Source organism: Pan paniscus, chromosome 6, assembly GCF_029289425.2.
Source record: "Pan paniscus chromosome 6, NHGRI_mPanPan1-v2.0_pri, whole genome shotgun sequence".
In the NCBI taxonomy this organism is placed as follows: domain Eukaryota; kingdom Metazoa; phylum Chordata; class Mammalia; order Primates; family Hominidae; genus Pan; species Pan paniscus.
Genome location: NC_073255.2, coordinates 171,192,212 through 171,264,300, shown reverse-complemented (window position 1 = coordinate 171,264,300; position 72,089 = coordinate 171,192,212). Strand labels below are relative to the sequence as shown.

Below are 72,089 nucleotides of genomic sequence, written 5' to 3'. Positions count from 1 at the left end.
AAGATGTTTCTGGGGCTGATCTGCAAAACTTCCCCTGAGCCTCTTGCTGGTTTTCCTGGAAGGGTTGGAGTTTCTAGTAGCAAGACACCTACTCTTTTTCCAAAGGGTTGGGGGTTCTTAACCCAGCTCTGAGGAGGAGACTGGTGGCTGCCCTCTGAGGTCGATGGGAGGATTAGGGTTGGGGTTTCTGGCTGCCGTGAGTGGTGGTCATGATGGTGTGACCTGGACCGTCTTTCTATCCTCAGGGCCAAGCCCGAGGACCCTTCTCTCCTGGAGGATCCCAGGATCAAGGCGATCGCAGCCAAGCACAATAAAACTACAGCCCAGGTACAGCCACTTCAGGTGTTCCTGACCGTCTACAACTGCCTGCATTCCTGATAGTCCTGTTAGCCAAGAGGAGGAAGTGACTGAGCCTGTTACACCCTCACAGGAAGTATGGTTAGGAGTCCTCAAGTACAGAGTGGAAAGGGCACAGATCGGGGTTTTAGAAGACTCTGGCATGGGCTCTGCCCCCACTACTGCAAGGGTGACTGCCACGAGGGCCAGCGCTTGTTCATTGATATGGAAGCTCATCTGTACAAATGTAAGAGCTCTTAGCCGTGCAGGGAATGTTCTTTCTCCTGAGTGGTAGTGTGCATTTCTAGCCAGTGGAGGGCCTCATGTGGTCTCATGATATGCCTGAGACACTGAAGCATGTGGCACAGTGGCTAGCGCAGGACTCGAGTCAGATCTGGACCTGAATGCCTCGCCTACCTGTTGCTAGCTGTGACCTGACATCTTGGAGCCCCTCTCTGATCACCTGTGGAGTTCTAGCACGTCCTTCTGCAGGTTGTGTGTGTGAGAGACTGAGATGATGGGTGCGAGTGCCTGGCATGTATACACGCTCACTGTCTCCCTGGGCTCACAGGTCCTGATCCGGTTCCCCATGCAGAGGAACTTGGTGGTGATCCCCAAGTCTGTGACACCAGAACGCATTGCTGAGAACTTTAAGGTAAGATCTTGGCTGGTCAGGCCTGGCCCTCCTCCATGGAGTGGGGGATGGGGGAGGCCTCTCATCCTGTCTCTGGAGTGTCATCTGTGGGATCCCCACCATCCTCTCTTCTGAGGCCAGGGAGCTGTGGCGAGCAAGCCATAGATTGAGACAGACACCTCACCAGTGGAGCCGTGTGCAGGGGCAGGCCTTGGGCCTCCAGGGCCCCGTGCTGTGCACGCACACACCTACACCTTTGCTCAGGCCCTTCAACCACACCGAGAGGTTACCCGGGGAGAATCTCGCTCTTGAGCTTCACTGCCTGGACCTGCCCTGCACTGGAGCTCTGTCAGCTACCAGCTGCATAACCTTGGGCAAGTCACTTAACTGCTCGATGCCTCAGCTTCCCTATCTATAAAATAATATCCATTTTGAGGGTTGTTACGAAGATTAAGTGATACATCAAAGCACTTCACATGGTGCTTAATACCTTAGCAAGTGATCGAGAAATGTTGCTGTGCTGATAAGTCCAGGGACTGCAAAGGACCCTCTGGGCCATTTAGTCCACTCACCAGCTCTGCAAGGAGTTCGTGTGATGATGGGCAGAGCCTAGACGTGTGTCAGGACTCTGGCGAAGCGCTCCGTGTGGCAGCTGGAGCAGCTCAGGCTACTTGGCGCCACCTCCCTCCCTGCCTGCCCTTGCAGCATTGGTGGCGGGGGTGTGGGGGAGGGGGGCACGCCCAAAGGAGAGCAGCTCAGGGGAGTCCTGATGGCCCAAGAGCCTCTGTTCTCACTGAGCAAAGTGGCTCTGCCAGGGATGCTCTATCTTTATCCAAGATCTGTGCGGAGCGCAGTACAGCCATGGGCCTGGGGCTGTTGGGCAGGCCCCAGCTCAGGTGAGCAGCTGATTTTGCCCAATTCCACTGCCCAAAGACTGTGGCCATAGTGCCTGCCACCTGTCACATATGAGACAGGGATGAGAGTGATCCCTGAAGAGGGAAGTGGAGCTCATTGTTTAGGAGAGAAGACGTTTTTCTTCTTACGTGCAGGTAGATGTTCTAAGTACACAAGATAAAATGGCAAAACAGTGGCCACTGAAGGAAAGGCATATCCCACCAGAGATGCATCGTTTGTTTCGTATTTCATTTTTTAAGGAATTAGGAAAGGAAAAATAAATGACTAATCTCAAAATGCTAACCTAATTATTTTGTTTTTGCATCTTACTCTATAGCTTTTGCACATTTTTCTGTGATCATCTGAAGCTAAGAGCCCTTTGGCTCTGGGAGTGTGGGTCTGCCTCTTGTGGGTCTCACCCAGTGGTGCCTGCCTGCCTCCCTCCCTGCCTCCATGCCAGCTGAGTTCTGTACCGTCTGCTGCCTTCATGCAGGTGGTTCTCTTCTCCCAGTATACCTTTCTTGCCCTCTCTGTCAAAACCTTATACTTCTTAGGCCATGTCAGATACCATCTCCTCTTCGGCTGTGGATGTTCAGTTTCCCAGCTGGAATCCATTTGGAATACCTCTGCCCTTCCTGTGCTCTGTTGAGTGTCTTATACAGTGTGTGATTAGTTATTTGTATTACAGTTGTAGAAATACCTCTGCCCTTTGTTTGCTTCATAAAATAGAGGCAAAGACACATCTTACCCATAATTATATTCCTCACTGCAACTTATCACAATAGAAGTGCTCAGTCGTGTTTTTTAAAATGAAATAAAATGTATCATTTCCCTGGGAGGTTCTGGAAAGGAAGGACTGTTTCCATCGTTCCATATATTATCTAGCCCAACATGCACGTTTCCTGAATACTAATATATCAGCTTTTCCTAAGTTCAGTTTATCTTATCGCTCCTCTCTGCTCAAAGCCATGGAAGACATCTGGGTCCTGCACAGTATTTTGTCTTTTATTTTTATTTGCAGAGCTTACTGGATTTTTTTGTTTGTTTTTTAGGTCTTTGACTTTGAACTGAGCAGCCAGGATATGACCACCTTACTCAGCTACAACAGGAACTGGAGGGTCTGTGCCTTGTTGAGGTGAGTGAGCCCCAGTGTGAGGAGCAGTTCCCAGGAGATATTCAGATGCTGCACAGCAAGAGAGTGATCCCTGCAGGCCTCAGCGCCAATGTGCTGTCGTCACAGCTGTTCTTGCTTTGCACATTACCTTGCTTTCTCAGCCAGGTGACCTGCATCAGCTGAACTGCATGGAGCCAAGATGCCAAGAGATCCGCTCTTGATATCTTCTTCCAGCCCTGGGGCATTGTTGGCCTGGCCTGAAGTAACTACATATTTTGGCTTTCCATTTAATTTTTAAATCCTAGTGGTTCATCTGAAACTAGGTGATCCCAGGTGACCCTGGATCAAACTCTGGAAGAATTTGCCTGTGACTTTTTGTCTTAATGACCCTAATGAAAGGGGTTTGGTCGGGAGCCCCTGGGGCTGAGGTTTGAGACAGTCCCGGCTCTGACCTGGTAAGCCACATGGCTCTGAAACAGGCCCTCCCTCTGAGCAGCAGGCACCTCAGTTCCTCCAGCCACACATCCTCTGGTTCTGTTTCCTCTGCATGGTAGTTTGGAAGGAGCTGCCTAGGAAGGTTTTCTGTGGGGTTTTCTCTTTTCCTACCATTACAATAACTAGGTGACGCATATAACTCACTTTCTGCTTTCAAGAAGGAACTTCTCATTTTGCAGTGGAGACTGAGACCCTGTTTCTCTCTCACTGCCCTTATTCTTGTCTGAGCTCTGTGTTTCCACACTCTCTCCTTTAGTACTTCCTCTTCTAAGCAAAATGTGAACATTCCCTAAGATGGGGTGGGCTACCAGCTTTCCCTTTCCAGCGTCTGTCCCATCTCCCTCCCCGGAGTTTGCACTGCTCGTGGCTTCAGCCACCGCCCCAGGCAGATGTTTGCCCAGTCTGCGTCCTGGACAATAACTCTGGCCCTGCTTCAGGCATATGCGTGCCTGGCAAGCCTGCTGCGGCCACACTGTGGCCTCACACTCAAAATAGGCCGCAAACAGAGCATGTCACAGGCAGCCCCAGGCCAGTGCCCTTTCAGACATCTCTGTTAATGCTACTTAGCCCTAGACATTAAAATCATTTTTGGATCTAGTGGACAAGGAGGAGAGGAGTGAATCAGTCACCAAGCTACATTCGTTCTCCTTTCCGAATCTCTCCCATTCATCCGTCTTCCTTTTCCCCTCCCACTTGAGACAGAGTGGATTGAAGCTTTCAGGGCTGAGGAACCACAGTGGTTTTCTCATTGCTCCCTTTACAGTTAGACTCCTCTGCCCTCCAGTATTGTGCTAGAAACTTCTGTTCAATTATCCTGTTGCGTGGCGGTGAGTGGGAGGAAGAGGCTAGCCCTGACATGCTCAGGTCTCCTAGGGAGTTTTCGCTAACTACACACACACCACCCCTCTGGCAGATAATGCTTTACTGAGCCTGACCTGCTGATGTCAGTGTCACTCTCTGTGGGTATACAAAAAAGGCAGACCATGGAGAACTTTTGAATAAGAGTTACAGACTATAAGCACCCAGCTCAGATTACATAACTCTGGCCTTGCGTGAGCTGCCCAGCTATCTGTCCAGTGTTCCTGTCTTTATGTTCCTAGCACAGCCATTGGCCCTACTAGATAGACAGTGAGTGAGCCTTGACAAACACTTCTGCACCTGTGCTCCCTGCCCTGTGCCCCCTGCCCTGTGCTCCCTGCCCTGTTTCCAATATAAAATTGCCGACCGTTGATTGGGCTCACTTCAGCCCCCACTGATACAAGGAGGCTCCCTCTGTCCTCAGAGCACTTGCCGTTGCTTCTCTTATCCTTTGAGATTCAGTCACATACAGACTTTTAACATCCCTTTTTTTTTTTTAAATAGGCTCTTACTGTGTCACCCAGGCTGGAATGTAATGGCATGATCACAGCTCACTGCAGCCTTGACCTCCTGGGCTCAAACGATCCTCCCACCTCAGCCTCCCAAGTAGCTGGGGCCATAGGCATGTACCACCATGCCTGGTTAATTTAAAAAATTTTTTTATTAAGATGGAAATCTTGCTGTGTTGCCCAGGCTAGTCACAAACCCCTAGCCTCAAGTGATCCTCTTGCTTCAGCCTGGGATTACAGGCGTGAGCCACTGTGTCTGGCCTGCCTTCTCATATTATTACACAAGATATTTAAGACCACAAAATACTGTCTGGTCGTGCCAGCTAGACTGAGTTACTGGAAGGCAGAAATCATGTTGCCGTCCTGCACGGCCCAGGCACAGTGCTGGGCACATGGGGAGGGTGGTGTCCCTCACACATGTGCTGCTTGATGACAGTAGTGGTAGAGGGGTCTGGAGGGTGAGTTGCTTCCCCCAGCTGCAGAACCATCATCTGCACACTCAGAACTAGCTTGTTGCCTCTGAGGTTCTATTTTATTTCTTCAGTGAGACACATCATTTTTCTGTTGGGAGTTGGGTATAGTCAAAATCACCTCTTCAAAAAGCAACTGTTTTCTCCTTTCTCCTGACAGCTGTACCTCCCACAAGGATTACCCCTTCCATGAAGAGTTTTGAAGCTGTGGTTGTCTGCTCGTCCCCAAGTGACCTATACCTGTGTTTTCTGCCTCATTTTTTTCCTTGCAAATGTAGTATGGCCTGTGTCACTCAGCGGGACAGCAACCTGTAGAGTGGCCAGCGAGGGCGTGTCTAGCTTGATGTTGGATCTCAAGAGCCCTGTCAGTAGAGTAGAAGTCTCTTCCAGTTTGCTTTGCCCTTCTTTCTACCCTGCTGGGGAAAGTACAACCTGAATACCCTTTTCTGACCAAAGAGAAGCAAAATCTACCAGGTCAAAATAATGCCACTAACAGTTGAGTTTTGACTGCTTGGAACTGTAATCCTTTCAGCAAGACTTCTCTTTGCCTCAAATAAAAAGTGCTTTTGTGAGCTTGGTTTTGTGAGCTTTGGTTTTTTAAAACAATAGCAACCTTCTATCTCACTTCAACCATCACTCTCCAGATACCCGTAAGGCAGGCCAGTCAGTGATGCAAAAGGAGTGAGGACTTGACTTTTCTACAAGTCCTCAACTGCAAGTTGGGGGCCCCTCACCCCAGTACTTTACCCATTTAGCTTTAGGGTTGTGGGTCTCATCCTGGCTGCACACCAGGTCACCTTTGGGGGCTTGAAGGCTGGTGATGTCTGGACCTCGCCCTGGAGGCTGATCTGATTGGGCTGTGATCAGGACAGCAGGAGTGTACAGGCTCTCCAGGTGATTCCAGGGTGCAGCCAAGGCTGAGCCGCAGCTTTAGGGTAAACCCATGTTCGATTCCACAGATTCCTTGGTTGCTCCTTCTACGTATGAAGGCCAAGGTCGGTGTTTACTAAGCAGCACAACCTGAGAGAAGTTGCTTTTCTGAAACCTGTTGTCTAGACAAGAGGAAAGAAAAGCATAAATAAATGGCTTCCAATTGGATAAAGATGAAATAGGGCTGCAAAATAAAGGTTTTGAGGCGGAATGCTGTTGCTTCTTTTTGTTACCGTTTCTTTATCCAGAGTTAAGTTAACAAAGGCCAAGAAAGGAATGGAACAGACAAGTGCCGACTTGAAAGTTCATCAAGTTAGGTTGTTTTGTGGCTGCCCTTGTTTATTGGATAATTAGGACCCCCATGATCAAGTCACATTAACTGCTTTGCAGGTGATCTGTGTTTAAGATGCACCTCTAAAGGTATAGTTAATTGGGCAGTGGTGGTTCCTGGCCCTCACCCAGGGCTGACGGGGCACACCTAGCCCCTCTGCTGCTGGGGTTGAGCCCGGTGGAGAACCCAGAGCCCCACTGCACAGGCTGCCCTTACTACCTGGCAGCCTCGGGCCTGGGTCCCTCGTGGCATCTGCTGATCACAGTGGTCCAGTTTCCCCTGCCGGAGTAGGCAGGTCACACCTGTTAAACTGCAGACCTTATGTTGCCCTCTGATGATTAAGAGTAGATTTTAGTTTTGTTACAAAAGTTACGTCAAATCATCTGACCTGATCCCCACTCTGTTTCTCCAGTTGGCTTCAACACTCTTTGGAAAAACTTTAAGGTAGTCACTGGTAAGAGTTTTTAAATCGGTTACCTGCCTTTTAGATCTCCGCTTAGGATAGACCATTGTAGCATGACAATTTGAGACTCAGCCCAGGAGCATAAACAAGATAAAAGGCAAGCTGTGCAACCTCCCCTCCCTACTTTCCAGCAGAACCCTCAGATTTTTTCTAAGGAATGCCCTTTAGGAACCTTGCCGGCAATGGAAGAGGAGGAAGAGAATTAAGGCATGCCACGAATGACAGGGAGAACAGCTGGTTCTGCATTTTGAAGCTCCAATCGTATTTTCAGCAGTCAGCGGCTTGGGCTCAGGTAAGGCCCGTTGCTTGTATGCTGAAAAGTGTGGCTTAGGGAGCAGAAGCTGAGGCTGTGGAGCTCAGTGGAACCAGCTTCATTCCACTAACAGTTCATCCAAGGAGTGGATGGATGAGAGAAGGTCCGTGGATCAAGACAGGTGCTGCTTCATTCACCAATGGAGAGCTCCATTCTTCCTTCCCTTTGTGGAATCAAAACCGCTACACCTTCCTGGGCAGACTCCAGCCCAGCCTCAGGACTCTGGTGGACTCATCACGATGAATGAAGTCACCCTTCAGAGGGCAAAGTCAGTGGCAGTTATAGAACAATGGTGCTGGCCCCATCTCGGGACATTTGCCCCTGTGAAGTTGGGGGCACAACATACATTCATGAAACAGTGGGGTTTTACCAAAATAATGTTCCAGCCAAGGAGCAGAATTGTTAAGATATTGAGACCAATGGAAATACAGAACAAAATATTAAATCACACGGGCAAGTAAGATCTGCATTGGAAAATCTCTGAACAATGCCTCCGGAGACTTGATTTCAAACAGCATCATTTTTCAGGATCTGATTTCAAAGAACAAGGTTTCTCAACACTATGTCCTTCATGTTGATAAAATTGCACAAACTGCTGTAGTGCAATGTCCTTGCTGCTCTCTGTCACGGCTTATCACAGGGCTTATTGGCAGGACCCTGGGAGGGTGCCCAGCCGGGATAAGCACAGTCAGTATTGGATTCAACCCAGGAAGATTTCCCTGGAGGGGCGTTCTGGGAATTCATGGCTCTCTAGGATCCAGCCCCCTAGGTTATACCAAGTCTTTCTGTCCCTCGAAGGCAGTGGAAGCAGCTGATGGCTCCTCAGGTCCTCTTACAGCCCCAAATCCCAGTGTACCCTGAGGTGCCAGCTTCTATTTTCCACACCCTTCTATCCAGTTTCTAGAACTCCACCTGGGCACAGAGTAAACTCTCAGTAATGTCAGTTGCATGAATGAGTGAGTGAGTGAACGAAGAGTTTTTCTTATAATGCCTATTAGAACCCCCAAGTTTTGAAATCAGTGTATATTAAACCCAAATGCCAGCTGTTCAGTTCTGATCCTGGCCCATAATTCACTGAATGGTGGCCAGGAGTTCTAGGACTATAGACTCTTAATTGCAGTTCTAATTCATTTAATCTATCAGCCTTAATTTCCTCAACCTACAAAATGCCTGCCTCATTGTGGTGATGAAGACTGCATGAGATAAAAACCCCCTGTCCCAAGGCCTTGCACACAGTACTCAAAACATGCTAGCCGTTATTGTTGATATTGTTAATATCATTATAATCAAATGTTGACAACAGAAGCAAACCTATCCAGCCCCTCAAGGCTGGCAGGTGATGCCCCAGGGGGCAGAGCTATGCCCTGAAAGGGGCTTTTTCTCTGCAGGAACATCACTCCATTCTCACACAAAGGAAGGGATTCTCTGACACACTTATCAGTGAGCAGCACAGTTTCTGTTTCCTACCCCTAGGATTGTATTTCATGGCAAGAAGAAAATACTGCCCATGGGCTTATAAGAGTTATCTGTTTCATACTGATAGGTGGAATCAGAATGCGAGAGACAGAAAAGACTATAGGGGTCATCTAATCCATTGTTTTTCTAAGCCAGAGTTTTCAAATTTATTTTTGGCAGCAGACTCCATTCTTCAAAAGAAAATCTACATGGGTCCTCAGTATGTAACACAGATACAGGCAGAGCTGCTGTGGTTTCCGTGGGGGAGGAATCTGGGAGCCAAGCCAGCAGCACCCCTTCCCACATTCCCCTCCACCCATGAGGATGCTGGAACAGTTTCAAAGTCTTGGAATCTAACGCTTTGCTTTTTGTTTGTTTTTAATACCTACAAGGATTTATTTCACACAGTTGCTGGTGTTCAGCAATTTTGGAGAAGCTTAGCTGGGTGGTTCAATATGAAGGCTTGACTGGGGCTGGAGGCTCTGATTCCAAGATGGCTCACTCAACCACTGGCAAGTCGGTACTGGGTATTGGCAGGCACGCTCATCTCCTTCTTATGTGTACCTTTTCCTAGAGCTGCCAGAGTGTTCATGACATAGTGACTGACTCTCCAAATGAGTGATTGAAGAGAGCACAAAGTGGAAGCCACAATGTCTTTCATTATCTAACCTCAGAGGTCACACAGCATCATCTCCACAATAGCCTATTGGTAACAATGGTCAGCCCTAGCCACTGGGGACACCTCGGAGGGTGACTACCAAAATTTGCAACCTGAAAACTACACATTGTTTAGAAGGCATTCCAGAAGTAACTGTAAACATGAAAATGGTACTTCAAAAGAATATATGTTCAGATTAACAACAACAAAAACTCTCAGGATCAGAAAGATGAAGTGACCAACCAAAGCTCGCACTGCAATTTAGTGGCCGAAAGGGGCCTAGAATCTTGGTCTGTGGAAACTAATCTGTGGCATTGCATCATATTATTACAATGATGTTCCATTACAATAAAAATTATAGTAGCATACACATGTATAAAGCTTTATTGCCAGGCCAGGCATGGTGGCTCACGCCTGTAATCCCAACACTTCGGGAGGCCAAGGCAGGTGGATCACCTGAGGTCAGGAGTTCAAGACCAGCCTGGCCAACATGGTGAAACCCCTTCTCTACCAAAAATAAAAAAATTAGCTGGGTGTGGTGGTGCGCACCTGTAGTCCCAGCTATTCAGGAGGCTGAGGCAGGAGAACCACTTGAACCCGGGAGGCGGAGGTTGCAGTGAGCTGAGATCACGCCACTGTACTCCAATCATAGTGACAGAGTGAGATGCCATCTCAAAAAAAAAACAACAACACTTTATTGCCAAGTAATCAAGGTTAACATCAACAGTGATAGGTTATGTTGATAGTATATAGTCGTGATATGATGTTATGAGAATGACACTTGACCTCTATGATCTTCCTTCCAAAAACCAAAACCCTAGTCCAATCATGAGAGAAACACCAAATTGCAGTTGAGGGATATTCTACAGTATTTCTCAAAACCATCAAGGTAATCAAAAACAAGGAAAGTTTCAGAAACGGTCACATCCAAGAATAGTGGAAGCAGGGTGCCTCAATGTAATGGGGATGGGATCTTGGGATGGAAAAAGGACATTGGGTAAAAACTCTGGCAGTCTGCATAAAGCAAGGACTTGAATTAATAACATCAGTATTGGTTCATTATACTAAATGTACCATAGCAATATAAGATGTTAATTATTGGAAAGTAGATGTGGGATATATGGGCAATCTCTCTTCACAATTTTTCTGTAAATCTAAAACTATTCTAAAATAAAATGCCTTAAAAGAAAACTTTATAAGAGTGGTCTTTCTAAACAATAGCCAATATGTCTACCTAGATTACTTACCTGCTTTTAAAAATGCCTGCACCTTTTTTTAGATGAAGCAGATAAAATTATTAGCAAGGGTACCGATTTAAATGGCAGAATTACTAATTTTTTCCTTGGAGAACACATGTTTCTAAGCACATGTGTAACATTTATGTTAATCAGTGATATGCTAGGCCAAAGTGCTGGCCTCAACAAATTTCAATGAACTCATATATAGATATTATTCCTCTGGCCACAATTACATAAAATTATTTTAAAAAATAACAAAAAGTAATGAAACTGCCCTCCACATGAATTTGGAAATTTTGAAATAGATTTACAATCAATTCAAAGGTTAAAGAAGAAAAAATAACAGCAAACACTATATATGGCATTTATTAATTACCTACGGCAATTTAATAAGTATTAATTACCTATTAAAGACCCAAACACAGTTTTAAGAGTTTTACATATTTTTCCAACCTCACAACTCTATGAGGTTGATTCTATTGCTATCCCATTTGCAGATGAAGAAACTGGGACCCACAGAGGATAAAGAACCTTCCCAAGATCATGTAACTAGAAAATGGTGGAGCTGGGATTTCCACTTGGGCAGTCTGGCTCTGGAGTTCATCCACCAGTTCTGCTGGGCTGCCTCCTACTGTAGAAAACACATGTGGAATCATAACAACTTTTGGGATGCAGCCAAAGCAGTACTCAGAGGGCAACTTACAGTGTTATGTCCATTAAAGAAGTTGAAAAACTAGTTAAAATTTTTCCTCAAAGAAAATACCAGACCAAGACGGTTTTATAGAAGTGTTGTATGTCACATTCTAGGTACAGACAATACCAATCCTATTCAAGTTCTCCCAGAAAACAGGAAAAGAGGGAATACTTTCAAACTCATTTTAGGCAGCCAACACAACTCTGACACTAAAATTAGATGAGGACAGTTCAAGAAAACTACAGACCCATCTCATCAAAGAATACAGTTGCAAAAGTCCTAAACAAAATAAAGTTAGCCACATCCAATGATGCATAAAAGAGGGATTCGTGTGATTTTATCACAGGAATGCAATGTTGATTTAACATTAGAAAATTATGAATGTAATCCATCACATGAATGAATTAGAGGTATATGTATGTATTCAAGTAGAACAACAGTTGGTAAAATTCAAAATGGTGTTATGATAAAATCTCTTGGCAAAGTAGGAATAGGAAAGAACGTCTTTACCTGGTAGAAGGCATCTGCACGAGTGGATCACAGTGTGTTCTTACAGTGTACAGGCTACAGCTCTATGCTTCTACATAAATGAATCTCAAAAGTACTAAGGAGAATACTAAGGCAGAAGAAAAAGCTAGTCACAGAAAAAAGGCATATAGTAAGAATCCATTTATATGAAATTTACAAGCAGGTAAAACTAAACAACATTTTTTTAAGGATACAATCACAGGTCATACAACTACTAAGAAGATAAAGAGAAGGATTTATTCCAAATTCATGGGTGGGAGTTGGAGTGAATCTTGATATTGAAGAGGGATATACAAGGAGTCCTAAAGTACTTTTATTTCTTAACCTGGGTTATGAGAACATGTATGTTTATTTTAATTCTTTAAATGATACACAGAGATGTTGTACACTCTTCTGCATATATGATTTATTTCTACTTTTTTTTAAAATTAAGACAAGGTCTCACTGTCACCCAGGTTGGAGTACAGTGGCATGATCTCAGCTCACTGCAACCTCCGCCTCTGGGAGCTCAAGCGATCCTCCCATCTCAGCCTCCCAAGTAGCTGGCACTATAGGCACGTGCCACCATGCCCAGCTAATTTTTTAATTTTTCGTAGCGATAGGGTCTCCCCATGTTCCCCAGGCTGGTCTCAAACTCCTGAGCTCAAGCGATCTGCCTGCCTTGGCCTCCCAAAGTGCTGGAATTACAGGCGTGAGCCACCACACCTGGCCTACACGTGATCTATTTCATAGTAAAAAATAAATGTTTGCTGAATAAACTATCTCATCTGATCCTTACAACAGTCCTGTGAGACTCGTGTGTCATGACTCTTCGTTTATAGATGATAAACTAAATCAAGAAAACTCATTTGGTATGCCAAATGTCTCACAGCTAGTCAACGGTTTCACCTCCAAACTCTGTGACCTTTCTACCGAATCACATTGAAGCTATTTTTTATGACTACCTCTGCTGCTATCTTAACTCTAGATACAGAAAAATTTGATTGCCCAACTGCCTGTCATTGAGCAAAAGAAGTGAAGTCCTTTCAACAGAGTTATCTTTTCATCTTGTCTCCAATTCTTGGCTTCGAGTGATAAACGGTGTTTGCCAGAGTTGCAAGCCAGGAATAATTTCAGTGGTATTAGAGAGTCACAGATAAAACAACAGGTTTTGGATGAGAATTATGAGTATCCCAAACTGTTAGAGAGCTGGGACCCAGGGAAAAGGAGAGCCAGCCTTAGGGCCCACGGCAAAAGTCAGGTAAGTTTTGGTGGAAATACAGCACAGAGTCAAAGGAGACCAGAGAATGGGGTACTGACCACAGGGCACAGTACAGCATGGAGAAAGGACAGGAACAGGCAGTGAGAGGAAAGCAGCGGGAGGCCATTAATACACTCCCACTACACAGATCCACTCAGGCCTGCAGCAGATGCTTCCGGGCCTAAACCTGGGCATTGAGAATTGCGTGGCCTTCTCTCCCAGTTACCGCAAATCAGCAGGTTGTGACTTTGCCAGGGCTCTCAGAGGCCATATCGTCCCGGCCTTCGTTGTACAGGAGGGATCAGGTGATTTTGTCAAGATCAGCCAGGACTAGAACTCTGCAGATCTTTATCCAATATTCTTTTTCTGTAGGTCACCTACCTCTTAGTCTGAACACATGATTTTGAAAACCCCAGGCCATCCACTCGTGGCCTAATCTGGACTAGAGACCAAATTGGTTTGTTATCCAGTGGGAGGCTGTATGGTTCAAACCGTGTTTCTGAAAAGGCCTAGATTTCCTCCCTGGGCTGAGGAGGCAAGGAAGGGGTGGTGTAGGTGTCCTCTCTCCCTCTCCTCACTGCCTCGACCAGAGCAAATTCCTTTTTATCTTCTTTGTTGAAATTGTATGTACGATTTCATTTGTGAAAAGGGTTCTGATTCTTTAAAAAACTTTAAGAAAACTTAAAATCCATTCCATGGAAAACCAAGTTGGATCTCTTGAACTCTCTCTGTCCATTTCCCAGATTTTAGTACCATTCAATAAGTATTCTTGGAGTCCTAGTTAAATGCCTAGCGTTGTGGCACATGCTAAGGGACATATAAAAAGAGATTATTTGGCTGGGCGCGGTGGCTCATGCCTGTAATCTCAGCATTTTGGGAGGACAAGGAGGGCAGATCACCTGAGGTCAGGAGTTTGAAACCAGCCTGGCCAACATGGTGAAGCCTCGTCTCTATTAAAAACAGAAAATTAGCCAGGAGTGGTGGTGGGCACCTGTAATCCCAGCCACTCGGGAGGCTGAGGCAGGAGAATTGCTTGAACTCGGAAGGCGGAGGTTGCCGTGAGCCAAGATTGCACCATTGCACTCCAGCCTGGGAGACAAGACTTTGTCTCAAAAATAAATAAATAAATGAAGTTGTTCTATTCCCCAAGGTGCAGATTTGCAAATTAGTCATGGGGTAGCTTCTTGGAAAAGGGTAGCATTTTCCCTTAGAAACAGCTTTATTTATGATGCTTCATGTACGATGTTCCTACCATCCTATTTAATTGCATCTTATTTCTTGGATGTCCCTGCAGAAGGGTTGCAAAAGGATAGTACGATAAGATCTTGGTCCTTACAACTTGTTAATTTTCTGCCACGAAAGTAGAGGAGATTTCTTTCTATGTGTGTATGGGTAGCTCTAGGTGAAAAACTTTGCATAATTTTCTGTACAGGGAGAAATACGGCAATAATTTCTTCTTCTTCCTCTTTTTTTTTTTTTTTTTTTTTTTTTGAGACAGGGTCTTGCTCTGTCACCCAGACTTGAGTGCAGTGATGCAATCATGGCTCACTGCAGCCTCAACTTCCCCAGCTCAAGCAATCCTCCCAGTAAGCTTCCCAAGTAGCTGGGACTACAGGTGTGCACAACCATACCTGGATTTTTTTTTTTTTTTAATGTAGAGTCTCACTATGCGGCCTGGGCTGCGCAATAATTTCTTCATGGTGGGGTGAGGGAGGACAGAACAGGCCATTCTAGGTTGGATGTTTCTAAGTTGGGCACAGCATGTGTAAAGCCTGTTGGTTCCTGGGACTGTGTGGAGGGCAGATGATATTCCTACCAAAAAGAAAGCAGGTGAAAAGTTAGATAACATGAAGAGTTGTAGGAAGTACGTAGTTCCAACTACTGTGTGGTAGAATTCTTCCCTGACCCCAGCACCTGCCCTCTCGATGTATGTGATTCAAATGCTGCTTGGCTAGAATGGGATATACACCAGCTGGTCTCTGCCGGGCCCCTGGCCTGCCTGCCTCACCAGAACATCCCTGACAGTGCCTAGGCAGTCTGGGTGCGCTTGATCCTACAGCAAGGACCGGTCGGCTTCCGAGCACCATGGCCAAGCAAAGGGGGCGAAGGAAGCCTCGGTCATCGAGTTCAGCCTGTGTGAGCAAAAGGAAGTCCCCATCCACACTCGCCACTCCCCGTCCTTAGCCTCCTGAGCTTATAGTGTGGTGTATGCTTCCCCCTTCTGGCCACAAATGGTCAACAATGATTTTTGGTAATCCCTGGTGGGAGGCCCTGCTTACTGCTGGGAAGTGGACCTTCCTAGTAACAGCGACGACAATGATACTGTTGCCAGAGCTATTGATGGAAGTGGTACAATACAATAGGTGCAGTAAAAAGCCCTTTACATACACTGTCTCATTTAATCCTCAAAGCCAGGGGTCCCCAACTCCCGGGGCCACAGACCGGTACCAGTCCATGGCCTGTTAGGAACGGGGCCGCACAGCAGGAGGCGTGCGATGGGCGAGCGAGCAGAGCTTCATCTGTTTTTACAGCCACTCCCCTCTCGCATTACCGCCTGAGCTCCGCTTCCTGTCGGGTCAGCAGCGGCATTAGCGTCTCATAGGAGCATGAACCCTACTGTGAACTGCGCATGCGAGGGATCTAGGCTGCGCGCTCCTTATGAGAATCTAACGCCTGATGACCTATCACTGTCTCCCATCACTCCCAGATGGGACCGTCTAGTTGCAGGAAAACAAGCTCAGGGCTCCCACTGATTCTACGTTATGGTGAGTTGTATAATGATCTCATTATGTATTAAAATGTAATAATAATATCCCGAAACCACCTCCCCACCCCCAGGTCTGTGGAAAAATTGTTTTCCACAAAACCAGTTCCCGGTGCCAAAAAGGTTGGGGACTGCTGCTCAAAGCAATTTTGTAAGGGATGTATTATTATCCCCACTAAACAGAAGACAAACTAAGACACAGCAGTTAAATGACTTGTGCAAAATACGTGCTGATAAACGCAGCAGGGCGGGGGTTCACGCCTAGGTGTGTCAGGCTTCAAAGTCCGCGCTCTGGGCCACTGTGAACATTCCCGTTTCTGACGGGCTGTATTCTGGGTGGGGTATCCTCTGTCAACAGAGACATCTGTCAGACCATTCCTGCCCTTTTACTTCCATCAGTCCACATTCTGGCATCTTCCGTGTCATTTTTCCTCTTCACTTCTTGTGCTCCTCGGCAGATCTATGACCATCCCAGCCTCTTTCTTTTCTTCCTGATCTTTGGGCAATTTGCCTCCCTCCTGCTTGCTTCAAACATTCACTCTTGTGCAGCAGTTCTTTTCTTATTTATTTATTTTTTGAGATAGAGTCTCACTTTGTCGCCCAGCCTGGAGTGCAGTGGCGCTATATCGGCTCACTGCCACCTCCGCTTCCCAGGTTCAAGCGATTCTCTTGCCTCAGCCTTCTGAGTAGCTGGGATTATAGGCACCTGCCACCACACCCGGCTAATTTTTGTATTTTTAGTAGAGATGGGGTTTCGCCATGTTGGCCAGGCTGGTCTTGAACTCCTGACCTCAAGCCATCTGCCCGCCTTGGCCTCCCAAAGTGCTGGGATTACAGGTGTGAGCCACCGTGCATGGCCCATGCAGCAGTTCTTAAACTGGCACCCACAACAGGTCTGGATTGAATCCGAGAGGTCTGTGAACATGGACATGGAAAATATTACATTCTATTGTGAATATAGAGAACAGAAGTGGGGCCTGTAACTTTGTCACAAATAGAAAGTCACAGCTCTTGCTATATCCCATTACTGTTACTAGGAATATCTCACGATGTCATCTATGTGCATCACTACTTTGAAATTACCAGAGTTATTAAACCTGTCACTAGACCTGTTATTTAGTCATTAATAAAAAGCCTATATATTATCATATTACAAATTTGGTTTTTAAAAATATTGTGATAGCAGTCTTTCAAAACTAAAGAATTCCTTGGTAATCTTGTGCGTTTAATTTTATGTACTTAAAAACATTTTTCTTAGAAGGGCTCCAAAAGCTTCCGCAGCTTGCCAAGGGGATCCTGGCATGAAAAATGATTAAAAGAAAACACACTATCCTTGATTTTATGCCAGCTTTGCACCTCCTGACCCAGCCCATATAATGTAACAGTGACCCCCTGTAAGAGGGTTGCACTTCTCCAAATAGGAGGACCACAGGATTTCTCTTCCAAACAGGGACATTTGAGTATAGATATAGTGATACTAGCATAACAAGAGTAAACTGGAACATATGGCCACCCCACTCAAATATCAGGTGTTCTGGAAACTGAAGAATTAGATAAGAAAATGCCAATGTAATTTACAAGAATCAACATAGAAACACCCTATCTGTAAATACGCTACTGATAAAACTAGATTATCTCCTAAAATCCAACCAGAAAAAAATAACTAATATGAAATATATCAGCTTCAAATGAAATAATTATAGCATATAATAAAATAACGAATACTAGTGTATCACTTGCTATGGACAGACATTGTCTTACAACAGCCCTCTGAGGTTGGTTCTATTATTGTCCTCACTTTAAAAATGAGGAAAACGTGCCCCGATCACACAGCTAGAAAGAGGCTGAGCTGGTAGCAAATCCAAGCACACTGGCTGCTAACTGTGTGCTCTGACCCACTGTCTCTCGTGTGTCTTTGTTAGGAATTTTCATGATCTGAATGGAATCCAGGAAAATCACAGCTGAAATACAAAACATCAGCCCTTATCTCCAGCACTGTACATGGCAGAAACTGCTTTTATTCTAGACGTCTAGATCCAGTTATTTGAAATAAATTCTCCAGAATGGGGGGAGAAATCTGGAAAGTTTCCATAGAACAGTCGAAATATCCCTTTATAACTCTTGAGTTGTAAGTGATGCTATCTCCAGATATTAGCCTTTTTCTTTTAGCTGCAACCCCTAGCTCCCACGTCAGAGGCAGCATGGGCCAGTGATTAAGAATCGGGTTTGCAGTTCCAATTCCAGGCACCTATTTAAGCTGGATGACCTTGACTAAGTCACATAGCTTTTTGCACTGCAGTTTTCACATCTGTAAAATGGAAATAATGGTAATGGAATGCAAAATGCAAAATGGAAATAACGGTGGTGAGGAGTAAATGAGCTGGGCAAATACACAATAATCAGGAACAATTATTACTATCCTTTTACTCATCTCTATTCTGACAGTTTTGTCTCCAAACTCATCTCTCTTGTCTTATTCTGAGTTCTTCCATGCGTTCTGGCATTTTCAACTTGACTTCTTCTTCAATATTTTTCATCATTTGGTAGCTATCTTTGGGTAATAATTATAACATTTGCTTATACAGCATTTGCCCCAGAACTCGTTTTGCTGAGGCAGCATAAACTGATAACTGGAAGTGAGAATGGGGACATGTGATCTCGTGATTATCACACATTCTCAATTTACCCACTCCATAATAGCATTTGCACCAGAGCTCTTCATTTGCATTTTGCTGAGCCAACGTGAATTTTTAGAAGTTCCGAGTGTCCAGAGAATGCTTCAGTTAGAATTGAGTTGACAAAAAATAGGATAGATCATTTATCACCTCTGTAGAAACAAGATGAATTTCTGTTTACAACTGAAATAAGAAATTACAAAAGATTGTTGGGCCTGACCACATGAAAAATTAAAATAGTGCAAAAGAAAAATAATTCAATACAAAAAGGGAAGCTACAGGCTGGGAGATGTTTACATCGATATAAAAAGTGGTTAATAAATAAGCTTTAAAAGACACATCTTTTAAGAACATCTTTGTTGCATCTCCGCTAAGAAGGAGGGTATCACAACCCAATACAAACTTACATTGAAATAAAAGTTTCATACAAAAAAACTTACTATACTCTGTCGTTGGGAATGTAAATTAGTACAACCCCTATGGAAAACAGTACAGAGATTTCGCAACTAAAAATAGAGTAACATTCAATCTAGCAATCCCACGACTGGGTATAAGGAAAAGAAATCATTATATCAAAAAGATACCTACACCATATGTTTGTTGCAGCACTATTCACAATAGCAACGATATGAAATCAACCTAAGTGCCTATCGATGGATGATTGGATAAAGAAAATGTGGCACGTATAGACAAGGGAATACTATTTAGACATAAAAAAAGAATGAAATAATGTCTTTGCAGTAACATAGATGGAACTAGAGGTCATTATCTTAAGTAAAATAACTCAGAAACAGTCAAATACCACATGCCCTCACTTACAAGTGCAAGCTAAGTAATGTGTACACATGGACACAGAATGGAGTGAGAGACATTGGAAACTGGGAAGGATGGCAGGGTGGGAGGATGGGAGGGGGTAAGGGATGATAAGTTACTTAATGGGTACAATATACACTACTCAGGTGATAGCTACATGAAAAGCCTAGACTTCACCACTATACCATATATCCATTTTAAAAAGATGAACTTTTACCCCTGAAATACATACAAATATTTTTTAAAAACACAAAAAATCTTACTATATGCAGAATGCTCTGATATTTCCATTTTATTCTACTCTGTTTTTTTCTTTAATACCAGTCATAAGCCACAATATATTTTATAGTCCACTAATGAAATTATGACATACTTTAAATAAACAGTGATGTCAAGAGCTCTTATAAATACATTATTGGATAAAGAATATATATAGATGCTTCAGATAGGAGTAAAAACAATTTCTGAAATATGAAAAAATCTCTACTTCAGTACTCACTCAAGATACACAAATGAATAACAATGATAAAAATACAATTTCCATTGACTAAACTAGCAAAAAATTAAAAGTGATGGTGATATCTGATGCTGATGCAAAGACAGTAAAGGGTTTTCTTTACTACAGTTTTTTACTTATGCCCTCTTTAATTCAAAACACATTTGAGGTGGTTTTATGTACCAACATAGCCAAACAACTAATGGCAGAATCAATGCAATTTTGTTTGAGAAGTAATTTGGTGGTACGTCTGGGAAGCCACAAAAATGTTCATACCCAAAAGTAATTCTACTTCTGGGAATTTGTCCCACTGAAGCAATTCAAAGAAAGAGAAAAATCTCTATGCATAACTTTTTATATCATTACTTAAATAGTGAAAAACGAGAAACAGTCTAAATAGCCAAGAATAGCACAATATTTAAATAAGCTATACTACATCAACTCAAAATATTTTGTAGCCAATAAAATAATTATGATGACTATAAAGCAACATGAGAAAATCCTCATGCTAACAAATGCAAAAGTTATAAAACAAAACTCTCCATGTATTTCAGTGACTATAGCTGCATAAAGATTACCCAAAAACTTAGTGGGATGAAACAACCATTTTTTACAGATCAGAAATTCAGACGGCTTACAGCAGTATGGCTTATCTGGGCCCACAATGTCAGGCGCTGGATTCACATGAGGGTCATTCAACATCAGTTGATGTTGGTCATCTGATGAGGCCTTAGCTGGCTCTGTTGGCCAGGACACCTCTGTTTGGCTTGGGCTTCCTCAGAACATGGTGGCTGGGTTCCAAGGACAAAAGACCCCAGTGAGAAAGCCAGGTAGAAGTCAGTTAATCATATATGACCTAGTCTTAGAAATTTTGCAGTGTCATTTCCATTTCCATTCATTGAGTCACAAAATCTTGTCAGTTTCAAAGGGAAAGAAAAGAGATGCCACCTTATGATGGGAGAGCAACAAGTTTCTGGAAAAGCATACAGGACTGGAAATACTGCTATGGCCAGTTTTAGAAAACATAATCTGCCACAATTTTTGATTGGGTTACAACCACATAAAAATAATGAAAGTATTAGGATTAGAACTGGGAAGAAACATGGAAAAATAAATGATTGATTTTAAAAAATTTTCTGTTATTTTGATTATGTTCTTTGGCCAATAAGTACATAATTATTAATACAATTATATTGACAAAAAATTAAGCTGACAGTACTTCAGAAATTATCCCTGGGGGTAACCCCAGCTTTTTGCTTTTACTCCTTTATTTATAGAATCCTGCTGTTCTCACTGTTTTGTTTTTTTTTTGGGGGGGGGTGTTTTTGTTTTTGTTTTTGTTTTTGTTTTAGACAGGATCTCATTCCATCACTCAGGCTGGAGTGCAGTCGTGTGATCTTGGGTCACTTCGGTCTCAACCTCCCAGGCTCAAGCAGTGATCCTCCCACCTCACCCTCCCAAGTGGCTGGGACTACAGGTGTGTGCCACCACACCTGGCTATTTTTGCTTATTTTTTGTAGAGACGGGGTCTCACTATGTTGCCCAAGCTGGTCTCGAACTCCTGGGCTCAAGCAATCCTCCCGCTTCGACATCCCAAAGTGTTGGGATTACAGGCATGAGCCATCACACTTGGCCTGTTCTCACCCTTAATTCACTGCATCAGCAACATCCCTCCCATTATCGTGAGATGGGCCTGCAGCCAAGGCCCCAGCGCACTGTGGGCACAAGCCTCATCCATATACACCGCCCTCCCCAGGCCTTCATAGCACAGCCTCCCCTCCACAGGGGCAGCCTCATTTGCAGACAACCTCATCTTTCAGTTACTGAAGAATAAAGGGGAAAGGGCACATCTCTGGTCTCACCTATTAATAAACCCTCACCTCCACCTGAGAATTCCTGAGTTCTCACTTGCGGTTGGGTTACAACCACATAAAAATAATAAAGGTATCAGTATTAGAACTGGGAAGAAACACGGAAAAATAAATGATTGATTTTTTAAATTTTTCTGTTATTTTGATTATGTTCTTTGGCTAGTAAGTACATAATTATTAATAAAATTATATTGACAAATATAATTTCCTTCTTGGAGAGAGAGGTCCTTTTCTGCACAAGGCCAGTCCTACCACCTGTCCTCTTAATCATCCCTCTTCAACTTCTTCCCAAGCCGTCCCACTCAACGAGCACACTCAAAAGCCTCCTCTTTTTCCTAGCATCTTTCATCTTTGCTCATTGGCTGGATCTTTTCTCTCTACCTACAGACATATCCAGGTCCTCCATAATCCTGATCATGCAACACACTCAAAGTGTCATCTGATTTATTATTCTTCACCTACTCCAGTAACAAACTCATCAAAGGAAACACTCATTCTAGCTGTTTCCATTTCATCTCACACCCACGCCTCAACACCAGTGGTTTACCTGACAGATTTCCTTCCAACCACTATGGTCATCTGGCTTTCTTAAATGTCATTTTGATATCCTACTTGTCAAATTGAATGGCCCTTTTTTCATCTTCATCCCCCCTTCCTCTTGCAACTTTAGATTGTGTTGTTCACCATCGTCTTCCTAAACTTCTCTTTCCAAGCTTCCCAGGACAATCTACCCAGCTCTCCCCTCACCCCCGAGCCCCCTTTCTGCATTTCGCTCTTCCCATCACTGGCTCCTGCAGCCCAGTGTTCTCATAATACTCACATTCTTTAGCTAAGTTCGATGACTCTCATGCTTCTATTACCACTGAATGACTCCTTCATGAAACTGGAAATGTAACACATACTACATCTTGGATGTGCAAGATTATAAGTGCAACTGTTAAATAAGGCCTATCACTAGTAAAGTTTAATCAGGCTGGATAACTATAAAAGCCCTGGAAGGTGCCTCAGTCTCTCTTGAATTACAGCACACTGGCTTGCAGCTGGCATGGCCTAGCTCTGTAAGAAGAGGCCCCTGGCCTTGCGGGTACTGGTCTAGTCTTCTGGGAGGGCCCCTTGCTCTCCAGGGTGATATTCTTGGCTGACTCCTTCCCTGTGCGCTTTATGGCCTCTGATCTTGAACCCCCAGCTGTCTAGCTTGGTCCTGGGGAGGTCCTTGGATGATGGAGCCACATCTTAACTGTCCCTGGCAGCACAATTCTTACCCCCAGACCCCACCCCATACCCCCTAACTTCACCTTCTTTTTCCCTTGGAGGGAGCAGTGTTTCTTCTAATGCCATAGCTACCTTCGTTTACATTTTCACCACCAGAGCCTTAAGACAGGGTGGGGAGCCTTCCTGTTGATGAGCTAATCGAGGAAGAAGGAACTGAAGGAATTCAGTAACTCCTCTCTCAGGATAATATCCTGGCTTGAAGACCATTGTCCTGCCACATAATCATATTTTGAATGTCAAAAGTTGAATATCAACCTGGCCTTTTTCTAGGCAATCCTTCTCTAACAGGTTCTAATCTCTTCCCAGACACATGGCTGCCTAGGGCAGACTTTGTGTAAAGGTCACAGACTCACAAAGACAAAAGTGACAAATCGCATGCAATTTCAAATTATTTCTCCAGTTACAATCTTGAATCTCTATCCACCCTAACCCAGTGGTTTTTCCAAGCTCTAGCTTTTAATAGCTAACTGCCCATGAGATATCTGCAACTCTAAAGCCAAACTCACTGTCTTCCTGCTCTTCTTCCAGTCTAAAACCTGCTTTTCTTCCAATGTCCCCAACATCCAAGTTTAAGACCAGGTGTTTTTCAAATCCCAGGGCTATTCACAGAGATTCTGAATGGGGCTTAGGAATCTGCATCTTTAACAAGTAGGCCAGGTTGTTCTGAGTCTGACGGAAGTGGCATGGGAACCACATTTGGAAAGTGCACTCCAAGCCCTGCAAGGCAGGAACCAGATCTGGAGGAGAGAGCGAACCCTACCTGTGAACTCCCCTGTCCCTCCCATCATCTTGCTTCATGATGTCACCATTTGCCCATTTGCCTAGTTGAGAAGGCTGGGAGTCCTTCTCTCTCACTGCCCTGGCCTTGACCATCGACTGACCTGTCTTCCAAGTGCTCTTGCATCTGTCCTCCCCTGGATTCTGCCTCCCATCACTTGATCCAGACCTGCGTCAGTTTTCACTGGAAGGCTACGCTGTCCTGTTGATGGCTGTCCCAGCCAGGGCAGCCCTGATCTAATCTGCCCACTGCACCAGCTCCTTTAATCACTTCCACTTCAAGGCTCACAGTGGCTGCCATGTTCTTCAGCCTAAATCCTTCACAGCTGAGGCCAAGCCTCCAGCTGAGCCTCACCACCTGCCCTCTTCCCTCACAGAGTCAAACTGTGGACTTGCCATTCCTCCACCATGCCAGGGCCTCTACATCCCCTGTGCCTTGGCTCAGGCTGTGTCCCCCACTTGGGCAACCCAAGCCTGGCACTCCACAGGTACTTCCTCAATGGGGCTCTGGTGAGTAGAGTTTGGGGGACATACACGATGGCACTACTTTCCTCTCCTCCCACCAGCCCCATGCCACACTCTGAGGTTCACCTGCTCAGCGGGGCCAGGTCCCTAGAAGCCACAGAAGAGCCTAGACTGGCCTCCAAGGTGCCCTATGCCAGGTGGCCAGCTCTGTGTCCTTCCAGCCCTGACACCCTGGGTGATCTTGAGCAAAGATATTTCACCTCATGGGCCTCAGTGCCTTCATCTGAGAATGGAATGTGGATGGAGGGATGAGTTGGAACAGGCAATGCATATGATTTCCACCAGCTCCATTCCCCTGTAATTCTCAGAGTAATTTGCTATTGTTGTTGTTGTTGTTGTTTTTTGTGAGATGGAGTCTCACTCTGTCACCCAGCTGGAGTGCAGTGGTATAATCTATGCTCGCTGCAATCTCCACCTCCCGGGTTCAAGTGATTCTCCTTCCTCAGTCTCCTGAGTAGCTGGAATTACAGGTGCCTACCACCACACCCAGCTAATTTTTGTATTTTTAGTAGAGACACGGTTTCACCATGTTGGCCAGGCTGGTCTTGAACTCCTGACCTCGTGATCTGCCTGCCTTAGCCTCCCAAAGTGCTGGGATTACAGGCAAGAGCCACTGCACCCAGCCTTCTCGGAGTAATTTGGATAGCAGCACCAAAAAAGGCTGTGTTTAAGCCCTCAGGGAGGTGGCCATTCAGACCTCCATCTCCAATGCCCCACCCTTAGACTTGATTTCATGGAAGGTCTGGGGCAGGATTTCATCCGCATCCCAGGAGGGGCAAGAGGACCACGGAGGAAGGGTCTCTGGGGGTGGGGACGCTACTCAGATCTGAGATAAGAGAAAGGGTCCCACCAACTCTTCCCCCTAACCTCAGTCTCTGCTGTCATCACCATGGAAATGTACACTCTGGTGGAATGGGTTTTTTCTTTCCTAAGACCTTTGTACTTAGATTCCAACCCTGCCCCAGGGTTTCTGAGGAAAAGTTCCTTTTGGAAAATTCCCACCCAGCCCCAGCTGACTAAAAGGGAGGAAGGATTTTTCCACAGGGTGCTCTGGGTTGGTGTGGGATTTAGAGCCCCCGGCAGCCACTTGTCTGAAGGAACAAGGAGCTGGGCTAGACAGAAAGGGAGTCCCAGGCAGGCTGGAGCTGAAGTCAGCTGGGAGGGCTGGAGCTGAGGTCACCCGGGAGGGCAGGAGCTGAGGTCAGCCGGGTGGCGCTTCCCCTCAGACCCCACTGCCCCTCCTCGGCATGGATACGGGTGTTTTCACTCTCTGACTTGCTCTTCTAGAACTCAACACTTGGGTTTCATCTGAATCCTAATTATCCAATATATTAAATCAAGTGATAAGATAAACATTTTTCCACCTCTTTCTATCCCTAAGCCTCTGGTGACTTCTTTTTTTCCCTTTTGATAAGTATTTAAATGTTTTCAAAAATTAAAATATAATTCACCCATTCACTAAATATGAAATTCATCATTTTAAAGTGCACAATTCAGTGATATTTAGTGTAGTCACTATTTCCTGTGACTTCCTGTCCTGGTGGCATTTCCCATGAGACAGAGAGAAAGGGGGCTGGGGCTGGAAGTTTCCCTGACATGTTCCCCGGGTATGCCAAGGCTTCGGTCCTAAAGGTCTGTTCCAGCTCATTGGCACCACCACACCCCTCTCTGGAATTTCTGGGAAAATCCTGTCCATGAAACTGGAAACCTACCATTCATGGGGCAGCTGGGTTCTTAAGTAAAGTTTTCCATGTGACGGAGCCTCTTTCATCAGTGGCACCAGGCTCAAAGTTTCCCTCATAGGCCTGTGGGGGGTTAGAGATCCCTGACCCCACACTGAAGCCAAACCCTCAGGGTGATCAACCCAGGTGAGCTCCAGGTCAGGGCCCCAGAGGAGAGAGAAGAGTCCTGGGATGCTGCTAGAGCCATCACATCCTTTAGCTCAATTCTTTCCTCGTGAAGATGAGGGAATAGAGACCCAGAGACTCCAAAGATGCCCACTCCGGTGATGGCAGAACCAAGACCAGCACCCCGCGCTTCAAATCCTGGGCCATGCATTCTCTACCAGGTGACTCAGTCAACAGCAACCAGTGATTAGACACCCTCTACCCTTCATTGGGCCAGGTGGGGGGCACCTGGACATCGACACACAGCCCAGAGAGGGTGTATTGAGGCAGCCCTGCCCAGTGGAGCCTAACATAACCAGGAGAAGGAAGAGAGCTCCAGAGAGAAACCCCTCAGTGAGGCTGGCTGCCTGGCTGGCAGCTGCCCAGATAGTCCTGTGTGTATCCCATTCTCCTATGAAGGATTCTCTTTCCCTTCACATTTCTATCTTTTTATTTACTTATTTATTTTTGAGATGAAGTCTTACTCTGTCACCCAGGCTGGAGTGCAGTGGCACAATCTAGGCTCACTGCAACCTCTGCCTCCCGGGTTCAAGCGATTCTGCTCCCTCACCCTCCTGTGTAGCTGGGATTACAGGTGCAAGCCACCATGCCCGACTATTTTTTGTATTTTTTTGTAGAGACAGGGTTTCACTATGTAGGCCAGGCTGGTCTTAGACTCCTGACCTCAGGTGATCCACCCGCCTCGACCTCTCAAAGTGCTGGAATAACAGGTGTGAGCCACCACGCCCGGCCCAACATTTCTATCTTTTAAACACGTCTTTTCTTCCTCCTGTCCATTGCCTCCACTCTCTTTTTTACAGAGTGGGTAAATGAGACTTCATGCACCTCACTTACTGGCTTCCCACTTAGAACTCACCTAAGGCACCTGTTAAAAGTACAAACTCCCAGTCACCAGCCCCAGAGATTCTGATTAGGGCTGAGGTTAGCCCAGGAATCTGCACCTTTGACAAGCTCTCCAGCTGGTTCTGATGCAGGCAGTAAAAGAATGGCATTTTCAAAACATTTCCTTGTGTCACCGACTAAATAATTCCATATTTATTGTTTTCCCTCTAGAGAGGATTCATAGCTGCTGCTCCATCCTCATTCTCTGGCTTGCCACCCTTCCTAGCACAGTTGTTTGATGTTTCCTTCTGGTTTAGCCGGCCCCATTAACCCTACGCTCTAATGATCCTACATCAGGTTGAGGCTCCATAACTCTAAGGATAATAATGTTAATGAAAAACCAGCAGCCAAGCTCTCACTCACAGACACACCACTTGGGGGAGTCATTGCTCCACTTTTCTTCTCTGGTCCAGTTGACTGGAGTTCTGTAGCTCCTACTTTTGTGTTGATGGTTTCGGGGGAATTTTGTTTTGATCTGCTTTTCATCCTCTGTTAGAATCTTCAGTTCAGATAGACAGTGACACAATGGGCAGCAGGTAGCCTGGGAAAGGGAGTGGGTTTCTTTCACCCTCACCACAGGCCTGAGGAACGTGAGACCCAGCGCGATCTCTCCATATCCCACATTCTTTTGGCTACAATTGCATCTCTGTACATTCACTGATCAAACACCAATAACAAAGCAGATTTGTGAGCGATTCTATCTTGGACAACTCAAGGGCACTTAGGCCTCCTCCTACAGTCAGGAAGGAAAATACTGAGCCCCGACTGCTAAGCCATGGACAGAGTGGTTCACTTCTACAGCCAAGGGGGGAGCAGATTAAAAAATAAATGAGAAGAAGGAAAATGAAGTACTTTCTAATGAATGGACAAACATAGTCCCATTCACAGTTGAAATCAATGGGGCAAAACTAGATGACATTTGAGCAAGCCAGATTGAAGGTCCCAGAAGCCCTCATCTCCTTCAGTTTCCTGAGGACACCTCCCACCCCCTCACAGCTGCAGATCTCTGCGGTTGTTCCAGAAGCCACTGGAGGGTGTGGCTGAAGCCACATGGGATGTACAATGTAGATGATGCCCTCCCTGTCTTCATCCTCTCTGTGTTTAATGAGGGTGCGGGCAGGATGGGGTTCCAGGTTGGTTAAGGTGAAAATAGAACTTAAAGGGCTAAATTTTGGAATTACATCAAGTCATTTGGGAACAATTAAAAGCAGGTAGGACATGGCAAGGCAGGAAGAAGCCATGTCTCAGTAAAACAATGGGAAGTGAGATGGAAAATTGTTGAATGAGAGGCCGATTCTGGCAGGGGTGGAGAAAGCCCTGATACTGGTCATCTATTTGGGTGGGCATCTATTTTCTTATTTCAGTGCCCATAGGGGTCTTTTGCCTTACCGTTCTTCCACAAGCCTCCCATACACTCAACTCAACCGGCCATTGGACCCTGCTATGGGCAGCATCTGAGACCACTGAGATCACTTCCTTTCCTGAGATCCACCCACTTTATTTGCATCTCTTTCCTCTGCTTTATGATAACCCTACTCTCAGGACACCAGATCTGCCTAAACAAGACGAAAGGGGAAAACTCCAACTAACCAACAACCCATAGGGGTGACGTGTAGCTAAGCGACTAGTTTATCTGATTTGCTTGATGCTCAACTGTGGATGTCAAAGTCATTTAACTGCAGTTCGAAAGGAGTTGTGCTATGTGGCCTCTCCATGGCCACTCATGAGTCAGGTGTTTGCCTCCACTGTTAGCTGTTGCCCCAGTCTAGATGTGCTGGCTTCCTGTGGCCCCAGCCCCTGTGTGTGGGCATGAGGTTCACATCCCTTCATTTACACACCCACTTAGCAAATATTTACTCCATGCCTGCTCTGTGCTCAGCCACCCTCTAGGCACTGGAGGTCACAGTTGTGGATGTGACAAGGAGGTCTTTGCTCTCATGGAGTTGATGTTCTAGTGAAGAGAGACAAGTGCTAAAGAAATAAACAAATAAATCAGATGGCGATGAAAGTTGGTGTGGAAGTAAAGAAATGCAAAGTGACCCAGTGTATCCGGGGGCTTAGTTTAGAGTGGGAGGGATCTTCAAGAACCATGCAAGTCTTCCCTAATTGCATCCTTTTCCAGATCAACTGCATGGGGTCCTACAGGAGAAGACCAAGAGACAGAGACAGGGACCAGGGAAAATGACCGATACCATTCCTTCTCAGGGATGCTACACACCCATGGGGCAGAGGATAAGAGGTTCCTGAAGGCATCACCCCTCTGGCCATGGCTGGTGTGCAGACAAAGCTGGAGATTTGGAGTAACCTGTTGTCCCACTGACTCTTAGACTGCCCCAGCTAAGAAGAACCAACTCCTCCTATTACAGATGAAATAAACAAAGCTACTCAAGCTCTCTGGCATCGCCCTGACGGTCATCATGTGCTTGACATTTCCCTCCTGCCCCCCCGATTTTCTGGAAAAGGGAGAAAGTGTGTGAAAAAAAATGGACAATAACTTCTGTTAACTTTATAGATGTCTGGTTCCTCCATATGAGGCTGTGCTTGAATCAATTTTGGAGAGAGGGTTTCTAAAGTCTCTCTAGATTCTATTAATTTTGATAGAGACAATAAAAGGCAGCAGGACCAACTCTGTGTGGTGGGAGATTTAGCAACCATTATAGTCACAATAGCCACCACTTACTGAACACCGACCATGTGACAAAGAACAAATGTGCATGAATTATGTCACATTTTTCACAAGCACCCCCTTGAGTTGGGAGTTCACTCATGAGGCAACTGAGGTTCAGGGAGATGAAGTAACTCACCCTGTAGGTAGGAGGGCTGAGATCTGGATGTAGTTCTTTCCTCCAAAGCTTTGTCTTTTTCTTTCTACTATAGCACACCAAAGAGAGTTCTAGAAAAAATGAGAATAAGAAATTTACCTGTAATCCTTGCTCAAGAAACTGAAGCTCTGAGGCCACATTGTTCCAGCCTTTTGCAGCTCCTGCATGTGGATACCAGCACCAGCAGCTCCCGGACCAGGGGCCCCAGCTAAGCCCTCCCAGAGGATGATCTTGGCTTTGTACATGGGGTGCCAATATCCTGTGAGTCCAACAGAGGGAAGACATAAGAATATGGTCACCCAGGTAAGTGGTGGATAGCTGAGTGACTATATTCTTGCTCACCACCACCCCCATCAGAGGGGGTGTCTTTGTTTCTAGTTGGGGGAAGCTTTGGTAGACTGTCAGTAATTCCTCCCTGTGTCCCCCATCCTGTGTCAGGTAACAGACATTTGTCTTAATGTATTCACTGTGTCATCAGAAGCCACTTCTTATCCATCCTTGTGAATACTTGATGAATGAGGAGTCAATGATTAAATGAAGGAAAGAAAAGAGACTGAAAAGGAGGTATGAGAATGGGAAAGACGAGTGGAAAGACGAGATAGATATTGCCCTAAAGACACAGTAAGCCATCAAATATCTGTTTTCTAGTCCCCTTCTGGGCCCTCTTGGATTTTGAAAAAGGGAGGAAGAAAGTGGAAAAATTGCCAATAACTTCTATTGACTTTCTAGATTCCTAGTTTCCCCACATGTGGCTATGCTTGAATCAACTTGTAAAAGTCTCTTTATAGTCTGTTGATGTTCATGCAGGCACTAAAAGGCCACGGTCAGCCTACTTAGATGATCCACTCCACCCTGGGCTCCGGAAGATGTTCCAGGACATTTGCCTTTACTTGACCCTATGCTGAGAAGCTACCAATATTTTTCTTTCCCCTAATTGGTTTTATTTGTACCCTTTATATATTAAATATTAGAGTATTGGCCAAGTTGAAGGAGTCTTCTTCTATGGCTGGTTTCAATAAACATGGTGGAATAAATATATATATTATATATATATAGTATATGTATATATATTATATATATATAGTATATGTATATATATTATATATATAGTATATGTATATATATTATATATAGTATATGTATATATCTTATATATATAGTATATGTATATATACACACACGTGTGTATATATATGTATATATTTCTTAGTAATTTAAAGTTGCAAGGGACTTTGGGATCATGAATCATTTTACAGTTGTGGAACTGAGAGCCAGCAAAATTAAATGACTTGCCCAAGAATACTAGCAAGTTAGTAGCAGAACCAGGACCCATCTTGTCTTAAAAGGCTTAAGAGGTAGTCAGTCAATTAATTAATCAAATATTTATTGATAACCACAATCCATCCCCATCCCTCATGAAGAGCAGAGACTAAATTGCCAACTTGCTTTCGCCAGGAGGGCTATGATACAATGTAGAAAGTACTGGCATTATTGTGTTGCTCATATTAAGGCTTGTGGCAACTCTGAATTCACGAATTATAGTGACTTTAATAGACAACATAAAATAGTGAACTGAAGGATGACTTTTATCTGTAGGTCAAGCAAAGGGATATAGACCATATGGAAATACGGCACCTCAGGGGTGCCTGGTGTAATAAGAAACAACTTTAAAAAAAAAGGAGGGGATGTGGCTCTAAAAGTTATCAACTGTCAATCAGCCTTGACCATGAAAAATTAGCCAAAGAAAGATTTGGGCCCACAGGTTTTGTACAGAGGAAATCCAGGCTCCTAACGATGTTGAAAGATGGGAATAAAAGGATCAGAACACTGAGCTGGATCTTCAGTTCATTTCAGGTATGGAGAAGGGTAAATGGTCTTTAAAGAAGGCCGACCTCAATGAAGGTGTCTTCCAAGGCCTTGTCCACTCAAGGACATGTTGCATGCCTGAAACTGAGTATACAGGAAAAGGATAGAAATGGAATAAAATGGAAACCCATAAGTCACACTACCCTGCTATGCAGTTTCAAATCACTGACTTGATGAAATGTTGATCCACTTTGCCATGGATGCCCCACTTTTTAACTCCTTCTTCAGAGTCCCAGGAGGTGAGGCTCTTCTGTTTAACTGATTTGCAGAATTTTTGCTTCTGCAAAATTTTTGCTTCTGCAAAAAGACAGTGACCCCAAAGAGTCACTGTCTTTGTCTTTTGGCCATTAGTTAGTCAGAAGAGACCTCTAGAGGAGACTGGATTTTGTGGCTGATTATCAATTAATTGATCATCACTAGGTATCTTTGGGAGTGTTGCCTTCTCAGGGAGAAGCTGAAAATCATTCTGTGAAAGGTACGTCCACTGACAATCATTTAAGCTCTTTGGAGGCAAGAAATCAGGTATCTGGGAGAACTCAGAGATAGCATAGGAGCGACAGGCTGAAACCATGAGCGAGATGGGCAGATGGCTTGAGAATGACCATGGGCAGAGGAGAGCAGTGGCAGGGAGAACCCACAGGCCTCTACTTGGAGTCAGCCTGTCAGCAGGATAAGCTACAAGATCACCCTCGAGGGAAACTGCAGGCCAGGTCAGGGGCACTGCAAGCTGCAGGTGTGCACAGGCAGGAGGGCAGGTGGCCTGTGATGAGGGGCCATGACTGTGTGGTGGGCTCTCCCACACCAGGAGCAACTAGACTGAAAGTTCTTTTAAGTGAGGGAGCCATCATCTGTCCAGGGAAAAGTGGTTCGGGATACAGGAGGAGCCCTGCACCACAGAATCGGTCTAGTCTCAGGCTGTCTGTTCCACAGGAGCCTCCAGCCCAGTGATGTAGACAGCTATTCACAACCACATCATGGCACAAAGTGAGGCCTCCCAATCCACAGCCATCCCTGATTACAGACACTTCACTGGATGTCTGAACATAGCTGTGTGTGCCTGGAAAGCCTAGAAATAGAAACACTCCTTTTTTTCCCCAAGACGATCATCTCTACATCCTGACCTGGATCAACAATGATCCATTCTGGACAATCCTGGACACTCCTGCTCCTGGAGAGAAGGGATAGATAACTTTTCCACCTGCCTGCCTGTCCTGTCTACCTGGAGGTGGTCTTGTGGCATCTTGGGCCTTACATGTCCCATAGTCTCTTCTCATCCCTCCAATTTGCTCCTTCTCCAGACTTCTCTCTCTTGGTTGAGTGGTTCCACCATTTTCCCAAGTTGCTTGGACCCAACACTTGAGTTACAGCCAACTCCTCTCTTTCTCTCACAACCCAAATCTAATTCATCAGTAAGTCCTGGTGGCTCCACATTCGGAATGTTCCTGGGATGCCACCACTTTTTGTCATCTCTGTTACTGCTAGCCTGCCCCTTGCTACTGTCAGCTCCAGCCTGGAGGACTGAAATAACCTCCTCACTGTCTCCAGCTGTTCTTCCCGCCCATGGTCTATTCCCCAGACACCATCAGAGGGATGCTTTGAAGTCCAGATGGCATCATGTCATTTAGAATGAAACCTGAGGTCCCGAGTGTGGCCCGAGGGATGGTCAGGTTGCCCCCAGGGGCTCCATTTCCTGCCGCTCTTCCTCTCTTTCACTCTGCTGGAGCCACGTGGTTACTATTCCTGAACACAGGAGGCTCCCTCCTGCTTCAGGTCTCGTGCAGATTTGTTCCCACAGCCTGGGGACAGATTTTATCCCAGAAGTTCGCAGGGCTTCATTCCTCCCTTTATTTAGTTCTCAGCTGAAATGTCCCCTCTTCTGAGCAGCCTTCTCTCACCACCCGATGGAAGCAGCCGTCCCTGCATGCTCTATCACTTCACTCGGCTCTATTTTTCTTCCTAACACGTTCACAACTTGACATTCTTTTATAATTTTTCACTTATTTATTGAGTGCTGTCTCTTCCACTAGAACCCCTGAAAGCAGGGATTTTTATAATCTTTTGGCCACCACTAGATTCATAAGGATGCACAGAGCCTGGTAGGCTGCAGGCTGTCCATAACTGCTTGTTGAATGAATCGATGGATGAATGAGCAGCAGAAGCTCGTTTCTCTCCATGAAATACAACGGGTTCCGAAGAAATCGAAACCGTTTTGAAAGGCCTAGCCATACTTCACCCATACAGCTGCAGTGGCAGATCCGTGCTCATGACCTCATTTCTCTCCTCAGAACCACCTTAAAAGTAGACCTTTCAGAGCTACCCGAGAATCCTGGTCCCTGCAGCTGATCTTCCCACCTCCACCCAGCTCTCGTCCTCCTCTTCCTCCCCATCCACCATCCTGACCAGGTGAGCTGGCTTCCCCTGCTCAACAGCTCTACGAGTTTGCACTTCTGGATTTGGTCAGGTCAAGACCAGCTCCCCCAAATATGCCTCTGTCCTAGACAGCCTTGTTCTAAACAGAAACTGATGATAACGTGGAGGAAGAGGCTTGAACGGAAAGGTGGAGGAGGGAAGGAAGGAACAGGGAGAAGTCATCTCTAGGTTGGCAGTCCCTGTCAGCCTCTTAGGACTTCTCACCTCTGCAGCAGTGATGGTAGAGTCGCGTCTTACTCCCTGGGGGGAGATGGGTGGTTCCTGACACCATCCCCTGCTTCTCCAAGTTCTCCTCTTTAGAAAAGGATGAAGGTCTATGATGCAGGCAAGGTCATCACAGATTCTATTCCCTCCTTCTAGTGATCTCAAACGTGACATTAAATAAATGTAGCAAAGAGGTTCTTTATGAAGCTTTTGATTCTGAAATAGAATCATTCATAAAATATGAAGTAACTCTAGAGACCAGATCACCTATCTTCTCATTTAATCGATGAGGAAACAGAGAGATGCTAAGTAACTTGCCCAGGGTCACAGAACTGGTAAGGCACTAAACTAGGACTTGAAGCCTCCTGAGCTGCTCTGCTGGACCACCAAGATGCTGCAGAGACCAGTTCTTTCCAGCAGGAAGTCCAGTTCCCAAAACGCGCATGGGCTGCTCCAACCTTGCCAATAATTCCCCCAAATTGTGGAACCTGCAAACATACCCCATTGGCCTAAAATATTTGCTTAAGGTCCACCTCATTTACCCCAAATTATCATCCTCTTCCTCTCTCCTTCCTGCCTCTGCCCTACTCTTCCAATCTCAAATCCCTCAAGCTATCCAATAACTATTGAGAGTTTAGGCATCCAGGTCCTCAGCTGTACCAATCCAAGGCTGGGGAAAGATCTCCTTTCCTTTTTCTATCTTCATTGGAAGATATTTCATGAAAAAAATCAGCAGTGAGTTCTTCAATAGGGGAGCAAACATTGCTTCAAAACTCAGCTCTAAACTGCAGAGAAGGCCAGGCACAGTAGCTCATGCCTATAATCCAGCACTTTGGGAGGCTGAGGCAGGCAGATCACAGCATTTTGGGAGGCTGAGGTGGGTGGACCACTTGAGGTCAGGAGTTTGAGACCAGCCTGGACAACATGGCAAAACCCTGTCTCTACTAAAAATACAAAAATTAGCCAGGCATGGTGGCAAACACCTGTAATTCCAGCTACTCAGGAGACTGAGGCATGAGAATCACTTGAACCTGAGAGGCAGAGGTAGCAGTGAGCCGAGATCACACCACTGCACTCCAGCCTGGGCAACAGAGGGAGATTCTGTCTCCAAAAAAATAAAAAATAAAATAAACTGCAGAGAAAATAGCATGGGCCAGGCCAGCCAGAGGGTCCTGTGCCACGTGCCATCAGTGCTATGGTGGGAGCTTATTTCCACTCCCAGGTCAGCACCTCCTCCGTCATCTGTGCCCCCAAGGTCGGCAACCCCTGTGACTCAATGAATGGCTAACCAGGCCTGCAGCTGAAAGCTCTGGCTCGTAATTTGTGAAATCCTCTCCTCCTGGCAGCATGTGAAGTGGCCATTTAACAGATGGCCAGTAATATATTGCATTCCTGGAAAATCTGTATTTCAGTAGTCACATTATTTACATTTTTCATTTATGAATCCTATTAGGAATATTCCCTCCAGGAGACAAATAAAGGTGGAACAAAAAAGCAAGACAAATAGGCAACTGTGAAAAAAACCCACCTTCTTCAAAGGCCTGCTGTTTCCCCTGGGCACAGCTTATATATCACCTGTGTGCAAATAGGACATCTGACTTGGTGCAGATAGGAGAACATCTGCTGCTCCAATGTCTTTTGAGTATTCCCAGAGACCCCATGAGATACCAGCCAGAGGAGTCTCTTGCTGCAAGGAAAGCTGTAGCCAAGTATATAATTTTTAATCCAGTAATATCAAATTCAACAAAAAGTGTCGAGAGCACAAAACGTGGTTAGAAAATAGACCAGTGGAAGAGCCAGCAGGCATGGGCTGTTTGGTTGGCTGACTGGTGGTAATGAGTGTACAACGGGCTAAACATTGACCTGGATGCATCGGCAACATGGTGAATGCAATCGCCTTCATTTCAGCCCAATGCCTGGCATGTACAAAGTTTGGGATTAATGCTAGGCCATGAGGTCGTCATTGCTGTTTCACCATCTGCTAGAGGAAATGCTCCTCATCCTTCAGGGACCAGCTGTCATGCTGCCTCTTCTGTTAACGCGTCCTTGCATTCGTGCCTTCTCTAAACTCCTGCAAAATCGACCTTACTTTTTTTCCTCCATGTTTTTCAGTCCTTTGCCCATCTGATGTCCCTCACTGGATTGTTAGCGCCATAAAAACTATAATTTCTATTTACCTTTGGTTCTACCCCCACAGCACGGCCCCTGCAGTGACCTGCATCTAGTAAGGGTTACTATAACTAAGTGATACTATCCCAGAAGTTGGCAGTTTCCATATGTTTTTGGTTTGGGTGGTGTATTAGTCCATTTTCACACTGCTATAAAGAACTATCTGAGACTGGGTAATTTTAAAAGAAAAGAGGTTTAATTGACTCACAGTTCCTCATGGCTGGGGGGCACTCAGAAAACTTACGATCATAGCATAAGGGGAAGCAAGCATGTCTTTACCATGGTGGAGCAGGAGAAGTGGCAGGGCGGCGGCATGGGGGCAGGCGGGGGGAGGCGGGGCGTGCCACACACTTTTAAACCATCAGATCTCATAAGAACTCACTCCCTATCACAAGAACACCATGGGGGAGATCCACCCCCATGATCCAATCACCTCCCACCAGGCCCCACCTTCAACACGTGCAGATTACAATTTATTTATATATATACAGAGTCTCGCTCTGTCTCCCAGGCTGGAGTGCAGTGGTGTGATCTCTGCTCACTGCAACCTCTGCCTCCTGGGTTCAAGCGATTCTCCTGTCTCAGCCTCCCAAGTAGCTGGGATTACAGGTGCCTGCCACCATGCCAGGCTAATTTTTGTATTTTTTAGTAGAGACAGGTTTTCACAATGTTGATCAGGCTAGTCTCAAACTCCTGACCTTAGGTGATCTACCCGACTTGGCCTCCCAAGGAGATTACAACTTCACATGAGATTTGGATGGGGACATAGAGCCAAACCATATCAGGTGATTTCATTCCTGTGTCCTAACTCTTATACTGTAATTTCAGAGATGGGAGAAGAATGTCATAAACCAGACAGGCATCAGGGAAGGGGAATTCTTTTCCTCACTTGCCTTCATGCTTTGGTTTTCTTGAATTCCAAGACAATGGAAAGAATCTTGACCAATTTTAAAGAATCAAGAAATGGAAAAAGGTGGAGGCATCAGTTTCCAAAGTTATAATTTGTTCATACCTAAGATGAATATTAATTCCTATTCTAACTACCTCACAGGACTCTCCTGAGGCTCAAATAACATAATGTGTGGACGGAAACTCTTTGCTGGTAGGAAAGATGATATGGGTGTAAAGTATTATTAGCCCTTTAATCTTTCTCGTCTCATAATGGAGAAAATTTTCTAAAGACAAATTGGGAGCTCATTTCAGTCTCTCAGCAGCCTTTTGCTACATGATGTCCATGACAATTACATGCTGCAGAAGAGTGTGGCTGAATCCAAATAAACAGTAGCATGAAATACATTTGTCAGTGCTCTGGCCCTGCTAAAGACAGGTGGAATTCTCCTCCAGGCCCCAGGATTCATCCACTGGCTGAGATGCAGTGGATGAACAGTATAAAAACACGGTAAATGCCACTCTGGGTCAGACCTTTCTTTCATGGATCCAAGTTTTCTGCTCTTACTGTTCCACCAAGGGCCATTCTGTAGGAGGATGTGGCTGTTCCCCGTGATGGTGGAACACAAAGCCTAGAGTAGCCCCTTTGGGACTGAGGGACTCATTGCTCCTGCTCCTGGGAATGATGGCAGCTGATGGTTCTCCTAATCAGGGCACTAACCTCAGCCTCAGAGTCCCTTACTCAAAGCCACACCCCGTCCCATATCCAATGACTATGGTGTGTCAGTGGTGGGAAAGGAGGCAACAAGACCTGGCTCCCTTGTCTAGGGTGGGACAAGTCTGCAGGGCTGATTTCCCATAGGGTCAGCTGAGTTATCTGATGCCATTTTATTGCTGCTCAACTTCTCCATTTGCCCAGTCCCACGTCCCTTGCCCTTCACAAATATTGTCCCTGCAAACACTGTTTAATAAAACTGAATACTGATCTCTGAGGAACTTCACCTATGACACTTCCCAAACAGTGCATCTGTGGATGGGTTACTGGTCTGTAGGGATATTGATCCGCTAAGCCTTTGGAGAAGCTAGGTGGATCCTGCATCAATCCATGTCCCCAAACCAGTTACCTGAGTTGTAAGCGTCATTCGCCCTCTACCCCAGCATGCTACACAAGCATTATTTTCGATGTGCCATAATGAGAACAGGGACCTGTGTAATGTCAGTAATGTGTGGCACACTCAGAAATAAATCCGTTTTAACACAATATAGTCATCTTTCCAATATCCATTCCCTCTTCTTTCTTACTAATGGATCCCTGATGTTTTTTTGCTTCCAGGCAGTAATTTTCCCAGCAAAACAAACAAACAAACAAAACCATTTCGCAGCCTTCTCTGCAGCCAGGGAGAGCCATGTATATAGTTCTTGCTCAGTGGACAGAAGCAGAAATGTGCTGCTCTTCTAAGAAAGGCATCTCCACGTTTTCATGTTGTTCCCTTCTGTATCTTCCTGCCTGGAACAGGGATGGGAGGCCAATGACCAAGAAGATACCCACGTGCTGAGTGGATGCATCTTCTATTGAAGCATTTAAAAATACGCCAAACTTTGGAGGCTTTAAACAAACACTTGGTATCCCAATTTCTGTGAGTCAGGAATAATCACGGGGATTCTGTGCGGTCCCTTGGTTATACAGCACATAACTGGTACAACATGAGAGGAAACTACACCAGCGTATACATCCCAGGAGGCGAGGCTCTTTCGAGGCCTTCTCAGAGGCTGCCTCCCCCAGCCCAGCCTCTGGCCCCGAGGAGTCACATCCATCCTACATACAAAATATCGTCATTCTCTCCCAAGGTCTCCAAAGGTCTCATCCCATTACAGCATGAATGCTCAATTAAGAACCTAATCATCTAAGGCAGGTCCGAGTGTGGGGAAGGCATCTCAGGCATGGCTCCTGAAGCACAGCCCTCAGGTACAGTTCCCCGGCAAACCATGCTTCTCCAAAGCCCTATATTTTGGTTTCATGACTTACCCATGGATGTATCAAAAAGAAGGGAAAAGAACAATTTGACCATCTGCTATTTCAATTATCTCCCTACCTACCTCCTTATCCACTTGGCCCTAAAACTAGAGAGTGCATGTATGAGGCTGTGCAAACACACACACACGCACACACACATTCACACATTGTGTGAAGTGGCACTCTTGCTAAATAAGCAAGACAAAGAGGATGACAACCAAGCAGGAATGCCAAAACTGATATTTTCCTAATGAGAACAACAATGCAATGAGAAACAGAGCTCACGAGTGGCTGACCCAGCAGATGCCCCGTGGAGATACGAACTCTTCTTTAATTCTCCCTTAAGACCCCAAAAGAAGCAGCAATGGAGCAGAGTGGGGTGGGGAGGGGGAAGGTTGGCCAATTAGGGACTGGGACAGCAAGGGCTGGAACCAGGAAAGGAACCGTGGAGAGTCCTACAGGGCAGCAGTGTGCCTGTCTTGCTTTAACATTCTAAGCAGGCATCTCTCTATTTCTTGCAATACTGTTTGAAACACTCTCTATGTTCTGCAAAACGAGGGGTATTGAAACACTCCTCAGTGAGCATGTCTTCAGCTGCTGAATTGCCCAAGTGTGATCTGAGGCCTTCCATTCCTATTTAGTTGATGGCACATCTTTGGCATTTTCATTAATTTCTGATAACTCTCTCAGGAATGGCCAGCTAAGCACTTTCTTCATTGTGCTATCTGTGTGAAAAGTCACACTTAAGGGTTCTCAGAGGACGATTTCAGATACAGATATAAAAGCCATCCCTGAATGCCACTCTGCTGGCTTTGCTGTCGTGCAGATGCTCTCAGAGATTCTATCATTCTTTCTGTATTTTTGAAGTTCATTCTACAAAATTAACCTTAATAACCAATAGAAACCTTCACGTTTTTTTTTCCCTGCTGAAGGCACTTGACCAGAATTTTAAATCCAACCCTTTCCATCCTGTACTCAGCAGACAGGAGAAATTTAAGAGCCTATAGTCAATAGCTAATATCAATTCCCCTTGGCTAAGAGACACTGTCTGATCTTGGCTCCTTGGTTCCAATCATTTTGCCCTCCCTTATTCCATTTGGCCAAGTCCTTGCCATGAGCCCCAGTCCAGCTGGATCCTAGCCTTGGTTCCAAGGACTTCAGCACATCCAAGGACTTCAGCACATCCAAGAACTGGAGAACATTCTATCCTGCCTGCTCCGAGGATGGATGTCACATTTTTTTAACTCAAATTTCTGAAGATAGATAGTGGCTCCGCCTGGTGAGATATTCCCCTGATGCCTACTTGTTTCTGACTTGGCCCTTCTCCTTGCCACGGATCTTCTGGAATCCTAACTGCTCCCAGGTCAAGATAGGTGGGCTTTTGGCCACATTCCTCACTTGTCAGACCACCTATGAGAAACATGGGATTCATGGCTGGAAGGGACTTCAAACACTCTCTAGTCCAACCATTCAAGCATGCCTTGCCTGACAATAAATGCAAATCAACCAAACAACACCTCCGATTCAGAGCCCTCCTTTTCTCATGTTAAATAAGAACAGCTTAAAGTTAAACATTTAAAAGAATTCTTCCTAATTCTAAGGGCCAGGGCTGCATTACAGGTCTCAGGAATGCTATTTGTGAAGTGGTTTTAATAAGTCTGAAGCCTGACTATTATTGTCAGACACACAGAGCCCCGTTTCAGACAGCAAAGAGGTGGCAGAGGATGAGGGGGGACCTCACATACCTCTGATCTTCACAGCAACGGCCTCCCTGAGGCTGGGCATGGAGTCCAGCTGCCTCCTGCCTCCTGATTCAGTCCTTTGGTGAGGCCATCCCTCAGATACTATACATAAGGCTCGTGGTTAAGCAAAGAGGACTACCTTTATGGGTTTCAGTTTTTCAAATTCTGGAGTGATCTGATAGTCTGTGGATTTGAACCATTCTAGCTAAACCTTTAAGACGAAGTATGTCCTTCCTGGACTCATGGTGTATTAGTCCATTCTCATGCTGCTGATAAAGACATACCTGAGTCTGGGTAATTTATAAAAAAAAAGAGGTTTAATGGACTCATAGTGCCACATGGCTGGGGAGGCCTCACAATCATGGCAGAAGGCTAAAGGCACGTCTTACATGGTGGCTGGCAAGAGAGAATTGACAGCCAAGCAAAAGGGGAAACCCCTTATAAAACCATCAGATCTCATGAGACTTATTCACTACCATGAGAACAGTATGGGGGAAACTGCCCCCATGATTCAATTATCTCCCTCTGGGTCCCTCCCACAACACATGGGAATTATGGGAGCTACAACTGAAGATGAGATGTGGGTGGGGACACAGCAAAACCATATCACATTGTCAGCTAAGGAGCTCTGGACAAGCCATAGAAACAGGCTCCCACCTTCAACCAAAGCTGTGGATTTTCTTTGCAAAGCATCCCCTCTCCTAGAGCACTTCTTGTGGGTCCACCCTAGCCAGTTACACTGCTGACCGTGGGTCCTTGCGCCAGCCTGGTCGGTATTTTTCTGAAAGTGCACCCTTTCATATAAGCTAGCCCATAAGACACCCTGCCAGGCTGGGTGCCCAAACACATTAGGGAAAGCTGAGGACATGGACTTACTGCTTTTTGTAGATGTAGAGAAAGCCTGACCAAGAAATTCTGGGAGGCCCATGAAGTGTGGCAGATTTGGGGCAAAATGGATTCATCAGGGACACAACTAATTCAAGAGGTACCCTGCTAGGGGTTCCAAAGCCTTGATGGGATGTTCTTTGCACCAAAGCACCTGCAAGTTCATGGCATACACAGTAACAGTGACAGCCATGCCCAGGCAGAGGAAGAAAGGAAGCAGAATGTGGTTGAGCCACTTGTGGGATATTTATCGAAGCAGGTAGTTTGAAGATAGCTAGCCAAATAGCATCAAACTTCATGTGCTCTACCTAGCTGTTAAGCTAAATGTAACTAAATCCCTGGGAAGGGATAAGGTTCACCCAAGACTTCTCGGAGGGCTTGCAGAGGAGGAGGGTGAAATTGTACCACTCTCAGCTAATGCATCAACTGTCAACACAAAGAGCCCCAATATCTGGGGACCAGAAAATACCAGTGGGACCCCAAGTACAGGGAAGGCTCTGAAGGGAGTACTGGGAACCACAAGTGAAGCACATCCCTTCCCACACTGGTGCAGGCAGGCACATGAAATCGATAGGAGACATTCAGACTCACAGAACTTACCAGTGAAAAGGCAATTTCAGAGGGAGAAAGCAGCCCTGATTAACGCACTGCAGCCTTTGAGAAGATTAATGCATGGACAAGGAGGAACCAATGAGTGTAATTTATTTAGACTTTCAAAAAGGCTCCATACCAAAGGCTATTTTTAAAAGTCACCGTGGCATCTGGGTTTTAAAGGACTAGTTTTTGAGGTTAATGCCAATGAAGACACCTATATTTTCTTGGTGCCAGAGCCACATGCTGTGGAGGACTGTTGACTTGTGCCCTGCATGGCCATTTCTAAGCAGATTCTCACCTCCTCCTGCCCCTCAAGAAGTGACCTCTCTCTTCCTTCTTAATTTCCAACTTGTTCCGCTTTCTACACAATATGTAATTGTCTATGCGTGTCTTATCTCTGGAGTAGCCTGGAACCTACCTCAGGACAAGGGCAATGTCATATCCACTTTGGCACCCTACACAATACCTATGACTAGGATTCCATGACTCTAAATTGGAGAAGACTCAGTGATTTTTTTTTTTTTTTTTGAGACGAGATCTCATTCTTTCACACAGGCTGGAACGCAGTGGCACAATCATAGCCCACTGCAGCCTCGACCTCCTGGGCACAAGCGATCCTCCCTCCTCAGCCTCATGAGTAGCTGGCACTACAGGTATGTGTCACCATGCCTGGATAATTTATTACTTGTAGAGATGGGGAGAATTCTTTTATCTTTCTTTTTTTTTTGTTTGAGACAGAATCTCACTCTGTCACCTAGGCTGGAGTGCAGTGGCATGATCTTGGCTCACTGCAGCCTCTGCTTCCTGAGTTCAAGTGATTCTCCTGACTCAGCCTCCTAAGTTGCTGGGACTACAGGCACACACCACCATGCCCAGCTAATTTCTGTACTTTTAGTAGAGACAGGATCTCACCATGTTGGCAAGGCTGGTCTTGAACTCCTGACCTCAGGTGATCTACCTGCGCTGAGGCCATTGTCCCCACCCTTGTCACACACAGCTGCCCTTTCTCCGACCCCCTCTTGCTGAGCGGTCCCACCATGCACTCGCCTGGCAGTGGGCTTGGCTGCCTCCTGCTGGCTCATTGCTCATGGTCAATCCAGTTGGTCAAGTTCTGTGCATTCCTCACCCCAGATGTTCCCACGTTTCTTCATCCCCACAGCAGCTGCCTTACCCCGAGCCTCACTGCTGCACCTGTATGACATCTTCAGATCCTGATCAAATCCTTCAAAGATCATGGCCAGTGTGTGTAGGGTTTCCCATGTCCCTGCATCTTTCTAAAAAATATTTTTTTGAGGCAGGGTCTTGTTCTGTTGCCCAGGCTGGAGGGCAGTGGTGCAATCATGGCTCACTGCAGCCTCAGCCTCTGGGCTCAAGTGACCCTCTCACCTTAACCTCCCTACCCCCCCCACCCCCCAGTAGCTGGAACTACAGGTGCACACCACCATGCCCAGCTAATTTTATTTTTTATTTATTTTAGTAGAGATGAGGTCTCACTCTGTTGCCCAGGCTGGTCTCTAACTCCTGAGCTCAAGTGGTCTTCCTGCCTCTGCCTCCCCAAGTACTGAAATTACATGCATGAGCCACCACACCTAGCCACACCCTGGCATCTGGATAGCTGTTGTTATCACTCCTATTGCCTTCCACACCTTCTTTCTCTCCCTTCTTCCAGCTTCATCCTGTAGTGAAATCCTACTTGTTAAAATAAATGCCCCCTTCCGCCACAGGGCCTTTGCATCTGCTGCATCCTTCCTTCTGAAACTCTTTCTCTCTTTTTCCTGGTACTCCTTCACATTTAGACTCAGTTAGTTCCCCAGGCTAGATCAAATCCCCCTCCTTTATACTTTTGTCACAATTTGTACTTCTCCATCAAAGCATTTAACACAGCTATAATTTTATATTTATTTGTATCATTATTTGGTTAATGACTTCTAACTCCTCTAGATTGGCCATGTCCAGTTTGGCTCATCTGGATAGGGCTGGCGTAATAGAAACTCCACAGGTATTTTCTATATGAAACAGTAGTAGAGAAGTGAAGAGCAGCAAGTCCCCAACCTGGTCTAGGGGGGTTAGACAGAGCTGCCCAGAGGAAGTGGTAAATCAGGGACCCTGAAACAAAAGTGGGGAGCAAAAGTGTTCCAGGCAGCAGGTACAGTGTTGGGAAGACTCTGGAGCTAGAAGGCCCAGAGTTTTCAAGCAGAGGTCTCAAAAATAGGACACGTTTCCCAGTGGGTATACAAGATGGTCCATTAGGAAGCAGGAAGAAAAAAATGATACGTTTATGCTAAATGTTCAGCTTAACTGAATACGAAAGCAAGTAAGCTCTGCTACTATATAAGAAACAGGCTAAAACCAGAGGCTTCCTTAGTGCAGGTGTCCCAGAGCCATGTGCCATGCAAGGTACGTGATGTCTCCTGAAAGAAAAGTGGCCATGCCCCAGTGTGCAGCCAGGGTGTGTCTGTCACCTGAACTCACGGGTGATATTACCTACTCTGAACCAGCCCTCACTAAATGCCACACAGCTTAAAGAGTCTCCTGCAAAGAATTCACAGATTGGTGGTAATGCTACTAATGGAAGTATAAGTGAACACACATTTTTTTCTGAACTCACACTGCTCCTGCCTTAGACAAGCTCTTTGTCAGCCCATGATGAGATTAAAAATGATTTAATCAGAACTGACAAGAAGTTTGCCAAAAGAATGCAAAAGTATCACCAATTCGTTTGAAGTATGGCTTTGTATCCTCTGTTGTTAATGTTGAACCTTGTCTTAACCATAGCTTTCCTCATCTGAATATGTTAGTTAATGGTGATAATACATGTAGACAGCTTTTTTATTATTTATGTATTTATTTTGAGATAGGGTCTCGCTTTGTCACCCAGGCTGGAGTCTGGTGGCACCATCATAGCTCACTGTAGCCTCAACCTCCCAGGCTCAAGCCATCCTCAAGTCATCCATCCTCCATCTTACTCAAGCCATCCTCCTGAGTAACTGGGACTTACAGGTGCATGCCGCTACACCTGACTAATTTTAAACAATATTTTTTTAGAAACTGGGTCTCACCATGTTGCCAGGGCTGGTCTTGAACTCCTGGGGTCAAGCAGTCCTCCTGCCTGGGCTTCCCAAAGTGTTGGGATTACAGGCGTGAGCAACTGCACCTGGCAGACAGCTTTTAAGTAAATATATACACCTTGGAGTTTGTATGTTAGCATACATACATGGGAGCCTACACGTTTTCAGCTTGTTTATTTGCAGCTGTTTTCTCATTGAGGTGTGCAATCAAACTATGGAAACCATTGTATCAGGAACTGAAAGGAGATGAACATGGCAGAACTGGAGAGTGGGAGAAGGCAATGTTGAGAAATTGGACTGGAGAGAGAAGCAGGGTGCATATCTCTATTATAGTATTTATCAGACTACTTAGCATTATTCATTTTAAAAGTTCTTACTTGATATCTAGGGTTGACTTATACCCAATAATTTACATATCTGAATATTTTGTGGAGATAATTAATAACTTTCGTACAATTCTCTAAAGTTCTATGTCTTAGTAAACATTATTAATCTAATTAGTGGTCTGGCTCTCCCAACTATGCTGCATTCCTTGCTGTCAAAGAATCTAATTTTTATGATTATCATCATACAAAGTGTGAAATAGGTATGAATTATTGAATGAATTAATGAATGAATGATTTATCTATTGCTTTCTCTTTTGGGCATTGGAAGACAAAAGGACTTCAAAAACTCACATACAGCCAAAAGTTGATTTCTCTTTTTTGTAATAAGAGTTTCATGGGCTTCATTTAATGTACACTCACATAGTACCTTCTATATCCCAGACACTAGTCATCCTGTCCTCATAAAAAACCTAGGAGTAGGCACTATCATTGTCCTATTTCCAGATGGCAAAGCTGAGGTGTGGCTTGATGAGGCCATATAGCTGTAAGTGGCCAAGGCAAGAGTCAAATACAGGCAGCCTAGCTGCAGAGTGTGCTTGTAACCAGCACATCATGACAAGACCTGCATGTCAGCTCGCACAGTTACAGGGTTGGTGTCATCAGAAGGTGCTCAGTGTAACCCAACAGCAAAATGCCCGCCATAACCTTCCCTACCCCTCAGCAAAGACTACCCTTCAAAAGCAAATAGGGAAAAGCCAACTGAGATTCAAAGGCCTTGGTTTCACATGGCTACAAACGATAGGGCTCAAGTGAAGAGCTCAACTTGACAAAATAGCAAACTGCTCACAGAGCCATGACACTATACTTAATATTTTATTATGGAAATTATCACATTCCAGAGTGTAGAGAAAATATAATGAACCTCCAACAATTATTAACACATGGCAAATCATTTTCATCCACATGCTTACTCCTCCATTTTGTCTTTGTTTTTTTGTTGTTGTTGTTTTGTTTTGGCTTCTTTGAGACAGAGTCTCACTCTGTCACCGAGGCCAGAGTGCGGTGGCACAGTCTCAGCTCACTGCAACCTCTGCCTCTCAGGTTCAAGTGATTCTTATGCTTCAGCCTCCCAAGTAGCTGGGATTACAGGCACGCACCACCATGCTGAGCTAATTTTTGTATTTTTAGTAGAGATGGGGGTTTCACCACATTGGCCAGGCTGGTCTCAAACTCCTGACCTCAAGTGATCCTCCCACCTTGGCCTCCCAAAGTGCTCGGATTACAGGCATGAGCCACCGTGCCCAGCCCCATTGTTATTTTTAAGTAACCTCCTGATCCCACATGATTTCCTAATAGGACTTAAAAATATTGTATTACCCACTATCTAGGCTTGACATCAGAAGACTTGAATTTGAGTCTTGCCTCTACAATTTTCCAGCTTTCTGTCCTTAAGCAAGTATTTCTCTGAGCCTCAGTTGCAACATCTATAAATTATGAATGGTAATACTTGTTTCACCATATGGTTTTGAGGATTAGATAAGTCAACATGAGTGAGAGTGACGTTTAAACTTTAAGGTCCTCATTGAACCTCAGCACAACCCTGCTTCTATTTTGCCCCACCACAAGGACTATCATGGTTCATTTTATGTGCCAGCTTGGCTAGACTATGGTGACCACTTGTTTGGTCAAAGACCAGTCTAGATGTTCCTGTAAAGTTATTTTCTAGATTATATTAATATTTACAATTAGTTTAAGTAAAGCAGATTGCCCTCCATAATATAAGTGGGCTTCATCCAATCAGTTGAAGGTCTTCAGAACGAATACAGATTTCCCAAAGAAGAAAGAATTCTGCCTCCAGGCTGTAACATAGAAATTCTGCCTGGGTTTCCAGCCTGAGGACTCAAGGCTGCAACATCTACTCTTCCCTGCATCTTTCATACCTGCCATTTGCCCTACAGATTTTGGACTTACTAGCCCCCACTATTGTTTGGCTTCAGGTTGAGATAGGTCAGCAGGAGTCAGCAGGTGATTGGAAGGTGGAGGGAGAGAGAGGTTGGAGTATTTCTTCCCATGGCTTTTTCCTGGTAGGTTGGCTCAGGCTTCTCGGCCTGTCTACCAAGGTGGTCCTCTCACTCCCCAGGTCTCGAACTGCTTCCTCCCCTCCCCTCCAGGTGATGGGGTCATGATGCTCTCCCTATGTTATTTGCCAGCCCTCTGCACATCCCTTGTGTTTTCCTTACATTACACAGTACCTACACCTTTGCAAATAGTCTCTTTATTGAACTCTTCTCAATTACCCAGCTCGAGAGTGCCATCTGTTTCCTATTGGGACCCCAAGTGATACAGATGCTAGATAAAACAATTTAACAGAGAATCCCTACTAGGTGGATGAAACAGAGTCACTAAGAATTCCATTTGGAATACTTTAGGTGCTCATCAGTATCAGTTTTCCTGAGTCCCCAAACTGTCATGTTCCCAGTTCTCCAGCTCTCTGGGAAACAGCTAATGCCTCCCCAAAGCCCTCCACCTCCCCTTCCAAGGCATCCCCAGCTGGGTGCTGAACTCACTCAGAGCCCTCAAGTTTGCCCTTGACCATGACCCTGAGTTTATAACCGTCTTGGTGGCTGGGGGGTGGGGGGACCCCTTCCCCTTGCCCATAGCATCACTCATTTCCTTCTTTCTGTGCCAACCCCCAGCAGCCCTTCCCAGTCCACAGAGCCTTGTTGTTTCTGGGGACTGGCCAGCCCACCGCCTTGGAAGCCAGCTCAGACCCAGTCTTCAGTTCCCAGATCGCGCCTCCCCTGCCCGTATGCCCTCACATACACATGGAAAAATACTTTGGTTATTTAGGTTGCTATGATCACTTTTATTTTAAATGTAGTGATTCACAGTTATGGCCCTTTCTGCAGCACTACACAGTTAATTTCCACCTAGAGCTAATTGGATATCCTTTCATTTTCCCCACTACTTCCCCACGGTGGTTCCCACCAACACTTGCTCCCATAAATATGTATAACTCCACTCCAGATACTAGCAGTGTGTTTTGAAAAACACATCCAATTTTACCAGGAATCTGATATCATATTCAAAGCTAGTCCCAGCCTTTCCTTCTTCGGCAGCTTACTTTGGAAGCTGCAAAAAAAATCCCTTCTTGTTTATAAAAAGTTAAAATTAAAAAAAAAAAACTTGACCTTGATTTACTAACACAACAGTGTGTGGAAAGTTTGCTTTAAATAATTAAAAATACTAATAAGCCACAAAGCAGCCCTTCTACTCTGCTATGGCGAGATATGTTCATTTTAACGAGACAGTGATACAGTATAGTGATTTTGATGTTCCCCTGATTTCATTAAAATGGGATTATGTGTGGGTGGGCGTGTGTAGCCATAAGTACAAACTCAAAGACCAAAAAGTACAAAAGCTGTTTGAAAGTTAATTAAAATGACCTTCAGGATTTGGGGACAGCAAGAGAGTAAACACCATCTCCCAGCTGGCCACCCTCTCCCTGCCACGGGCATGCAGTTTGGAGTCAACCTATTGCTGCTTTTGGAGTTTATAACTCAGCTGGTTAATGATCTGGTCTGTGGACATGAATACTACCAGCCCGAGTCATCAGCCAGCTGGAGCCCCTTTGACATCTTCCCCCATCTCCCTGAGGCCATGGCACCTTAAAATAGGGGCCCCTCCCTGAGTAAATCCATTCACCTTATGTGACCAAAGGATTTTCTACTCAGTCATGGTGAGAAGCAGCCTGGGACAAGGCTGAGAGTCGCTGGGGACGAGGACTGCTAGGGACCGCAACTGCTGGGGACCACAGCAGGGACCTGAGCATCCAGGCCAGCCTGACCTCCTCCCACGATGAGTTCTGAAGCCCCACACCACGCCTGACACCTCCAACAGGCCTGGCCTCCACCTGGACTGACCTCCACTTGGACTGACCTCCACCTGGACTGACTTCTACCTGGTCTAATACCCACCTGGCTTCACTCCTTCCCTGGCTTCACCTCCCACCTAAAAGAAAGGTCCACTCCATCCCCAAAGCTTTTAAGAGAAACGTAACTTCTCTTTTTCCTCATTAGCCATGAGCACCCCCACTTGGGAACCACTTAGAAAGAATAGGTGAAAAATAAAGAAGTTCACCTTGGCTGGGCTCAGTGGCTCATGCCTGTAATCCCAGCATTTTGGGAGGCTGAGGCAGGTGGATCACTTAAGGTCAGGAGTTCAAGACCATCCTGGCCAAAATGGTGAAACCCCGTCTCTACTAAAAATACAAAAAAATTCGCTGGGCGTAGTGGCACACGCCTGTAGTTTCAGCCACTCGGGAGGCTGAGGCCGGAGAATCACTTGAACCCAAGAGGCACAGGTTGCAGTGAGTCAAGATCGTGCCATTGCACTCCAGCCTGGGCAACAAGAATGAAACTCCATCTCAAAACAAAACAAAACAAAAAAAAGAAGTTCTCCTCTCCTGGGCACCTCTCACAGTCTGGCTCCCTAAACCCTCCCGGCTAATCATCCTCCTCTCTTCACTTACCCCACCATTCCCTTCAAACCTACTTAGAGAGAGGGTATCACAAGGCCAAAGGAAATAAAGACGTTTGCCATTGACCTCTTTGCCTCCCACATTTTCTCTCTGCAATTGAGCAGCATGGCTCTGTGGTGAGGGGGTCCATGGGAAGATTCAGGTCTCTCTTGCTAGTCTGTCTTCAGCACGCCTCGGGAAGAGCCTAGGCTTCAGGGGCAAGCAGCCCTGGACACCTTCATTACCCGGTGACCCTGAGACATTATGTAACCTTGCTGGGTCTGTAGCTCCTCATTTGTCAAGTAGGGACAACAATAGGGCCTAAGAATGGGATAATTCTGAGGATTAAAAGTAATTGGGGTCTCTGTCTCCAATTCTAATAGCATGGAGTGGCAAGGAAGGGAGTGGCATGGGATGGCACAGAATGGAATGGAATGGAAGAGAACACTGGGACGGAAGTGGAGTTCCCGCTGGAAACTACACAGATTCGGTTACTGGCAGCTGGCTGCGTGCTGAGGTTCTTCCAATCCTGGAGAGGCCCCTCTTTAAAGAGGGAAGGAATGATATTGCACAGGTCAGAGGAAGCAGGAGTTGAGGTCAGTTTTGCTTCCATCCCCAGGAGCTCCTGAATGAAAAATTCTGAAGTAGGTCTTCAATAACACAACAACACAACGTTATCAACCTCAATCACGACAAGGGCACAGATTTGACATTGTCTTTGGAAACTCATAGTTATGTGCCGATTGTGACTATAGAAGTCACAAGACTGGGCAAGTGGGAAACCCTTGCCTGGAAACGAAGAAGTAGTCAAAGTGGCTTCACTGAAATACTCCCTGACTCCCAGCACCTCTCACAAGTGCAGTGTGCTCCCTAGAGTTTCAGTTCCCCCAGCTGCATGGGGAGCCAATCTCTTCTTTTAAAGAGTTGAGAATGTTAAATGAGACATGATCTTGATTCTGGGCTCGGCTGTGAAGGTTTTCCCCACCAAGTCCAGAGGACTTGGATCAGGTCTCCTAGTTCCACTCTTAATCCCACTGCAGCCTATTCTTCTCACAATGGTGAGATGAATCTTTTAAACAATAAATCAGATGGTGTAACTCCTCTCCTGTGATCTCCCAGGGGCTCCCTATCTCACTCGGGGTAAAATTTCAAGTCTTCCCGGTGACCTACAAGGTGTTCCATGACTTACCCTCCCGCTCCCCCACCCCTCACTGTCTCTTTAAACACATACCAACCACAGGGCCCTTGCACTTCCTTTTCTTGGCCTGGGAGTTTTTGTCACCACATGTTCATGGGACTTGCTCTGTCACTTCTTTTAAAACTCTTCTCAAATATCAACTCATCAGTAAGAGCTCCCTAATCTCCTAAAGAGTAAAATAGTTCATGCACGTGCATGCCCACACACACACACACCACACCATTACTTTCCATAGTGTTATACTGCTTTATTTTTCTTCATAGCACACATTACTACCTGACATAATACACATTTTTTAAGGCAATAGACTTTATTTTTTAGAACAACTTTAGCTTTACAGAAAAGTTGGCAGAAAGTACAGAGTTCCCATATAGCCCGTTGTCCAACACATGTACAGTTTCCCTATTATTAACATCTTGCATTTATGTGGTACATTGTTAGAATTGATGAACCAATATTTGATACATTTTTATTTTTTTTAGACTGAGTCTGGCTCTGTTACCCAGGCTGGAGTGCAGAAGCATGATGTCGGCTCACTGCAACCTCCGCCTCCTTGGTTCAAGCAATTCTCCTGCCTCAGCCTCCCAAGTAGCTGGGATTACAGGTGCCCGCCACCATGCCCAGCTAATTTTTGTATTTTTAGTAGAGATGGGGTTTCACTATATTGGTCAGTCTGGTCTCGAACTCCTGACCTCAGGTGATCCACCCACCTCGGCCTCCCAAAGTGCTGGGATTACAGGTGTGAGCCACCACACCCAGCCTGATATGTTATTATTAACTAAAATCATAGTTTACATTCCAGTTCACTCATTGTGTTGTATAGTTCTATGGGTTTTGACAAATGCATAATGTCATGTATCTGCCATTACAATATTATTCACTGCCCTAATAATCCTTGGGCTCTCTGCCCTTCTGTCCTTCCTTCCTCCTCCTCAATCCTTTGCAACCACTGACCTTTTTATTAATGCTATAGTTTTGCCTTTTCCAGAGTGTCACATAGTTGGAATCATACATGTAGCCTTTTCAAATTGGCATTTTTCATTTAGCAGTAGGCATTTAAGTTACCTCCGTGTCTTTTTGTGGCTTCATAGCTCAATTCTTTCATTGCTAAATAATATTCCATTGTATAGATGCACCACAGTTTCTTTATCCATTCATTTATTGAAGGATACCGTGGTTTCTTCTAATTTTTGGTAGTTATAAACATTCATTTATAAGTTTGTGTGTAGACATGAGTTTTAAACTCTTTTAGTTAAATACCAAGGAGCATATTTGGTAGATTACATGGTAAGAATATGGACAGTTTTGTAAGAAACTGTCAAACTGCCTTCCAAAGTGGCTGTACCATTTTGCATTCCCACCAGCAGTGCATGAGAGTTCCTATTGCCTCATATATTTGCCAGCATTTGGTGGTGTCAATGTTCTGGATTTTACCCTTTCTAATAGGTGTGTGGTGATATCTCACTGTTGTTTTAATTTACAGTTCCCTTGGAACTCAGCCTACCAGCGGCCCAGAGAAATTAACATTCCTTTGCCATTAACTGTGTGTTGTTGATCTCTGCATGTTCAGGGCCAGGCGAAGTATTTTAGGGACGGAGTAGGTGCACAGTGATCGCATGTGGAATGAGTTGCAGTGGTGTGGAATGTGATAGAATGCAGTGGCAGGGAAGGGAGTGGCATGGAATGGCACAGAATGGAATGAAATGGAAGAGAACACTGGGACAGAAGTGGAGTTCCCACTGGAAACTACACAGATTTGGTTACTGGCAGCTGGCCACATGCCGAGGTTCTTCCAATCCTGGAGAGGCCCCTCTTTAAAGAGGAAGGGAATGATATTTCAAATGTCAGAGGAAATGGTGGTTGGGGTTAGTTTTGCTTCCATTCCTAGGAATTTCTGAACAATTCTGTGTTTCCTAAGCAGCATCCACCATGGGCTGCAGACTTGTCTGAGCTCATCCTGGGTCCTGATGGGGCACATCCCCTTGGCATCAGTTTGCATAAGTGAGGACCCAGTAGGCTGCACAGGTCTGATTCAAAGACAAGAGACTTAGTCCCAATGTACTGATGGCAATTAGGGTCTCTGTCTCCTCTTCTTTTTCTATGTCTGTGGCCTCTGTTTTCCCCATAGTCAGCTTCTACACAAATTCAAACCCACTTATTGTTTTCCATAAGAGATCAAACCAAACCAAGAATAGTTTTTAATGATATTAGTGAAGATGAATCACATTGGGCAACACATGAGCTCCCACTACCTTGTTAGCTTATTCTTCCCTTTTACTGTCCCTTTTCCTTCCCCAAGATAAAATAAAAACACAAATAAATAAAGTTCGTTCTCTTTTCTTCTTATATAGAATAGTTTTGACTATGTCTTAGAAACCTTGGCACCAGAGAACAGCCATGCTTCAAAGGAATTGACTACACAAGTGAGCTTATCAAGGCATTTTCCTCCAAAAGGCAAGTCTCTTCCTAAGATAAAGTTTTATACAGCTACTAAGGGGATAGCAATTTTTTTTTCATCTCATTGTGCCTGGAAATTGCAGCTGAGAATAAGGCATCTGTCACAAAGACCATCTCCTGGTCCAGACCCCAGGTGCTTGTGGCTGAGTTCTGCAATAAAAGAGCAAGTCAAATCTCAGAGAGCTTTTTCATTGCTATCTCTGCAGGGCTCTGAGAACACGGGCACCCATACATTGGTCCCAGCAGCTTTGCAATGGTGGGTGATAGTGCCAGAGGCTTCAGAAGTGCACATAATGACTCCTGGCTCAGACATCTAGGCCTTCAAATCAGACATCAGCTGGTGACCTAGGTGAAGGGTCCATGCCTAGATGATGCTTTTGGAGTTGGCTCAATCTGGCATCAGCCAATGAACAGGAAAAGGAAGACCACAGATGCCACTGCATAGCCAAGAGAACTAATGCATAGAATTCATGTGAGACACCCTCACCTCTGGGGCACCTTGAATGCTCTGAAAGGAATTTGAGTATGAAAAAGATTAACTACCCTACATTCTGAGCAGATGATAGCTGGGTGACCTAACAGGGAGCTCTGCATCAGATTTCTATGCCAACTGGGAAAGAAATTTTCATTGTATGGAAAATCTTTCCGTACAATGAAAGATGCTCTGTCAGTTTGTCTTCCATAGCACATGGCAGTGTGGCTTGTCTTGCTCAAGATTATTTAATAATAACCTCAAAGTGTGCAGGAAAGACAGCTTGGCTAACCTGGCCCTCACTTCTCTTCTCTAGTGCTCTCCTGTCTTCCTTTCCATGTCCTTTCTGGGGGACACAGATATGGGGACAATGTTACACAGGTGTGTTTTGCTGATCCAAGAAAGGGCAGAGACTGCTCCATCTCTGGTAAAGATACTCTCACCTTTCCATAACAACTTCTTTAACCCCCAGGCCTTTCCCAGATATTCTGGGCCTCCCAGGCAACTCAGTGAATACACATAAGCTAAGATCTCAGTGCCTTTGGATAACTCATGCTAGAATCCAATCTTGTAAAGTTAAAAGGCCTGTTCCTATAAATCTCAGAGCAAGCCAGTGGCTTTTTAGCTTACTACATAGTTTAATCATTTTAAGGATGTGTGAGCTAGAGCCCATTCTCCCATCTACTCTGCACTCATTGTATTGTCATCAATATCCTTCCAATCTCCTTAAGTTGTAAATAGATGAGCCACAAATTGGGGGAGTTGAGAGGTATACTGAAAGAGAGTTGAGAGTTCAGTGCTCTTGAAAGCTTTACTTGATGTCAATACTAATTTGTTTTATCTAGTGATCTGCATGGGAATAAGCATAAAGGGAAAAGGGAAGTTTGTGTTAATGGTGATAACTCTTATGCTTGAGTTCATGGGGACCAGCAGCTTCCATAGAGACCCTTTTGTCTATGATGGGACTCTAGGTTGTTTTTTCTCTCCCAGGACTCTGGGTTGTGTAAGCATTACCTCCAGCCAGAGGCAGCCAGATGCAGAAGGTCCTCTGACCTCACGCCCTCTGCCTCCTCAGCCCCATAACTGCTGCTTCCTCCCTAGCACACAGAAATGAGTTTCTCATCAGCTTCTCAAAGGCTGCGTGTTTTGACCTCAGCATCTTTTCTTTCTCCCAAAGCGGAATGCCTTTCTCTGGACCATCCACTCCACCTGCCTTCTCTTCTCCACACCAAACTTCTGTGGATTTTCTCTTCTGTGGGTTCCTCAGTACTTTAAACCAGCACCAGTATCTGTAGTTTTCCCTCAAGCTATGTGATATAGTTTGGATCTGTGGTCCCCACCCAATCTCATGTTGAATTGTAACTCCCAATGTTGGAGGTGGGGCCTGTGGGAGGTGATTGGATCATGGGGGTTGATTTCTCATGAATGGTTTAGCACCATTCCCCTTGGTGTTCTTCTCGTGATAGTGAGGACTTCTCACGAGATTTGGTTGTTTCAAACTGTGGCACTTCCTCCCCACCTTGCTCCCGCTTGCACCACGTGACATGCCGCTCCCCTTTCACCTTCTGCTATGATTGTAAGCTTCCTGAGGAGTCCCCCAGAAGCTGAGCAGATGCCAGCATCATGCTCCCTGTATAACCTGCAGAACTGTGAGCCAGTTAAACCTCTTTTCTTTATAAATTACCCAGTCTCAGGTATTTCTTTATAGCAATGGGAGAATATAAATTACCCAGTCTCAGGTATTTCTTTATAGCATGAGAGAACAGCCTAATCACTGTGCATCCTGTAATTTTAAATCGTTTTATTCTTATATTATTTCTCTTTTTCTCACACATGGTAAAAACATCACTACCCAAATACTTCAATTGTTAGTATTCCTTTTTACCTACACAATTACCCACTTCCTATTTCATTTTCTACTACCCTGTGATGAAAACCTTGGATTTATAGTGACCACACTCTCTTTGTACCAAATAATACTGGCCACCATTTGTTTAGGTCTTTGTAACCTCTAATATTGAGATGAGAAAATTGGGAAACAGAGTGTGTAAGAAACTTGCCTAGCATTATCCTGCTGGTAAGTGGTGGGGGGTGAGACTTAATTCATGATCTTGTTGAAGAGTCAGCTTGAGAAGTCAGCTCATTCTCTTCATCCAAGACCTGGCTATGGGACTGAGTATTTGGAATCAGTACTGACACCAATATTTGATTCCTGTACTACTCTTCTTAGAATGCTAGACTGCCTATCCTTCTACATAATAATTTGTTTTGGTGGAGGGACAGCCGTTATGCACTCTGTTCCATCTTTACCCTGCTAGTCTCGGGTGTCCTAGGCCTAATCAGCCCCAGTCAACAATCTCCCCATCATCAAAACTCCCATTCTTTTCTTCAGAATTCAGAGGAACTAGATTTGTTTTTAGACCTAAAGCATAGCACAAACCCATACTTAGAATCATTCTAGCAGTTACTTTATAAAGTTGTTTGCAAATGGTAGCAGTGTTTGTCCTTGACCAACAAAGTTAAAATTTGAACATGACCTTCCCAAACTTCCAAAACTGAGAATGAGAGAAACCTATGGATTGAAATAATAAAAAGGATTTGTAATGGTTAATGCATGCCAAGTTACTTTAATGATTAAAAGAGATATTTTTGAAATAAATATCAAAACTCAATAAATACACACGTTATTAATACTTGCATAATATTCAAATAAATTTTTATTTTCGTTGGTTTTCTGGGCTCGTATTGGAGGCCACAAAAGGAATTTATTCTCAACCTGTACTTCTATTATTTGATTTAAAGGTCTGTGCACCAAAGAGGCAAAAAGGTTTAGAGCTGGGGAGGGGCAGGTGTGAATTCCAGATTGATGGCAATTAGTATTTCAATAGGTATCAGGTCGACTAAGGTTCTTTTTATTTTTATGTCAGTTTGCTCTCAAAATAAATTTTCTTCTGAATCTAGACTATTTAGATGAATTTAATATGATGAGAATGTTTTCAACATGTTCTTAGCTATTCTCACCTATTCTCCAGAAAAACCTTATAATTATATTGCCAGGTTCCAAAAAAAAAAAAAAACCCAGTCTCATCAGAATATTGATTGCATTTTGAAAAATGAATAAACTAAGTTGAGAAGAACTGGCATTTTTACAGCATTCAGTTTTGTTATACACAGCCTAGGCCTCCACATTTTTAAAACTTAAATTTATAAGTACTGAGTGTATTTTGCTGTTTTACCTCCCAAATTATGCTATTTTTCTGCTGGCTTTAATTTTAAGTGATTTCTGCTTTTACTCCTGCTATTTTGTTTCTTCCATTTTTTTCTTTTTAAGATTTGTTTTATTCTTACTATTTTCCTCTTCCAAAATAAGAAAGCTGTTGAAGTCTGTGAGTTTGCCTATTAGCAGAACTTTGGCTGCCTTCCATTAGACTTCATATGTAGTGATTTGTTTTACTTTCTCCTTGTTTTGTAATTATAGTTGTGATATTCTGTTTGATTTAATGGTAGTCTGAGAACTTTCATAAATTTATTTTATTTTCTTTCTTTCTTTCTTTCTTTCTTTTTTGAGACAGAGTCTCTCACTCTGTCGCCCAGGCTGGAGTGCAGTGGCACAATGTCGGCTCACTGCAACCTCCACATCCCAGATTCAAGTGATTCTTGTGCCTCAGCCTCTCGAGTAGCTGAGACTACAGGTACCCACCACCATGCCCGGCTAATTTTTGTATTTTTAGTAAAGACTGGGTTTTGTCATATTGGCCAGGATGGTCTTGAACTCCTGACCTTAAGTGATCCACCTGCCTCAGCCTCCCAAAGTGCTGGGATTACAGGCATGAGCCACTGTGCCCAGCCTGAATTTTACCTTAATCAATTGGAATTTTTATTATTTGAGAGAGTTTTATTATTTTTGAACTTTTATTATTTGAAGGATAGAGAACGTGACCAAAAAATAATACTGACAATAATAATACTAGTAGCTAAAATGTATTGACTGCTTACTATGTGCCAACCACTATGATAAGCTCCGTAAATGCTCATTTACTTCTGACAGCCCCCATAGACAGCAGCTATGAGTAAATATTCACCTTTTACAGATTAAGAAACTAAGTTTCAGTTGGTAAACAGATGTGCCTTTAAACTTCTGCATTTTTTTTTCAGTTCTCAGAATAATTTCCTCTCATTTGAATGTATGGAGGTTATCATTGGGCCAGTATTTATGATCAGCTTTGGTGATGCTCCGTAGATGCTTGCTCAGAACTCTGTTTACAGTGATCAACTTCGAAGTAGATCTATTCAGTAACATTCTATTTGCCCTTATTTCTGTTGCCAACTTCATCACGGACTGAGAGTCTCAATGATTGTGTTTCTATCAGTTTCTCTGGATTGTGTCTGAAATGAATAAGCCTTTCATATTGAGTAGAGATGTGTCACATCATTGAGCCTATTTTTCACAGCTTCGTTATCCTTTACTGCCTCCAAAGTAATTTTTTTTTTTTTAAGACAGCATCTCACTCTGTCAGCCAAGCTGGAATGCAATTGTGTGATCATGGCTCACTGCAGCCTCAACTTTCTGGGCTTAAGAGATCCTTCCACCACAGTCTTTAGAAAATCTCTTTGCCTTTTAGTTTCCATGCAAGCCCTTCTTATTTCCACTATCTCCACTCTCATCTCATCTGTTGCCTTTACATCTCAGTTTCCTCTCTCATTATTTTACCCTGTTTCGTGGTAGAGGCCTTGTCTTCTTTCATTCTACCAACAATGTCAAATCACCCTCCAAAATTTTCCTCTGATTTCAGAAAGCTGCTCTCCCACCAAGCCATGGACATTATGTCCCTCTTACTCCCCCTGTTCTCTCTCTTTCTTTCTGTTTATTATTTGTGCCTGCTGAAAGACAGGGCATGAGAGTATCCTTGGCCTTAGGCTTTTAACCAATTGGGTGCTGGTCAGATTCCCTTTTCAGCTCTGTGTTGTGCTTGTGAGTTAATGTGCATAACTCCTACCCTAATTCCTAGTTTTTTCAGGAATTTTGTATTTAATGTTGCTGAACAGAGATGGGAGATTTGATTTCACCACTGCTTGACTTTCTGATTCTCTGACTAATGTGAACAGTAAAAGACAATCCACACATGCATGATGAACATAGCTCCTCCTGTCTCGACCTTGGTTTCCAACAATTTGTCTCAAATGTGAATTCAGAAGTCCATGAGTTCTACAAGAATTTTTAAATTCTATTCTTTTATTTTTATGGAAAATCTAAAAAAATTTATTGCTACAGGCATACCTTGGAGATTTTGTAGGTTCCGTTCCAGACTACGATAAGAAAGCAAATATCACAATAAAACAAGTCACACAAATTGTTTGGCTTCCCTGTGCATGCATATAAATGTTATGTTTGCACTATACTGTAGTCCGTTAAGTGCATAATAACATTGTATCTAAAAACTGTACATACGTTAATTAAAATACTTTATTGCTAAAAAATGTCAAGAATCATCTGAGCCTTCTGTGAGTCATAATCTTTTTGCTCTGGAAGGTCTTACCTAGATGTCGATGGCTGCTGACTGAAAAGGGTGGTGGTTGCTGTAAATCAGGATGTTTGTGGCAATTTCTTAAAATAAGCCAATGATGAAGTTTGCTGCATTGATTTGCTCTTTCTGTCATGAAAGATGGCTCTCTAGCATGTTGTGCGGTTTGACAACATTTTACCAATCGTAGAACTTCTTTCAGAATTGAAATCAGTCTTCTCAAACCCTGCCATTGTTTGATCAAATAAGTTTATGAATATTCTAAATCCTTCGTGGTCATTTCAACAGTGCTCACAATGTTTCCATTAGGTTGGTCCAAAAGTAATTGCGGTTTTTGCCATAAAAGTAATGGCAAAAAACCACAATTACTTTTGGACCAACCTAATACTTCACCAGGAGTAGATTCCATCTCAAGAAATTGCTTTCATTGCTCATTCATAAAAAGCAACTCTTCATCCATTCAAATTTTATTATGAGATTGCAGCATTTCAACCACTTTTTTAGGCTCCACTTCTAATTCTAGTTCATTTGCTATTTCCATTACATCTGCAGTGACTTCCTTCATTGAAGTCTTGAATCTCTCGAAGTTGGAATCAAATTCTTGCAAATTCTTGTTAATGTTGACCTTTTTGACCTCCTCCTGTGAATTACAAGTGCTCTTAATGGTAGCTAGAATGGTGAATCCTTTCCAGAAGGTTTTTAATTTACTTTGCCCGGATCCATTAAAGAAGTACTATCTATGCCAACTACAGCCTTATGAAATGTGTTTCTTAAAGAATAAAATTTGAAAGTCAAAATGACTTCTCAATCCATGGGCTGCAGAATGCCTGTTGTGTTAGCGGGCATGAAAACAACATTAATCCCTTTCTGCATTTTTATCAGAGCTCTCGGGTGACTAGCTGCATTGTCAATGAGCAGTAATATTGAAAAGAATCTTTTCTTTTTTCCTGAGCAGTAGGTCTCAACAGTGGGCTTAAAATATTCAGTAAACCATGCTATAAACATACATGATGTCATCCAGACCTTGCTGCTTCACTTATAGAGCACAGGCAGAGTAGATTTAGCATAATTCTTAAGGGTCTTAGGATTTTCAGAATGGTCAGTGAGCACTGGCTTCAACTTCAACTAAAGTCAGCACCTGAATTAGTGCCCGATGAAAGAGTCAGCCTATTTTTTTGTAAGTCTGAAGGTAGGGATTGACTCCTTGTCTCTAGCCATGAAAGTCCTAGATGACATCTTCTTCCAATAGAAGGCTGTTTCACCTGCATTGAAACTCTGTTGTTTAGTGTAGTCACCTCCATTAATGATCTTAGCTAGATCTCCTGGATCACTTGCTGTAGCTTCTAGGTCAGCACTTGCTATTTCACCTTGCACTTTTATGTTATGGAGATGGCTTCTTTTCTCAAACCTCATGAACCAACCTCTGCTATCTTGAAAATTTTCTTCTGCAGCTTCCTCACCTCTATCAGCCATCATAGAATTGAAAAGAGTTAGGGCCTTGCTCTGGATTCGGTTTTGGCTTAAAGAAATGTTGTGGCTGGTTTGATCGTCTATGCAAACCACTCAAACTTTCTCCATCTCAACAATAAGGCTGTTTCACTTTCTTGCCATTTGTGTGTTTACTGGAGTAGCACTTACAAATTCCTCCAAAAATTTTCCTTTGCATTCATAATTTGGCTAGTTATTTGGTACAAGAGGCGTAGCTCTTTTTTTTTTTTTTCTTTTTTGAGACAGAGTCTCACTCTGTCGCCCAGGCTGGAGTGCAGTGGCATGATCTTGGCTCACTGCAACCTTTGACTCCCTGGTTCAAGCGATTCTCCTACCTCAGCCTCCCGAATAACTGGGATTACTGGCATGTGCCAGCACGCCCAGCTAATTTTTATATTTTTAGTACAGACAGGGTTTCACCATGTTGGCCAGGATGGTCTCAATCTCTTGACCTTGTGATCCACCCGCCTCGGCCTCCCAAACTGCTGGGATTACGGGTGTGAGCCACTACACCCAGCCAAGAGGCCTAGCTTTTAGCCAATCTTGGCTTTTGACATGCCTTTCTCACTAAGCTTAATCATTCCTCACTTTCGACTTAAAGTAAGAGATGTGCGATCTTGCTTTCACTTGAACACTTAGAAACTATTGTGGAGTTATTAAATGGCCTCATTTGAATATTGTTGTGTCTCAGGGAATAGGAAGGCCTGAGGAGAGAGAGAGAAGAGTCAGGGAACAGCCAGTCAGTGGAGCAGTCAGAACACACACATTTATCAGTTAAGTTTGCTGTCTTACATGGGCACAGTCCATGGCACCTAAAACAATTACCATAGTGACACCAAAGATCACTCATCACAAATCACCCCCACAGATCTAATAATAATGGAAAAAGTTTGAAATATTTTGAGAATTATTAAAATGTTATATAGAGACCCAAAGTGAGCACATGCTGCTGGAAAACTGGCCCTGACTGACTTGCCTAACATAGCATAGGCACAAACCTTCAATTTATAAACAATGCAGTATCTGTGGAACACAATAAAACAAGGCACAATGAAATGAGGTGAGCCTGTGTAAAGATTAATTTCTGCTGCAGTGATGATTTATAGTTGAAAGTTTTGTGCATAGAATCAGATATCATTTTTAGGTTAGTTTTTAAAAATATCATGATTAATTATTAGCATAATTAGCAAAATTGGGTTAAATTATAGTATTTGATACATTATTACATTTCCTGATTTTGATGTTTATTGTTGTTATAGAAGAGAAAGTTCTTGTTTTTAGGAAATAGACATTGGAATATTTGTGAATAGGAATAAAGGCATGATGTCTGCAAACTACTATCAGACGGTTCAGTGAATAAGTGTGTGTGTACATAGATAGAAGATTGATAGATGAGCAAATGAGACAAAATACCAACAACTGTGTTAACAATTGGTAAATCTCAGAAAAGGTTACATAGATGTTATTTGTATATCTTGTAACTTTTTTTGTAAATGTGAAATCACAACAAAATAAAAAAATTTTTTAATGACATGACTTTCAGGACATCAGCCCACAAAGTATTCTTAGAGTGTGGAAAAGGTGGATTTTTAAATTTATTTAAAAGTGATTCAAGTGAGACACACACCAATAAATCCTTCACTGTGCCACCAGATTGATCATTAGATGGATTGAGTTTTAAAACCCTGATCATTTTACTTTCCTGCTTAGAAGTCTTCTACCGGCTTGTGAGCTCCAAGAAGTCAGAGAGGTCTTCTCCCTCTCTGTGTCCTCCACACCTAGCACGGTGACCAGGAACAGAGAGGACATCTGTTGACCTGAGGAATAGAGAAAACTATCACATAGTGGGGTGGGTGGCAGGGGGGCCAGGGGTGAGTCCTGCCATGTTCACGGAGACTATGACTGCTTTGTGAGGGGCGAGTTGAAAAGCCCCAAGAGAATCTGCCTCCCTCAAATGTTTCCCACACTTTTTTGCCACCATGTTTGCAATTTCTACATTAGCACCTATCTTAGTCTGTTTGTGTTGTTATAAAGGAAGGCCTGAGTGATTTATAAAGAAAAGAGGATTATTTGGCTCCTGATTCTGCAGGTTGTACAAGAAGCAGGTGCCAGCATCTGCTCCTAGTAACGGCTTCAGGAAGCTTCCATTCATGGTGGGAGGACAAGGGGAGCAGGCATCACGTGGTAAGGAAGGAACGAAGAGAGAGGGGAGGGGGTGCAGGCAGATCTTCTGAGAACTAACAGAACAAGAACTCACCAATTAGAACCAGCACAGTGCTAAGCCATTTACAAGGGATCCACCCCCACAACCGAAATACCTCCCATTAGGTCCCACTTCCAACACTGGGGATCAAATTCCAACATGTAGGTTGGAGGGACAAACATAGAAGCTGTATCAGCATCCCTTGTACTCTTTCTAGAAAGATAAAGTTTAACTTCACCTGTGTTTTCTGGTATGAGAAACCTATTAACATGCATTACTATAACGGCATAGATTATTGTCATTAATGAGTATCCTATATGGTGTAAGTTCCTTGAGGGTCTCAACCGTACATATATTTTAGTTTTTTCTAGCCCAGCAAAGTTCCTGAACATAGTAAGTGCTCAATAAAAGTGTGTTGAATAAGTAAATGAACAACTTTCACACCTGTTAGCACATTAAATACTCATATAAAAAGCCCCAAACCAGGAGAGACGCTGACTGTAAACCTTCTGACACCATTTACCCAAGAGGTAGGCTGTATGGAGTCAGACAGGAGACAGTTCTAGATGACACACTTGTCTCATGGGTATTCATGTTCACTCATGATTTGGTGCTAGTGAGAATAAACTTTTTGAAGAAGGACAATGATGGCTTTACCTGAGCTCAAAATAGGTGCTGAGATACCTCTTCTGAATCCTGCCAATTCAGCAAGGGGTTAATAGAAGCTTTCAAGCAGGCTACATAATTAACAGGATTAAATCTCTACCTGTCAATTAAGCCAATATATTTGAGTATAATGCTATTTAATTCTGTACCAGAAACAGTGCAATAAATCAAAGTTTACAGATGTCTTCAGCAAGCCCTTGATGGATGAAACACTGTAATTCAGGGGTGCAAAGAAAATCTCAAACAAGATAACCTCCCATGTGATTAATATAGCTGTCTGCATTGGCATTGGCTCCAGAAGGTTCTAATCCAAACATGTTTAACGTCACATACTTTATTGTGACAGATTTAGACACCTGAACTAACTAACCAGGCAAATGGTGCTTAATTATACTGGCTCATTATGGACCTCAGCAATAAAGCTGGGACACAGAATTATGTGTTAATTCTCATCACATGGTCACGCACAAAAGAAGCAGTCCAATATCCAAGGGTCCTATAGGGGTTCATGCACAAAGCACAGGATAGCAATCTGATTCCTCTAGGGGCTACCTTCCTTCTCTCTGGGCAATGGTGCTTCTAGTTCAGCCTGGCTAGCCAGCAAATGCATATTACTGAACAAAAGGGAAACAGACATGTGGACATGAATGTCTCCACAAACATTTGCCCATTTAAAAAACAAAAATAATTGAGGGTCAAGTCTTTTTTCTACACAAAGGATGGTACCTTCATGAGAACATATGCATGACTGGAACTCTGTTGTTTAAGAGGCTAAACCAAATGCTTATCAACCATCTGCATTTATTTTAGAGTGCAATCCCCAAAGCATAGCCTTCTAAACAAGTGTACAGATTTGAGTTATTAGAAGTGGAATAGGAACATTCAGATACCAAATTCAACTCTGAGTCCCGTTTCTGAGCTGAACTTACTCATAGGGGACTTTTCTGTTTCTTATGAGTATCAAAATGTGCACAACTAATACAAAATAGTTTCAATAGGGTCAGCATTTGATTCCATCTGTTTGACTTCATCTGTGCTGAAGTCACAGTAAGAACAGGAGGCATGGGACTCAGTCATTGTTTGCTGATTGACTAGTCGATCATTAGCGTGTGCTAAATATTGTGTAAGAATGGTATGGAGAAAAAGACTGGTATGGGATGGAAATGAAGCATAATTCATACTCTCTACTATCAAGACATGTCCGGTTTATTTGGGGAGAGCAGCTTGACACTGCTAAGGTTCACAGTGATGGTATTGGCTAGACAGGAAATAAGAATTCAATGAGGAGAGAGATAGTGTTGGCTGATGACAGAAAGCCTTCATGAAGAAATTATGGCCATGCACAGTGGTTCACACCTGTAATCCCAGTACTTTGGGAAGCTGAGGCGGGATGATCACTTGAATCCAGGAGTTCGAGACCAGCCTGGGCACCATAGTGAGTCACCACCTCTACAAACAGTGAAAGTTAGCTGGGCGTGGTAGTGTGTGCCTGTAGTCCCAGCTACTTGGGAGGCTGAGGCAGGAGGATGGCTTGAGCCTGGGAGGTTGAGGCTTCAGTGAGCTGAGATCATGCCAACGCACTCCAGTCTGGGCAACAGAGTGAGATCCTGTTTCAAAAAAAAAAAAAAAAAAGCAGCAGCAGCAGAAGAAAGTGCGTTTGAGGTGAATGTCTAATAAAGGGAAGGGTTTGGCCTGCAGAGAAGATGGAATAAGAGACACAAGATGAGAGAAACAACAGGAATTAATGTGTTGGGTGTGGGAGGCAGTATGGCGAGCCATTTATAGAGTGTGGGTTGCATATTGGTGAAGGATCAGGTCAATGTGAAAAAACTGCATCTAGAAAAATGTGCAGAACCTAAAGTCAAAGTTAAGAGGGACATATTTAATTTCAGCTGTGTTGGCTCATGCCCATAATCCCAGCACTTTGGGAGGCCAAGGTTGGGGGATCACTTAATGCCAAGAGTTAGAGACCAGACTGGCCAACATGGCAAAACACTGTCTTTACTAAAAATACAAAAATTAGCTGGGCATGGTGGCAGGCACCTGTAATCCCAGCTACTTGGGAGGCTGGCATGAGAATCGCTTGAACCCAGGAGGCAGAAGTTGTAGTGAGCAGAGATAATGCCACTGCACTCCAGCCTGGGCGATGAAGTGAGACTCTATCTCAAAAAGAGAAAAAAAAAGACATATTTAAGATAATTGGATAGGGACGTGACAACTTGAGAAGAGGGTTTTAAGAACCTTTGTCTGGAAAGGTTTACACAGCGGACTGGAGAAAGACAGCAAGAACCAGAGCAGGCAGATGAGAAGTTTTTACAAAATCTAGGAATAAATGTGTGAGGAGCTTGACTACAGACAATGGAAATAGGAATAAAGTCCAGGATAGACTCCACAGCATCCATGCCACCCAAATGCTCATCGTCTTACACCTGTACTAATGGTTCTGAACCAATCACAGCCATTTAATCTTTCTCATCACAGATCACTTTGGGATTGGGCAGGTGACCCTTTCTGGCCATGACAAATGCTTCTGAGAAAGGCTTCCTTTCCTTGAGAAATCGAAGATGAGACAGCCTCTCTTCTTCTTCTGGACCTTATTCCATCTGGATGTGACATGTGGAACTGCTGCACCATGTCACTATCAGCCTGGAAGATAATCCGAGATGAGCCGACCTTGAGCCTCCCAGGCCCTCCAGACTTTAAGTAATGTGAGATAATTCCATTTTATTTTTCAAACTACTTTGGGTTGTGGAGTTTTGCTACTTGCAGCCAATACATCCCAACTGATCCGCAGTCCCACCTTCTTGAGTTGGGGATAGAAGACCCTTGTAACACACTATACACTGAGAAGGTGGAAGAAACAGAAGGGGGAGGAATGATTCAAAAGTTACCGCATGCTTTCACTTAAGACTTATAGTCTTTTAAAATCTTATTTCATTAGCCTATTGCTAAACAAAACAAAACGGTTTTTTTTCATTTGTTTTGTTCTTTTCTTTATTTTTTGAGATAGAATCTCGCTCTATCACCCAGGCTGCAGTGCAGTGGTGCCTCCCGAGTACAGGCGGGCACCACTACACCTGGCTAATTTTTGTGATTTTAGTAGAGAGGGGGTTTCACCATGTTGGCCATGCTGGTCTTGAACTTCTGACCTCAAGTGATCTGCCCACCTCGGCTTCCCAAAGTGTTGGGATTACAGGTGTGAGCCACTGCATGCCTGGCCACAAAATGTTTAATTTATGGCACAATGAAATGAGGTTGTTTATTCCTCAGATTTGCTGAAATCAGTATTTTCTTTTATTTCCATCAACAGAGATGCCACTAATTCAAATGGGAATTCATGTCTTCCTCTCTGCCTTGTCTGAATAGTTATGAATGATGGTAATAGATACTTTGGTTATTCCTTGAGAATGCTGTGAGACGATGGCTGAGCTTTTAACTTCTGTGATTTAGTGTGATTCTAGATCATTGTTAGAATTGACAGTAGATATAGCAAACTAAAAGCACACACCGGACCCGCTAGGATAAGCCAGAAGATGCTGCAGTAACAGCATGAGTGACTCAGGGGCTTAGCAGCAAACATTTACCTCTCACTTATACGAAGTCCACCCTGAATGTTCCAGGTAGCTCTCCTCCATATGGTGACTCAGTGGTCCCAGATACTTTGCTCTGTGGCTCTCTCAACACAGGCTTCCATGATCACTATGACAAGAGATAGAGCTTCTCACCCCAGTGACATATCAGGAGTGTCATTCCTGTTATGTCATTCCTGATATTCCACTGGCCAGCACTAATCACATGATCTGCCTAACTGCAAAGTGAGCAGGGATGTGTCATTGAGGCAGGAGAATAGGGTCTGGAGGCAGGGAACCTAAGGCCATCTCACACTAACTTCATAGAACTAAATTGAAAGGAAAACCCTAACTTTCCATGTCTAAGTAACAAAAGGATCAGAGGCTACAACCTTTGCAAACCCCCACCTTTTCTGCATGGCAGATGGGAAATTGAAAGTACCTCTAATTGGTTGCAAAAAGCAACCAATCAGACGTTTGGATAGGAGCATACCTTTGTAACTTCACTTCACCCTCTGATGGTGGCTGCCCACAACCAATTAGACTGATTGAGAGGCAAGTCTTCGTTTGCATAGAATGACAACTTTGAAACTTCACTTTAGCCTCTGATTGGTTGCCTCCCACAACCAATCAGATGTTTGCATAGGAGTGTGACCTTTGTAACTTCACTTCAGCCTCTGATTGGTTCTGCAACCAATCAGACTGATTGCGGGCCACCACTTCATTTACATGGGGTGAACACCTGGTGGCCAATGGGAAACCTCTAGGGGGCATTTGACCCGAGAAGATCCTGTATGGTGGCCATTGAGCCCCTATGCTCGGCTAGCTCCCACACTGTGGAGTGCACTTTCATTTTCAATAAATCTCGGCTTTTGTTGCTTAATTCTTTCCTTGCTTTGTTGGTGTGTTTTGTCCAATTCTTTATTCAACATGCCAAGAACCTGGACACCCTCCACCGGTAACATCATCACCCATGTGTCCTAACAGAGAGGAGGACTGGGTGCTTAAGTGGCAAAGTTTTGAAGGGCATTACCTGCCCTGCTGGGTAGAGGGTGAAGAGAACTATAAGGCCTTTCATAACATGAATAGGAATTGGGAATTAGAATTACTTAATTATGGCTCTTGTCTTGGTGGATTTGAAATGAGCTGTCTTTCGCTTATTGTTAAGTCTCCCAGCTTGGACAAATGTCCATCTTGACCATTGTCTTCCCTGTGACTCTTTTTTTTTTGAGACGGAGTCTAGCTCTGTCACCCAGGCTGGAGTGCAGTGGCGTGATCTCGGCTCACTACAACATCTGCCTCCCGGATTCAAGTGATTGTCCTGGCTCAGCCTTCTGAGTAGCTGGGATTACAGGTGCACGCCACCATGCCTGGCTAATTTTTGTATTTTTAGTAGTGACATGGTTTTCACCATGTTATCAGGCTGGTCTCAAACTCCTGACCTCGTGATCCGCCCACCTCAGCCTCCCAAAGTGCTAGGAATACAGGCGTGAGCTACCAGGCCCGGCCTTCCCTGTGACTCTTAATTCTCTGAGCTCAGTACCTTTCAAGGAAAATAAAACTAAGGAAACAGTTCAGATCGGATGGAATTGGATCTAGCGTGAGTGAGAGGGATGTTGGGAATAACATACCCAAGGAACTCTGGTGTTTCAGACTTGAAAAAGCTGCACTATATGGGAAGTTTCTCAGACAAGTCCTAGATAGGCAGGCACTGCTCTGGGTCCTCTTACTGACAAACTCTGGAGTGCTGTAAGTTGTTTTGTGAATGGATGTCATATGATGTGGTGGATTTCCCAAATTTCTCAGTATTTTTTTCCTTTTTGGAACAGAAGGGCCATCAGGAAAAGTCACCCTCTGGTCCTGTGGGCTTCACACAAGTGAAAGAGCTTCTATAACCATTTTTTTCAGGCACAGCCTGAGAAAGATCCCTGAAAAGTATCATTTAGGTTCAATACTTATCAGCATCGCGTTTTACCAAAAGCTTTCAGTTACCCTGGAAATCTTTCTTTTAGGTTGTTAACACAAATATAAAATTATGTCTATTCTCTCACTGAGATTTGGGGAATTTCATTATTTATACTTCTCTGACAGCCCAAGGGAAACATTGCTCAGATATGAGTGTGTAAATGGGAAAGATGGGGGGATAACAGGGTGATACCTCTACCCCCCAACCACCACATTTCTACCTCTGCCCTCTTTTTGCTACTTTTACTAGCTCCTCCTCCCCAAGGATTGATTGATCAGACTATAGGACATTCATTAAGCCACAAAGTAGCAGAATTTAGGATACCTGCACCTGAGCCAGTAACCTGGACTCTACTGTCTCTCCTCATTCTTGGAGGGCTTAAGCAACCATCAATAGAGTGAAAATCTGGGATAAAAGGGGTCAACCTTGATCACCTCTCACACTGCAAGTGGCTAGGATTGCCATACCCTCTGCAGAACAGGAAGCAGATAGAGAACCCCAGAAACACACTACAAAAGGCATCAATTCTATATTTAAGGAAAGTCAATCTGCTAGACACATAGCAAGGTTATCATATAGTGCCTGCCACTTAGATGCTCACTGAACAGTTTTTGAACAAATAGCTGAGTAGGATAATTTGGATTTATATCTGATTATGTTTTTCTCTCATAATCAAAATAAGCCTGATTTTTGAATCCCGGAAGCACTGCCAACTTTCTTTGTAGCCTTAGGCAAGTTTTCTAACCTCTCTGAGATTAGTTTTCTCATCTATAAAAAAGAGGCAATGATGATAATAATAATATCCCACAGTGTTGTTGGGGATATCAAATGAGAAAAGCATGCAAAAGCTCCTGATAAATAATCATGGTAATAATGTTAAGAAACCTTCATATCTCTCCCCACCCTCTTTGCGTAGTTAGTGAACTTGACTGCAGCACTTTTTGATTCCTTGTTTCAAAGTTCGTAATAACAGCAGAGCACTAGAGTCATTAGAGCATATAGACAGCCGGCAATTGTGAATTTCCCCAAACCCTTTGTTACTAGAATTTTAGTTCTGCCACCAGCCATCTGGTAAACCAAGTCTGCTTCTCTCTCCCAGCTATGTTTTCCCATTTTCATTTGGTGAAAGAATCCCAGGAACTGGACTATTCTTGTTTTTTTCTATTATTGTTATTATTATTACTATTATTATTGAGTAGGCAATACATTGGCTCAAATATCAAAATGAATAAAAAGCCATGCATTGAACAGGCACACTCTCATCTCTGACGTTGCTCACCCCACTTCTCAGCTTTCAACCCTTACTGGTAATCATTTTTATTATTTTCTCCTATATTCAGTTTTTTTCCTTACCATATACAAAAGGTAGCATACGGTTTATAGTGGTCTACATCTTACTTTATCATCTAGCAATATAAACTAGAGCTCTTTCTGTATTAGAACATACAGGGGTTTGGGATGTGTTTTTTGTAACAACTGCATGGGATTCTGCTGTGTGGATGTACCATGGTTTATTTAACAAATACCCTATTGTAAACACTCAGGCTCTTTCCAGTCTCCCACTATTACAAACGATACTGCAATAAATAATTTTGTACTTAAGTATCTCATGTGTGTGCAGATAATCAGGAAAATAAATTGTCAGAAGTGGTTTTGCTGGCCCATAGGATAAATGTACTTATCATATTGATAGATATTGCCAACTTGGTCTTCATATGAATTCTACCATATTCTACTCCCAGCAGCGAAGTCTAAGAGCTTGAAACAAGCATGTTTAAAGCAATTTAACAGAAGACAAATGAGAAAAAATAATGAAAGTTAGCAGAACCAGGGGCAAGGAGCATTGATACATTGTAGGTTAAAATTGCATTACGTATTA

The 72,089-nt window shown here is 44.1% G+C and overlaps 1 protein-coding gene and 1 long non-coding RNA gene across 5 annotated transcripts in view; both read left to right on the top strand.

Annotated features, from left to right (window-relative positions):
- Positions 1-5,882, top strand: part of AKR1B1 (aldo-keto reductase family 1 member B) — a 16,862-nt gene extending 10,980 nt beyond the window's left edge. Inside the window, exons 7-10 of one of the 2 annotated variants that reach the window (XM_003813448.6) lie at positions 246-327; positions 908-991; positions 2,917-2,999; positions 5,471-5,882. In XM_003813448.6, coding sequence (XP_003813496.1) covers positions 246-327; positions 908-991; positions 2,917-2,999; positions 5,471-5,513 — 292 coding nt within the window. In that variant the 3' untranslated portion in view covers positions 5,514-5,882. Of the gene's footprint in view, positions 1-245; positions 328-907; positions 992-2,916 lie in introns of both variants that reach the window. The other variant, XM_063606102.1, reaches the window with a different exon arrangement.
- An 8,227-nt stretch (positions 5,883-14,109) lies between these two features.
- Positions 14,110-69,494, top strand: LOC117981120 (uncharacterized). Of its 3 annotated transcripts, none has more exons than XR_008955755.1 (3): positions 14,110-15,925; positions 29,265-30,267; positions 67,157-69,494. It is a non-coding gene; the product is annotated as an uncharacterized LOC117981120 (long non-coding RNA). The 3 variants fall into 3 exon arrangements; XR_008955756.1 differs by lacking the exon at positions 67,157-69,494 and adding an exon at positions 31,727-32,116; XR_010112800.1 differs by lacking the exon at positions 67,157-69,494 and adding an exon at positions 30,403-30,953.
- Positions 69,495-72,089: the final 2,595 nt, after the last annotated feature.